Raw genomic sequence first — 72,089 nt, forward strand, 5'->3', positions numbered from 1 at the left:
GAAGGAAGGCTTGCAGCGCTGCCCTATGGAAAATATTGTAAATGAGGCCTGAATGTCTCACCAGTTCTGAAGGACATCTTTACAAACGATTACCTTGAAACTTCAGAATGGCTGAAACAATATCAGTCATATCACATGTAGTGCTCACTTATCTGCACATTGGCAACACAGAAATGTACACTGAGACCCTGAGGAAGGTCAGAGCACCAAAATAGATTTGCTCAGGCCTGAGAACGTGTAATGCACCGCAGTAAATTGAGTCAGACTGATGTCTTTTTCCCTGGTGGGAGTTTCAGTCAATGGTTTCTACTTGACTCTGCCACAATCTGCAGTTCACTCAAGCTGCACAGTGAAGCAGGACAGCAGCTTTTATTATTAAGAAATGATGATCTTCACTGCCAAAGCCCTCAGAAACAGATACCTCTTCTCCCTAAGTACATCTCTCCCTCTCTGGTTGTTCACGGAGCCAATACCCTTACCAGGAATGTGAAGGAGTCCATTCCCTGGTCAGTAAAATGTCCCTCCCTCTGAGCAGACTGTGTCTTAAGGCTTCAGTGTGTGGAATAGGGAACTCATTCTTAGCTTTTTGAGTCAGTGGACCCCCACTTAATCATTATTGGAACCCAAGGACCCCCAATGAGTCATAATTGGAATCCGGGGACCCCGCACTGACTCATTATTTGAATTAGGAGACCCAGCCTAAGCAGTTTTTTTAAACTCTTTTTATTAGGTACAACACTTGTAATGGTACCACAGACAGAAATAAATATATGCATATATAATTTGTACTTCAAACCACAACTGTTTTTTTCTGGTGTCCATACATATTTGTTCCATAGAGTCCTTTAGTAAGTTATTCTATATTTGGCACATTTTATTAGGTGTTTCCCAGTGAGGGTTCTTCAGTAGGCAATGTGCAAATATTTCCCCTGAAGTTGTTCCATTTTCCCCACACCCATTCCCACTTCTTGGGACATCCTCTGTGTATATATACTGCCTTCTCCGCTACCATAGCCCCAACCATTCCCGGTATATATCGGAGTATTCTGCGCCCCCCCAATTTTTGGCAATGTTACATTTAGCTATTTTCATGCCTAGAGTCACCCAGTCTTGGTCCGTACTAGTTAGGTCTGTCGCTTCCCTTATATTCAGAAGGCATTGCTTGGGTTCTGGTGGTACGGGAGCCTCGATAACTTGTGTTATTGTGTGCATAATTGTTTCCCAGTATGTCATGATCTCTGGGCATTCCCACATCATGTGGTAAAACGTGCCAACTGCACCACAATTTTGCAAGCAGAGTTGGCTTTCGGTCTTCCCCATCTTATGCAAGATTACCCTACTGAAATAGGTTCTGTGGACCACTTTAAGTTGTATTAAGTGTAATTTTGAGGGTATCGCCACTTCTTGCGGAGATTCTAGTGCCTCCTGTCAGTCAGTCTCATCTAATTCCCCAATATTGGCCTGCCATTTTTCACGGAGATTCTGTGTAGGGTCTAGTTGATTATTGATGATTTTGCGGTAAGTTAGAGATATGGCTTATTTATCCATATTTTCCATTAGGAGTCTGTCCCCTAAAAAGTGAGGCCTCTGGGAGGATAGTATCTGGTGGGATGGTGGCCTTGAGTGCGTGAGTTCACTGTCCATGAAACTGCTCACCCACTCTCGCAGCTCCACCATTAAGTGAGGCCCTCTTGAGTCCCTGCACTCCCGTAGTGTGTGGTGTTCGAGTCCCTCCTCCACACGCAAGTTATACCTGCATCTCATCCCTGGTGGTCCAATGGACACCTGACTCCTTCTCACGCCCCCTTTCTGCCCCCTTCATCCTCTCCTTTCTGCTCCATTTCACCCTTTAACTTTCTTCACTCTTTGTAGCACTTTTCTTCTCCTTTCTGCTCCGTTTCACCCTTTAACTTGTTACACTCTTTTTAGCACTTTTCTTCTGCTTTCTCCTCCGTTTCACCCTTTATTCTTTTCACCCTTTTTACTCTCATTTTCCCTTTTCTTTTTTGCTTGCTTTCCCCCGTTTTCCCGCCGCTGCTGCCCCTGCAGCCCCACCCGCCAGCATGACCAGCCTGAGCCAGTTCCCTTCCCCACTCCCGCCTCCCAGCTGTCCAGCCCTCCCCGACCACTACTTAATGGCAGCCGCTGCACAGGCCCGAATGCGACCACCGCCAGGAACCCTGGACCTCCGCACCGCCAACGCTACAACTCAGCGGCACTCCACGAACTCAACACAGGTCACAACAACAACTGCAAGGTAGTCTCACCAGCCGACACCCACGGACCCTTCAGGTGTCAACGCTGCCGGCACACCTAAGGCACCGACAAGATCACAAATTCAGCACAACCCGCCCACAAGAACACAACCGCACTGAAGACCCTGCAATGCATTCTCCTCAACGTACGATCCCTCCGCAAACTCACCACCGAAATCTGGGACCGCCTAGACAGCACTACCTCGGACGTTACCTTTTTCACTGAAACCTGGACCAACACCACCTCGGGACTGGACATCGCCATTCCCCAAGGATACAAGATCTCCCAGAAGGACCTCCCCAGCTGCCGTGGAGAAGGAATCGCCATCGTCCACAAGTCCACCCTCCGAATACGCACACTCCCCGACGAGCCCAAAGAACTGATGGAACACTTACACTTCAAGATACAGGCCAGCACCACCACCACCCTCCGAGGAACCCTCATCTACAGACCCCCCGGACACCGCGGACCATTCACCAACTCCATCACGGACATCATCTCACCGCAAGCCATCGCATCCACCAACTACACCTTGCTGGGAGACCTCAACTTCCACCTTGACAACCAACTAGACCCCAACATCACATCCTTCGTGGACAACCTCCACAACATTGGACTCAGCCAGATCATGACCAAACCAACGCACTCAGCAAGACACACCCTCGACCCCGTCTTCACAACAGGAAACTCCATCACTTTCAGACACACCACCGAACTCCCGTGGACAGACCATCGATGCGTCCACTTCTCCTTCAGAACACCCACCATCCACAGACCCCACCACCTGCTCCCACGAAGAAACTTGACCAAAATCACTGACGACCAGCTCACCGCCTCACTCGGCAAACACACTGCCAACCATCGCGGAAGACAATGACCCAAACACCGCAGCCCGAACTCTGCACAGGTGGGTCTCCGGCAGCGCCAGCACTATAGCACCCCTCAAGAAGAACACACCCGCCAAGAAAGCCAGATGGTTTATCACTGAACTTTGAGAGTCCAAACGCACATGCCGCCGCATCAAAAAGACCTTGAGGAACTCCAAATACACAGAAGCCTACAACAACTTCAGAGCCTGCACCCACGCCCACCACCAACTCATCAGAAATACGAGAAAAACAGCGATCAAAGACAAAATCTCCACACACGCCCACAACAGCAAAAAGCTCTTCAGCATCATCAAGGAGTTCACCCAACCCACCAGCATGTCTACAGACATCCCTCCCTCTCAAGACCTCTGCGACAAACTCAGCATCTTCTTCCACCACAAGATCAAGAACGTTTACGACATCTACGACAAAGACAGCCAACACACTGAACCCTCACCATCCACCCTGACACCCTGAAGTCAACGATTGACAGCTGGACAGCCCTCACCACTGAAGACACGCTGAAGACTATGAAGTCAATCCACTCTGGGGCCCACACGGACCCCTGCCCCCGCCACATATTCAATAGAGCCACCAACACCATCGCACCCATGCTTCGCCACACCATCAACTGCTCCCTCGCGAATGCCTCCTTCTCCAATGACTGGATGCACGCCAAGATCAACCCCCATCAGAAGAAGCCCTCAGCAGACCCCACCAACATCAAAAACTACAGCCACATCTCTCTGCTCCCGTCCCCAGTGAATGTCATTGAGAAAGCCATCAACAGCCAACTTTCCACCTTCGTCGAAGAGCACAACATTCTCGAGCCCTCCTAATTAGGCTTAAAAAAAAGCACAGCACAGAAACCGCCCTCCTCGCTTCTACAGATGACATCTGCTCCCTCCTGAACAGAGGAGAGACAGTAGCCCTCATCCTCCTCGACCTCTCAGTGGCCTCCGACACAATCTCTCACCGCACCCTAACACGTAGACTTCATAACGCAGGGATCCGGGGGAAGGCCATCCACTGGATCCACTCTTTCCTATCTGGCAGAACGCAGCATGTCAGACTCCCTCCTTTCGTCTTGGACCCTACACCAACCACCTGCGGAGTCCCCCAGAGATCCTCACTCAGCCCCATGCTGTTCAACTTCTACATGGCTCCGCTTGGCCCCATCGTCAGAACACACAGACTCAAGATTGTCACACAGACGACACCCAACTCATCCTCTCCCTGTCCAACCAACCCAACGCAGCCGAGCACAACTTTCAAGAAGGCATGGAAGCAGTCGCCAAATGGATGAAAAGCAGCTGCATAGAACTCAACACTGGCAAAACAGAAGTACTCATCATGGGCCCACACCCTGATGCCTGAAACGACACCCAGTGGCCCCCCGCCCTCAGAAACCTGCCCACCCCCACGGACCACGCACGCAACCTCGGAATCATCCTGGACTCCGAAGTCAAAATGGACTGCCAGATCAACTCCGTTGAGTCCTCCTGCTTCCACACCATCCGCCTCCTACGCAAGACTTTCAAATGGATCCCCCTCGAGCACAGAAAGACCGTCACTCACCCCCTCGTCACCAGCAGACTTGACTACGGCAACACACTCTACGCTGGAATAAACAAAAAACTCAACCGCAAGCTACAAAACATCCAGAACGCCGCAGCAAGACTGGTCCTCAACTTGCCAAGACACTGCCACATTTCCCAGCACCTGCGCACACTCCATTGGCTCTCCATCGAGGCTAGAATCACCTTCAAGATTCTCACCTACGCTTACAAAGCCCTCCACAACACCGGACCTGCATACCTGAACAGCCGACTATAATTCCCCACACCCCAAAGGACGCTATGATCAGCCCAGCTCTCCTATGCCGTGGTCTCCCGCACCAGTAAGTCCAGATCGGGTGGCTGCTCCTTCTCCTTCCTCGCGGCCAGAGCCTGGAACACCCTACCGCTCCACCTCAGACAGGCGACATCACTCCCCATCTTCGCGAAAAACCTCAAAACATGGCTCTTCGACAGACCTCCCCCTTGATGGACTGGAACCTGCACCTCCCCTCCTCCCCAGCGCCTTGAAACCCTCACGGGTGAGCAGTCACGCTTAACAAACCCATGATTGATTGATTGATTGTCTGATCTGCAGGTATCGGAACATTTCTGCGGGCGCCATATCATACTGGTCTTGGAGCTGAGCAAACGTGATGGATTCTCCCTTGATCCAGAGGTCACCCAATCTTGAGATTTCTATTGTGTCCCATTGCTTAAAGCCTTTGCTGCTGCTAAGTCTATCCAGTTTTCTGGTTTCCTACAGTGGAGTTCATTGTGTTATTTTGTTGTCCGAACCCAATTTTCTACGTACTATGTACCATGTTTGGACTGTATGTGTGGTGGGTCCCATAAGGTCTGTCCTTCGCGTTTTGTTGTAGAGTGCCCTCATGATTCCTCCCTCTCCCAGGACATGTCTATCCATTCGAAATGCAGGTTCAGTTTGAGGGGAGAGAAGCCACTGGTTGATCACGATCAATTGGGAAACCCAGTAGTATGTTTGTATGTTGGGGAGTGCAATGCCGCCATCGTAACAACTTTTTACCAGTTTATTCATGGCTATACAGGGCAGTTCTCCGTCCCAGAGGAGGCTGTTTACTTCCGCTTCTATTGCACTAAAATATGATGGAGGAGCCGGAAATGGGGTGTTCTGCAAGGCGTAAAGAAATCTGGGGCGTGCCATCATCTTAAAGAGTGCAGCTCTTTCCAGTAGAGTCAATGGCAAGGATTGCCAGCGTTTAGTATCTTGAGGCAATCTTTTCAGGGGTTCTAGGAGGTTTTTTATCCATGAAGTCATCTGGGTTTGGTGTAATGTGAATCCCTAGGTATTTGAAGCCGTCTTCTACCACTCTTACCTCACATCCCCTGAGCAACGCTGGCGGGGTCCACTCAATAGATAGAGGATTGATTTATTCCAATTAATGGTGTATACAGAGTATTTTCCATATTTCTCACAGATCCCTAAAAGTGTATTTAACAAACGCCTTGGGGATGCCATATATGACAGGATATTGTCGGCATATAGGGATCCGAGGTCTTCCAAGCACTCCGCTCACTGGAGCCCACGGATGATCGGGTCCCTTCTTATTTAGGCTGCCAATGGCTCCAACACAATGGGGAAGAGTAGTGGCGATAGGGGACAACCCTGCCTTGTTCCACGCCCCAGGGGGAATTCATCGGAGATTCGTCCATTTGCTACTACTTGTGAAAGCGTTTTGTGCATAGTAGCTGTATCCAAGAACAGAATTTGGGCCCGAACCCCATATGTATCAGGACGGCGAAGAGGAAAAGCGACTCAATCGTATCAAAGGCCATACATGTGTCAAGGAATAGGATAATGGCCTCTTCTTGGATGGTGTGTTTGCGAGCTATCACGCCATGTAGGCGTTTCAAGTTGAGTGCCGTATTTCTGCCTGGCATAAACCCAGAGTGATCTGGATGCACTAGTTTCGCGAGGTATGGTTTCACCCTGGTGGCCAGCGCTTTGGCCAAGATTTTGGCCTCTGCATTAAGCAGTGAGATGGGCCGGTAGGATGTGCAATATTGGGTCGGTTTTCCTGGTTTGTAGATGGCTACTATTGTTGCCATGTGCTGGTCTTTGGGGAGCTCTTCTTCATCCAAGCTGGCTTTGTACATGCTTAATAATTTCGGCGTGAGTTTGTTTGCTGCTTTTTTATATAGCTCGATGGAGATGCCATTTGCTCCTAGGGCTTTCCCTGGATGGATGCTGCCTATGGCCAATGTTAATTCTTCTGACGTGAGGTCTGTCTCTAGTGATTGGGTTTCAGCAGTTGTGAGTGTGGGGACCTGAATATCTTTTTGGAAAGTTGTCGCTTCCTCTGATGTTGTCGTGGTTGTCAGGGCATAGATCTTTCCATAGTGATGTGCAAGTGCATTCACTATCTTTCGCGGGTCTGTTATTGTTTCCCCCATTGTCAAGGCGGAGCTGCGCCACCCATCGATCAGCCTTCTCCCGTCTATCGAGCCAGGCCTGGAGTTTGCGGGCTTTATCCCCAACTTCATATACCTTATGTCGAGTGGCTGCTAGCCTAGTTTTCGCATCCTCCCACATGTTGCTGGCTTCTCAGCTGTGGAACTCTTTACCACTGGCCCTGCGGGGAGCCACCAGCCTACTAGTTTTTAGGAAAGGCCTTAAAACTTGGCTGTTCACTCAGTAGCCGGTCCTCCGTGAATCTCTGGCCCATTCTTCTGTTAGTTTTATCTGGTGTTATGTTTTTTATGTTGCAGTATTGTCTCTTTCTCCGTTAAAGCGCCGGGACACTCTTTTTGAGTAGCCGTGCGCTATAGAAATAAATAAATAACATAACATAACATAACATGTGTTCTTTATATTCCTGTTTCTTTATACTTAATCGATGTGCATTAATGTCGGAGGGGTTTTGGGAGTGTATTACCTCTAATTGGCTCACTTCTGTGAGGATTCAAGGTCCTAGGCGCCTACCTAGCGTCTAAGAACTAAAAGTACCAGCAGCCCTGGAACCAGGAAGTGGGCGTCTATATGAGGACGTCGCGCACGACAGAAGGCGTGCGTTATTTTGAATCAGAGGAACCCAATTCCCCGTCTCTCGGAGCTTGGCGTCCAGGCGGGAATTGTGGTCGGAGGAGAAGTGGAGCGACGGAGGGAGCGACTCGAAGGAATCCAATTCCCCGTCTCTCGGAGCTTAGCGTCCAGGCGGGAATTGGAGGAAGAGTAGGAGCGGAGTGACGGAGGGAGCAGGTGAGCGATTCAGGTGGAGCTCGGCTGAGCTTACTTTCCTTCGCCTTCCCTGCCGCCGCGGCTAGCCCCCACCCGTCTTTCTCACGAGAAGCAGGCAGCGGCTCGGACGAGTCGTTCTGAACAGCGCTGGAAGAGCGCGACAACTAATCCTAGCTCGGAGGAGCTATCTCGATTGTGGCAGCGCTGGAAGAGCGCGACATTGGTTCTCAGCTCGAAGGAGCTAATTTCATTTGACAGCGCTGGAAGAGCGCCATAGGGTTCGTAGGAGCAAGACTTTGCCCGTGGCACTTAGAGGAGCGAGACATTGGGACTTACTAAGTGGAGCGAGGCTAGGGGGACCGAAAAAAGGAACCTAGTGTGTTGATATTCACTGGGTGAAGGAGCGCTACATCGTAGGGATCTAAGGCGGCGGTGTACTCACCGTGGAAGCCTTCTTTTGTCATTTCACACCCGAACTATGAGGATGGGGCTAGCCCCTCAAAGAGCAAAGGTCTGACGTAAGACTCAAGCTTGTCAATCAAGGGAGGGAATAACACCAAAGGGAATAGTGAGTTAGAGCAAGTGGGGGCTCGAGGAGCCTAGATGGCTAAATATGGTTTAGATTGAATACGACTGTGTAAGGATTGGTAACCACTTGCATTAGTGAGACCTAATGAGAGTAGACTGTGTATTCCGGTTGTATGTTGTACGTCTGTTTTTTTTGTCTTTTCAGAATCTTGTCCCTGCTGACCCTTTCCCCCATCCTTTCCCTTGCCTGATCGCCTCTGGGCTCTGTAACCTTTGGTTGGAGTCCGGGGATATCAGGAGGTGGACCTATTTAGCATCGCCCGGATCCTGAGGAGTTCTGCAAACCTGACAGAATAACGCACCCACGTTTGGTGCTCCTCCCGGTCCGGGGGGTGTAGGGTATGGCCTCCTTAGAGGACGTAGTACAGGCACTGGCCTTAGTCCAGCAGGAACTAGTGGCATCACGCTTAGAGACGGCTGCTCTGAGAGACAGAGTGGATAGGATGTCCCGTAATCCTTTTGATGTTGCGGCACCTAGCGGACAACAGATTCATGTGACGGTGCCACCGCCTATCCCTTTGGCTAGTCCAGAGAGATATGCGGGAGACCGCAGAAAATTCAGATATTCCTTACTCAGGTAATGTTGCATTTTTCTTGCAAGCCTTCGTCTTTTCCCTCAAATCACTCTAGAGTAGCTTTCGCTATCTCTTATCTAGTGGGAGACGCAGCATCTTGGGCAGTCCCTTTGGTTAGGAATAATGATGTGATCCTGTCGGACTGGGACGCCTTCCGAGCCGCTTTTGAAGGAGTGTTCGATAGACGAACGACCACCTTTAGTACAGACAAGGAGTTGCTCTCTTTGAGGCAAGGAAAAAGTGATTTGGTGACCTACCTCACTTCTTTCAATCGGTTAGTAGCGGAAGCATCCTGGCCGGAAGAAAAGAGAATGTCCTTGTTCTATCAGGGACTATGTGAAGAATTAAAAGATGTGGTGGCGCAGATAGATCCCCAACCTACAACATGCGCTGCGCTGATGAATTTGGTCTTGCGACTGGACGGTCGCATGGCTGAAAGAGGGGGAGACAGGTACAAAGGAAGCGGGGTTAATGCTGGGTACACAAGGAAAGAACAGAACCCTGTTTCATTAGCTAACGAACCCATGGAGGTAGGGGCCTTGAGAGCCCCTTTATCTCGGGCTGAAAGGGAGAGTCGACGCACCTTGGGGCTCTGTATGTACTGTGGGAAAAAAGGGCATTTCGTACGTGAATGCCCAGCTAAGCCTAGAAGCCCTTCGGTACCCTATAGAGGCAACAAGGCAGCGGTATCCACCCTGGTAAAGGAAACTAGTAACCCTGAGTTTCTCTCGCCTTTGCTACCGGAGGATACAGTGTGGAAAATACCTTCACTCGCCAATACCAGGTCTACAGACACCGAAGCCCATATAGTGCTACAAGCCGGCTTGGAAGTGGGGGCGCAAGTGCACCAGGTGCTAGCGATGTTGGACTCGGGAGCGACAGAAAACTTCATTGATAGCGGGCTGGTAAGTTTGCTATCCATAGAAGTAGTGCCGCGGGAATCCCCAGAGGAGGTTCTGGCGGTGGATGGTGAACCGTTGAAATCTGGCAGGATCACTCTCCACACTGAGAACCTAAAAATGACCATCAGAGACGGACTCCGACAACACCAGGAGGAGATCGAGTTCAACATTATAGCCGCACCACAATACGAAGTAATCCTGGGGATGCCATGGATCGTACGCCACAATCCAACTGTGAATTGGCACGAACGAACAGTGAGATTCTTGTCGGGTGGGTGTGCAGAACAGTGTCTGCAAGTACAGCACTCCCAGGCCCTTGCTCTCGCCTTTCCCTTCTGCCTTGCTACAGCAGCTGAAAAAGACGTGGAGTTACCTGAGGTATATGCAGGATATGCAGACGTTTTCAACAAAACACAGGCGGAAAAGCTTCCCCCACATAGGCCTTTTGATTGTCGGATAGACTTGGTGGATGGGGCGGTCATCCCCTCCTGTAGGGTGTATGCATTGTCTGACCCTGAAACACGCCACCTACGAGATTATCTAGATCATTACCTTGCACTGGGATTCATTAGGCCTTCCCGCTCCCCAGCGGCCTCGCCACTCTTTTTTATAGCAAAAGCTAACGGGGAATTGAGGGCATGTTGTGATTATAGGATGTTGAATAAGAATACGGTGAGGAACAGGTATCCTTTGCCACTAATCAGTGTCCTGCTGGATCAAGTACGAGAGGCCGTGATTTATACCCGGCTGGACCTCCGTGGGGCTTACCATTTAGTGCGGGTCAGACAGGGGGACGAGTGGAAAACGGCGTTTAAGACCCAGTTTGGCCTATATGAGTACTTGGTGATGCCGTTCGGGCTATGTAATGCCCCGGCGGCTTTCCAGTTCTTTTTAAACGAGGTGCTACGTGAGTACATGGACATCTTTGTAGTGGTCTACATCGATGATATTTTAATTTACTCAGCAGCAGTGGAAGACCACATCAGGCATGTCAGGTTGGTTTTGGAAAAGTTGAGGGCCACCCGGTTGTTTTGTAAACTCAGCAAATGCGAGTTTGGGGTAACCACGGTGGAGTTTCTGGGAGTGATTCTGAAGCCAGAGGGGTTGAGTATGTCTGAAAGGAAGGTACAGGCTATTCGTGATTGGCCCACTCCTAGATCAGTGCGAGAAGTACAGTGCTTTTTAGGGTTTTCTAATTACTACCGCAGATTCATACAGGATTTCTCCCACATGGCGGTACCGATAACCAAATTGCTACGTAAAGGGGTGTCCTTTCAGTGGACGACGGAGGCAACAGCAGCCTTCGAACTACTGAAAACCAAGTTCACCACGGCTCCTATACTGAGGCATCCACAGACAGACGTCCCGTTTATAGTGGAGGCGGATGCGTCCGAAAACGCGATAGGGGCCGTGCTGTCCCAAAGAGATAAAGACACTGGTAGGCTGCACCCCGTAGCCTATCTGTCGAAAAAATTAGACAAAGCAGAACTGAATTATACCATTGCCGAAAAAGAACTCCTGTCGATAAAGAAGGCATTCCAGGAATGGCGCCACTACCTGTGGGGGGCACAACATCCGGTAACGGTATACTCGGACCATCGGAATCTGCTGTACATGAAAACAGCGCGGCACTTAATGCCGCCACAAATGAGATGGACTCTTTTTTTTGAGGAATTCGACTTCAGCATTACGTTCAGGCCAGGCACCGACAATCGGAAGGCCAACACTTTATCTCGACAGTTCATGAGGGAAGGGAGCGTAACACCGGCTCCACTAGCTATCATCAATCCAGCCAAGGTGATCTGTATCGTGAGAGCCGACGAGTTCTTAGATGAGATACGAGTCAGTCGCTCCTCGGAGGATTGGAAAAGATGGAGCGCCAAGGAGTCGGAACGGTATATCAAAGGCGGGCTTCCTTTTTACAGACATAGGCTTTTCCTTCCCACCAAGGTACTCAGAACGAAGGCGTTTCAATGGTGCCATGTCTCTCCTTTGGCAGGTCATCCCGGGATCCGAAAGACGATGGAGGCAGTGACACGGCATTTCTGGTGGGAGACGCTGTATAAAGACGTCCGTTTATGGATCACCGCCTGTGAGGTGTGCGCCCAAAGCAAGAGTGAGCGAGGTAAAAGAAAAGGGAAGTTGCTCCCATTACCCACTCCGCATCAACCTTGGCAGACCATAAGCGTGGATTTTATCACCGGATTACCAGTCGACGGTGGATATTCAGCGATTCTAGTCGTGGTGGACAGCTTGACCAAGATGGGTCATTTTATTCCATGTCACAACCTCCCAATGGCTGGACAGACTGCTCAGCTATTGTTGACACATGTGGTACGAATTCACGGTTTGCCGACCGTGATTGTGTCGGATAGGGGCCCCCAATTCGTAGCCAGCTTCTGGAAAACATGGTGCAAGGCGTTACAGATAGAGTCTGCGACGTCCACCAGCTTTCACCCCCAAACTGACGGACAAACGGAACGCCTCAACCAGACCTTAAAATAATATCTGAGGTGGTACGTGTCGCAGTCACAGGAGTCGTGGGTTTCCATGCTATGGATGGCCGAACTGTCATACAACGGCGCGTGGCATAGCTCGATTGGGGTGTCCCCTTTTATGGCCAATTTTGGGTATGAAGTAAAAACGCTACCCGTGTCTTTTCCAGAGGCAGTGGGCAATCAACCGGCAGTCCAGTCCCGGTTGAGGGACTTACAAGTTCTTCACAGAAAAACGCAACGTGCCCTAAGGGCTGCTAAACAAAAGTACAAGAGATGGGAAGATCGGAAGAGAACAGCCGGCCCAACGTACAACGTGGGAGATCGAGTGTGGTTATCCACCAGATACATACGTTTTAAGTTGCGTAGCGTCTTCCACCCCAGGTTCATTGGGCCGTACCCGATAGTGCGGCAGATAAATCCGGTGGCGTACAAACTCCGGCTACCTGGGTCGCTGCGGATTTACCCTGTTTTTCACTGCAGTTTGTTGAAGCCTGCGGTGGCCGCCACGAGAAGAGCCCCGCCACCGGTCTGGGTGGAGGGGGGATTGGAGTATGAGGTGAGGAGCATCCGCGACGCCCGATATTGTAGGGGCAAGTTATGGTTCCTGGTATCCTGGAAGGGCTACTCGGCGGAGGAGGATTCCTGGGAGCCTTCGGACGCGGTGCATGCCCCGGCGGCGGTGAGACGATTCTACGCGAGGAATCCGGCGAAGCCTGGAGCTAGGAGGCGCTTGGGGAGGGGACCTACTGTGAGGATTCAAGGTCCTAGGCGCCTACCTAGCGTCTAAGAACTACAAGTACCAGCAGCCCTGGAACCAGGAAGTGGGCGTCTATATGAGGACGTCGCGCACGACACAAGGCGTGCGTTATTTTGAATCAGAGGAACCCAATTCCCCGTCTCTCGGAGCTTGGCGTCCAGGCGGAAATTGTGGTCGGAGGAGAAGCGGAGCGACGGAGGGAGGGACTCGAAGGAATCCAATTCCCCGTCTCTCGGAGCTTGGCGTCCAGGCGGGAATCGGAGGAAGAGTAGGAGCGTAGTGACGGAGGGAGCAGGTGAGCGATTCAGGTGGAGCTCGGCTGAGCTTACTTTCCTTTGCCTTCCCTGCCGCCGCGGCTAGCCCCCACCCGTCTTTCTCACGAGACGCAGGCAGCGGCTCGGACGAGTCGTTCTGAACAGCGCTGGAAGAGCGCGACAACTAATCCTAGCTCGGAGGAGCTATCTCGATTGTGGCAGCGCTGGAAGAGCGCGACATTGGTTCTCAGCTCGAAGGAGCTAATTTCATTTGGCAGCGCTGGAAGAGCGACATAGGGTTCGTAGGAGCAAGACTTTGCTCGTGGCACTTAGAGGAGCGAGACATTGGGACTTACTAAGTGGAGCGAGGCTAGGGGGGACCGAAAAAAGGAACCTAGCGTGTTGATATTCACTGGGTGAAGGAGCGCTACATCATAGGGATCTAAGGCGGCGGTGTACTCACCGTGGAAGCCTTCTTTTGTCATTTCACACCCGAACTATGAGGATGGGGCTAGCCCCTCAAAGAGCAAAGGTCTGACGTAAGACTCAAGCTTGTCAATCAAGGGAGGGAATAACACCAAAGGGAATAGTGAGTTAGAGCAAGTGGGGGCTCGAGGAGCCTAGATGGCTAAATATGGTTTAGATTGAATCCTGTGTAAGGATTGGTAACCACTTGCATTAGTGAGACCTAATGAGAGTAGACTGTGTATTCCGGGTTGTATGTTGTACGTCTGTTTTTTTTGTCTTTTCAGAATCTTGTCCCTGATGACCCTTTCCCCCATCCTTTCCCTCGCCTAATCGCCTCTGGGCTCTGTAACCTTTGGTTGGAGTCCGGGGATATCAGGAGGTGGACCTATTTAGCATCGCCCGGATCCCGAGGAGTTCTGCAAACCTCACAACTTCTTGCTCTAGGGCTTACACTATTTTTATTTTATCTTTCTTGTGACCCGAGATGAGAGAGATGGCTTGCCCCCTGAGGACTGGCTTATATGCCTCATATAAAATTAGAGGGTAAGATACCAAGAGTTCATTTTCTCTGAAGCAATGTTGCGTGGCTGTCCTCAGTCCCTTACAAATCTAAGGATTTTTCAGGTTTCCTGGGTATATCGGGAATATGCAATGCTGAACTGGGGAACGCAAAGTGTACTTGACAAGAACAGGTGGAGTGATCTGAAATACCTTTGGGGAGAGGATTCGCCTCCTCGAACCTCCCTACACTATCCGCCAATGTGAGCATGCAGTCTATTCTAGAAAGACTGTTGTGCACGCCTGAATGATATGTATATTGCCTCACCTGCTGGAATCGGGAGCGCCAAACGTCTACTAGGCCAAGGGCCTTTAGGAAGTCCTGAATACAGGAGTTTGCGCGGGGTTGCTGATTAGGGGGCTTTCGGTCAAGTGTGTCATCTAGTGTAATGTTGAAATCGACCCCTACTATTAGTTCCCCTTCTGGGAGTCTGAGCAGGAATGCGCTGAGCGCTGGGAATGGTAATGAGTGGAGTGCCGGGGGGAGGTATACTGTGACTATGTTAATTATACGTCATTCCCATTGGCATGAGATAGCTGCGAACCGTCCCTGATCATCCGTCCATGTTTGTTTGACCATGGGTGGGAATTGTTTTCTGACCATGATTCCTACCCCTTGTGAACCTGTTGTGAACCTGGAATCTACCGCTAGCTGAAAGCCCCATCTATCAAGGGCCTTACATGTCGACCCCACCAGGTGTGTCTCCTGAACTAAGGCCACGGGCAGTGCCTGGCATTTAAGGTACTGTAGGACAAGTCCCCTCTTTAGTTTGTCGTGGAGGCCATTTACATTCCATGAGATAAGTGGTAGCTGTTGACCATTCGAAGGGGTGCATCATGTGTGCGGAAGTGGTGTAGCTAGTCAGTTAGGAGTGGGTAGGTGGTAGTACTCACCGCTGCCTGCCTGTGTGGTGCAAGATCACACGCGGCCTTTCGGGTTTCCTACTTCTGGTTGGTGACACGGTTGCCTGAGTGCAGATGAGGAGATCGGTCAAGGGCTCCGCATCTGGTCTCACCAGACGGTTTGTTCACAGTCTTGGACGGGTGTGTTTTTCACTCTCTTTGCACGAAAGCAACGCGGTCGGGGCAGTGCCTAATTCTGCTACTGTATGTAGATGTTGGTGGGAAGTCTTTTTTGGCTCGTACACCCCCACAGGAGTATCACCACACCACCAGCTCCTCTTCGCCCGGGTGTTATCTCCAGGTAGGACCGTTTTGTGCAGTGACTTATGGTGCTGGCCTGGTATGACGAGCGGGGGCCGCTTCCAGATCTTGGTTGTCAGCCCACTGGCTATGAGGGCTTTCTGGGACTGCGCCTTTTCAATCAATCAGGCCCTCCCCGGCTGATAAAGACTTTAAGTTCTCGCTTACAGATTGAGCCCCTCAGTCTTGGTGTCTAGCGCAGTCAATTATGCAGCAGAAGAGATGGGGGGGCTTTCTTCTCGGTCGCAGGACATCCCAGGCCGATCATGCTACAGGGCGCAGGTCCGTTTTCTGATGTTCTTTGCATCTAACTTCTCAGGTCATGGGAGTCTTTTCGGCCGATGATGTCCCCGATTCTAATGATGCCAGACCAGTGTGCCGCAGATCGGCCTCACCGCAGCTTGGGCCTTTGCTCCGGTACGCAGCCCGGGTCATGTCTGGTAAGGTCAGGGAGGGGGTTCCACAAGGTGCAGAATTTGATCACCAGCTGTTACGGCACCCAGCTGATCGCTCGATCTCACCTCCAGGAAAGGGGACAGTCGCACACGTGACGCGCGGTCTCCACAGCACTCGAGGCCCTAGATGCAACTCTCCTAACAAGCCGCAGTCGTTCTCTCCGACGCAGCTTCACAGTCTATTGTCTTTTTCGGACTGTGGCTGGCCCATTCGAGTACCGGCCGCTTCCGACATCTTTTCCACCTCTTTTTGGCAAATTTTGCCTGCGGATTAGTTCACGGATTTTCAGGGATGTCTGTGGAGACACGGAGCTGCTCTAGGCGGCGGCCATTTCCTTAGGCTGCCGGCTACGCCCCCCCAGCCAAAGCAGTTTTGATGATTTGAACTGCAAAACAGTACACAAAAATACAGAAACATACAAATACACAAATTATTTTATATTTGAATTTACAAACTTTAAAGAAACAAATGTGGAGTGTTGGTCCTTTTCCAATTTAACTTGAGGCCATCCTTTGTCTGTACTGCAGTCTGCGCATGTGCACCACTCCCACCCACAATCCGAGGGCACCAAGTTAAATTTTAGTCTACAATTGCAGGTCTTTTCACATTTGCAGAACGTTTTTAGATTTTACATTTTTCATGTTGCTCCTTAATTTATATACACTTTAATCTGTTAATGTTATTTAATTGTTTAAGCAGTTGTGGACCCCCGACTAGGCGTCAGAGACCCGAAGGGGTCCCTAGACCACAGATTTAGAACCACGGGTGTAGAGAAAGATATGTTGAACTTCAATATTTTGAGCCATTTGAATCACAATCCTGGGTGATAAAGAAGATTAACAAAGACTGACAGATATACAGGACTCATGCACACCGACCTTTAGATTCTGCTGTGACATCTTGAAAACCAAGTTCACAAGTAAAAGTCCTTTCATCAATAGCCTCAAACAGTCACATTAAACAGTGCTTAATTTGAGCCGGTGGTTTCCTTTGTTAAGCACGGGCACTTAATCATCAACACCGGCGCTTTTCATGAGCACCAGTTAAAGACACATTTATGGTAGGCAGGGGAGATTAAGAAATGTATCCAGAATCACAGGATGTTGAGCCAACCCGAGACTCGAATTAAGCCAGATCTCCCCACACTTTCATGCTTAGTAGTTGGTTCTGTTTTAGGCGGCGCTAACAGGCAAAATTGGCAGGTGAAATCTGCCACCTGATGAGAGCCCCGGCACTTATGTTGTTTTTACAAATTAACCCCTGGCATTAAAGTATGTGCCTAGGTTGGGAATTGACCGTAAATGTTGCAATCGCCTGATTTAGGATTAAGAACAGAGAACAAACTGGGCTTGGGCATTGCAATCATTTTGCATGCAAATATGTAATGTCACCTCTACCAGCTAGACCAATAAAGACAGCACATCCATCATAATAATGGTACAAACGCTAAACTTCATTCCAGAAACATTAGAGTGGTTCTCTTACTCCCCCCCAAAAAATCACATAGCTGTTTTTTCGGCTATCACCACGAAAAGCCACTTCTAATTATTTTATCTCTAAAAGTGGTGTTTCTCGGGTCTAATGTGTTCATAAGCAGCCATGACAAATAGGAGAGTGGTGAAGGAAGGGGGTTGTTTCAAAATTATATTGGGACTAACTAGTGGCACCCAGGAGAACATCTATTCCGCTACGTCTACAGTGTCCATCTTGTTCTCCTTTCTAGTAACACTCGGCAGCTGGACTGTTACGTCCCCATCTATGTCTTTTGCGAATTCCTGACAACATCCTCGTTTTACATTGCACAGACTTTATTTTCTTGCACCACAGAGCTGCAGAAAATTAAAGATAGCAGCTCTGTTGCCCATCTTTAAAAAGAGAATGAGAAAAGAGAATGAAAAAAGACTATCACCTAAAAATCAACCCCCAAGTGAGGCAAGTATAACACTTCTGAGGTAAGGCTCAGTGGCGACTCCTTTGCTAAGGCGGGGGAGCGTCGCCCCACTGCTTTGCAGCAGTGAAATAAATAAAAAATAAAATGACAACTCAAGGTTATCATTTTATTTTTTCCTGCTGAAGCAGCTTTGCGGGCGGGGAGGGGCTGATCAGGTGACAGAGGAGCAGGGTGAGGAGTGGTGGCACACTGTAAGAGCCCATGACTGTTTGGCCGGCTGTCTGGGGCCGGCCAAACAGTCATGCGCACTTTGAATGTTCTCCACCCAGGCTGTATTACAGCACAGGCTCCCATTCCATGGCTGAGCGCCGAACAGCGGCGCTCAGACCAATCACAATGCTGCATTGCAGCATTGTGTTTGGCTCGGGGGAGCCTGGGTGCTTCCTGTTCCGTTCCAGCCGGGGGAGACAACGGAGGGAAGACGGAGGAGTGATGTGGTGAGGAGGTATGTTTTTTTTCTTTTTTACATCCCCCCTGCCCTGTCTCCCCGATCCGTGCTGGCCGCCACTGGTAAGGCTCAGAACTGTACAACATTGTGTCAAAACAAGCACAGGCAAAGTCAACAGGTCTGGGTTTAATGTGTTAATTCATGCAGCATATACTCTTTAAAGCCATAGGACAACGGAAAAGTGGTCTGCATTGAAGGCTCCCTTTTAATAACAGATAAAGAGCAGGAACATCATTAAGCTTTCCTTGCCACCCAACCTTCTTTTGACATAGAAACAAAAAGGACTAAATTGAAGACAAGTGAGCTTTTAATATAATCTGCCTTTCTGGCAGCACAACTGAGAAGCTTCAAAGAGGAAATAGCAAGCAAAGGGAAAGAGTGGGTGGCATAAGGGGGAATGAGGAGCACTCACTGAAAGAGGGAGGGGTTGGAGGGACAAAAGAGGGGGGGCATGGTTGGCCATGAGAATGAAGAACACACAGACGAAAGCAGCAGAGAGGACAAGAAGGGGTGGGGTGTGGTGAATGAAGAGTACAGGGGAAAGAGGGAGGAGTGGGAAGGAAGAACAAAAGTTGGTGGTGAGCAGGCAAAGTAAAGGGTGAGATAAAGGGTATGGAACCAGCAAGAAAGAATAGAGCCTCTATAGTTGTAAAGGACTCCCTTATGAGGTCAATGCAAGCACCACGTTGGAGGCAGAAAGATAGACCCTAACAAAAAATAGCATCTGCGGAGATAGAAATGCTCCTTTGGGCTGAGACAAGATGAGATTCACAAAGATGCGAATGAATGAAAAGGGCGGGTCATAAAAAGTCACTGATTGAGCGGGGCTGACCCAAAGCCTATTCTATGTATATAAAACAAGCATTGGCATAGCCAATAGGTCTCGCTTTTGGGACCTTATAAGTATTTAGTTATGCAGCACAATATCCTTGGTGAAACAACATCAACTGTTGCATGGCTAAACACTAATAAGGTCCCAAAGTTGAAACCTATTGTCTGGGTCATACATAGACATTAGAAACAGTGGTCCCTTTAGGTGTCCAACATTTTCACTGATCAAGGTAGGTCGGTAAATGTAGGCGAACTATGAAGAGCACGCGATACAGCAAACCAACAACCTCATAAAATCCAGTTTTCATTATAAAAATATCAAAGAGTGATGATCGAAGATGCTCCAGTGAATTGTGAAGGTAAAGGACAGTTACTTTCCAATAGCGTCAATATCCTAAGTGACATACTCCAAAATCGATAGACTACTCTACGAATTTTGGACTGTGTCACTTGGGTATTGACTCTATCCGGAAGGAACTCTTGTTTGAAACCATGCTGTACTTTATCTAAAATCTTTGCTGCCAAATCATTGAGTTTGTACTCACTTTGGTCATGAGCACTGCGCTGTCACCTTTACTGTTCACTTAGAACCTTTGGTCGTCACTCTTTTGATAGGGAAGTCCACTCAACAGAAGAGATCTGCGGACTTTGGGCCACAGTCTTTTTTGCCTGCACTGTACTGCCTAAATTAAACAGCGCTGATGTTGGGGGTGGAGAAATGCCTGTTGACAGTGCGAGAAGGGGAGCCAGAGCACTGGGGGCACCCCTTGGGAAAAACCCATAAAAAAACAAATGGGGTGAACACCAGCTGCGAGCGTGTGTTGGTGTTTGCTCCATCCACCTTGAAATGTCCACAGATTGACAGAAGGAAGTCGCGGTGATGCTATCGAGGGTGGGCTTAAATAGTCCTAGAGGGTCATGTTGAAACAATTCAGATGTTTGCGGTTTATGACATATTTTAGTTCTGTAAGGGATTTGAGGAGGCCAAACGTGGCTTTTTTCTCTACTCTGCCTAGCACAACCAGACCCCGATGATACATGTGGGGTGCTGTTTAACTCCATGCCGTAACATGGCTTATAAAGTAGCAGTATCACTGTATGAAACCTGATTTCACTCAAATATATACGCATTCATATACCAATGTAGTGATTAGACAAAACAGGAGTACGAATTAATGCCCTCCAATGTTCAGGTGTAAATTAACCAGCCAGTTGGTAACTTTTAGAAAAAAAAATATATGTTCCAACTGCAGGTAATTACGCTGTGACATGGGGGGGGACTTTATTCAGATCACTAAAAACAAAGCACAACTCAAATCAAGGGCCTTTTATTAACGTGTGCTTCCAGCCCTAGACAATACACCACTTCCTTTAACAAGGGATACTAGCAAAATCAGATAAGCCATTACATGCATCGCTGCATTTAGTCAGAGCATTTCATGGATTGTTAAACACGAGACGGAAGTATAAACATCGTGTTGTCACACTGAGGGCCTGATTCACAGAACTAACTTAAGACAAAATCCTAAACTTACTACTTTTGGTATTCACAGAAGTTAGGATTTTGTCTTAAGTTTGTTTTAAGACAAACTTAAGACAGACTTAAGACAGACTTAAGACAGACTTAAGTTAGGATTTTGTCTTAAGTTTGTCTTAAGTCTGTCTTAAGTCTGTCTTAAGTTTGTCTTAAGACAAACTTAAGACAAAATCCTAACTTCTGTGAATACCAAAAGTAGTAAGTTTTGGATTTTGTCTTAAGTTAGTTCTGTGAATCGGCCCCTGAGTGAGGTGAACCTCTTGCGATTCTCTCACGCACAGGTGTACCTCATGTTGTCTCACGGTGTGAAATAATCCACTTATTGGTGAATTGGCTTGGGAGCCAACATTTATTTCCAGATTCAGCACGAGAGAAGCCTCCCATAGTTGTCAATCACTCGTGCAAATTAACCTCGTGCAGTTACATATTGGGTGAGATGAACCTTGTTTTGTCAAACACTGGCAGAGGTAAATCTTATATTGTCACGCACAGTGTGTAATAAAGCCCTTATTGGGAAAACCGGGGAAAGAGAAACAATTTATTATTGCTGAATTGAGCGTGTGATAAATCCCATGTCCCATACACAGTGTGAAATAAACTAGTAATTACGGCCCCTCTTCATGCCGAGCTTAAGATAAACCTCACGTTGTTACACACTCGGTAAAAATAAATCTGGTGCAGTTACATACTGGGCCGTATGAATCTCGTTTTTGTCACTACACACGGGACGGTAAACCTAATGCTGTCACAGTGTGAAATACACCCTTTAATGCGACACCGAATGTGAAATATATCCTTTATTAGGTCTCGCCTGGCGTAGGCTGCGCGCATGCGCAGTCTCGCTAGCGAGATTTAGTGTTAACAGTGTATTTTCTGTAAGGGGCTTTAAACCCCGCCCCTCTGTTCCATTGGCTGGCATCACCGTTTATGCTAAACGAAACGGTGGCCAGCCATTGGAACAGAGGTGTCAATGACGTTTTTGCTTGGCTTTTCGAGCCGTCCCATTTGGACGGACTCGCTTGCTTTGTGTTGGTCGCAAAAGGTTTCTTATCTTTATGGGGCCAAACACATGGCCCCATAAAGACAAGAAACCTTTTGGCAGAAGCCGAGCAAGTACGTCATGGCGAGCCCGATGCTCATGTAAAGCGCTCAAACCTTTGGGTTGTGTTCACGCTAAAACTGCAAAATAAATAAACAATACATAAATAATCAATCTGAGGTCAGAGCATTCTAAACAAGCATTTGCAATGCAATAGGTCTCGCATTTGCGAGAGTTTAAGCTATTGGCATTGTAAATGGCAATTCCTTTCATTTATGTTTTTTAAAAAAACACGTAAATAAAAGGCATTGTCATTTACAATGCCAACAGCTCAAACTCTCGCAAATGCGAGACCTATTGCATTGCAAATGCTTGTTTTAGTTCTGAGCGTGAGATACGCTTTGTGTGTCTCGCGCACAATGTGAAATGAACCCATAATTATGAGAGCCCGTGTAAAAAAAAACCCTGTATTTTCGTACTGATTAAGTTAAACTTCATGTTGTCGCACACAGCGTGAGATAAACCTCTTTTTGGGACACGCGGAGTGAGCTATATCCTTTATTTTAACTCAGTGTGTTGTCACATACAGTGAGGGGTGAACCCCTATTGCAAAGTAGACCCCAATACAAATGAATCCTGGCCTCATTGCCACACCATAAGGTGTAATCAATGATGTTAAAGGAGACAAACTGTCTAAGTTTCGGTCTCGGATGGCAAACCAGATCCGTGAGAACATCACTAGGACTCAGAGCTGAGAAGGAATAAAACATGCAAGTACTGACAGAAACCACAAAACACACTAATGAGACATAAAATTAAAACAATACGCCAAACAAATATGTGCATCGCTTGCCCACAAACAGGGGAGTGTCACTTGTAGGGAGCTGCATAGAAAACATAGCTAAGTGCACAACCCACTACCAATGACATGTGAGAGACACATTAAAAAGTATGTCAACTAACATAATCTGTGGGGTGCCAAAACCACGCAGCGTCTGAACGCAAATGTAGTGCACATGCTTGTCAAACCTCTAAAGATCAGTTGCCTTGCCACCAAATCATGTAAATTCTGAAAAAAGGCTTAGCGAATGCCTGATGCATCGCCAATCTCACTAAGAACGACATAAGAACACAGGATACTTAGAAACAACCCTGCAACCATGGTGAACACAATATCACCTGGTTACTTATAAACGCTCAATCACTTACCCGAAAAATCACTTGTTAATGGGTAATACAATCTGCGAGAAAAACCATGCCAATGAATTTACAAGTACACAAGGACAATGCCCACGGCTCCCAGCGTCAGGGCTTCACTAAAGCTGGCCACGCTTAGAACAGACCTTACTTTAACTCTAAAATCTGACCGGATAGACAACACTTTTTGTCCATGCAACAGCAGCACCGAGGCACAATTTAGTTGACCGTGCAAACCCGCCCCCAGCTGGTCACTTGTACAACGAAAAAAAAACAAGCACAAGCGCGGAAACTGAAAGTGTGCATGGCGCGTGTCCATGCAACAGCAACACCGAGGCACAAGTTTGCAAACAAGCACAAGCGCGGAAACTGACAACGTTTCAAAGTGAAAGTGATCGTGCTGGAAGGGAGGCAGATGGCAGCTGCGCGTGTGCACGCTCATGTGCACACAAGCTTTAGGCCACCAAAAGCCTGTGGCAGCACTTTGAAAACGCACCCACTAAATGTCTCGCAGAGCAGCGCATGCGCTGGCTCAGCGAGACCTAATGCGCGCGTGATCGCGCTGGAAGGGAGGCAGATGGCGGCTGTGCGTGTGGTTTCAAAGTGGAAGGGATCACGCTGGAAGGGAGGCAGATGGCAGCTGCGCGCGTGCATGCTCACGTGCACGCAAGCTTTAGGCCACCAAAGCCTGTGGCAACACTTTGAAAACCCACACACTAAATGTCTTGCAGAGCAGCGCATGCGCTGGCTCAGCGAGACCTGAAAAACAAAAGGTCAAACAGTTGCACTTTCAATCCAGACCTAAAAATGATGGAATATGTTTTTTCTTTATACATCATGAAATACTGCACTTCTGTAATTTCAAAGCCATCTAAATAAAAGATATGACCCTATTCATGAGACTCAACATATCCACCTGAAAAGGATGGAATGATGAGTCTGTCTTGCTGGGATTCTAACTCATTATCACCATAACACTGTATTTGTCAGTGGGAAACGTTAAGATCAGTAATCATCCTGTCACACTCACTCATTGTGTTTCGCTCCTACATTCGGAGTGTCTTTATCGTAACGCGCGTCGGCGCACTTCTGTCTCTGTATATTACACTGAATAATTTTGATTGTACATTAAATTGAACAATTATGAAATTAGTTGAAATATTTTATTTTAATACATAAAAAGAAATAATTTTCTTTTCTAATTGTGTGTTTTAATTATGGCTTTTTTTATATGTATTTTTGGTGTCAAGTATGTCTGAGTGTGAGTGTGTTGTCTTGCTATTGTTAATGTATAATTAATGTATAGTTGTTTTACGTAGGTTTGTTTCTTATGTTGTTCATATTTTTCTCTTCATTGTGGAGCTCACAAAAAATTGCTGTATATATTATACATATAAATATCATTAGCTTTATATGTCTAGGACTAAAATAGTTGTTACTGATGGTGAGTAAAAGACAAAATGAATTGAAATGTATTGTCCCTTCTGAAGTTATTGGAAAAGTTCTGTGCTTTCTGTTAGTTGTTACTAAGCATTCCCTGGTTTCTTCTCCATAAAAATTACTATTAGGGACCCGCTATTTTGATTACGAAGAGCACATTCACTCGTTGACCAGTCATTCACCATGATTGTCCAAGTTACGCTGAAAAATTATCAGTCCGGACATTGGCTCCATTTGGTAATTAGAGCATTTTTTGGCCAACTGAAGATGGCCATTCATAACAAAAAAATTATTCTTTGTTTCAATCAATATTATGGTGAAACGGATAATAAGGTTACCATGAGATTAAGTTGTGCGTCACCACCATTTTACTGCTCTTGCACCAGCTATGACTAACTCACTGAGAATCAAGAGCGGCCCTAAGGCAGCTCCGCCTTTATTTAACCTCATTTGTAACATACAGGGTGTGAAGATGCAATGATCAGAAATCTTGGGGTTTTTGCAATGGATGGCTATGCTGAAACAAAGAACAACAGGAAATGATAACGGATATGCAAACTCCTACTGATGAACCATTTAGACAACACTAGCAAAATGCAGCTACCCTTGTTCACATCGAAGTAAAAAGCATCAGTTGTTCGCCGTCAGTCAGCCCCGTAATTTAGAAAGTGCAAAGGTGCAAAAGGCAGTAAAACACAAGCATAGTTTTTAGAACAATCAAAGTTACACCCACTAAACAAAATATGATATATTGGGAGTATCAAGAATAATGCATGGAGTCAGGAAGCAATCAACTTTCTAAGAACAGCATTATGATGACAGGCACCAAAACACACTGCTGAGCTTAACCATTGTCAGGGCCACTATGATTATGCGGAATTGGATAATAAAACAAAGTAGCAGATTATTGTAAATTAGGTGGCAATAAAGCCAAAATATGCAGCATTATTGTGCACATCCTCAGGCACTGTTAATTTGATCAGTTGTTTGCTAAAATCTGAAAATTATTTGGCAAAGTATATAAAAGTAATTCCATAATTATGTGGTAAACGATGCAGCCATAGAGTCACAATTCCACTGGCTTGACCACTGTCTATTCTTTTACTAACAAGCTATTCATACAAGTTAAACAAAACCTAAACAATCTAATTCCAATCAGTGGCCATTGTTTGTGGAACCATAAAGAATATAGCATCATATCCTGCTCTAGCGGGCTAAATTGGCCATTAAAGGCCCACTCCAGTGTTATCGGCCCGAGCCAAAGGCGTGGCCTTTTAATGAGAGAGCGAGCCTTTAATGACAGGTATAGCCCGCTAAGGTGGGCTATAAGGCTTTTAGAACATTCCCCTAGAGGGCAGAATGTTCTAATTAGTAAAACAAAGGCCCACAGAGCCATTGTCTTCAATGGAGCGCTCAACATTCCAATGTTCTAAAACAGCTTTTGATAGACACAAAAGATGTTTTTCTTCAATTATACATTCTTATTTAAGTGCTGTTTTCTTTTTTGCACTGCACAAAACCAAACAGTAACATCCACTGTTACTTGCTATTTGCAATAAACATTTCCATTTAAAAACACATTTTTCAATATCAAAGACATAAATAACAGCTAACTTTTAATATGGTCCTATATAACCATCTCTGGTTATGATGGTATATATGTGTGATCAAGACCACAGGCTTGTGGTCGAAATGCGTCAACCTGACATGCTAAAGCAATAAACTGATTTATTGTATCTTCAACTGGAGTCTGTGCCCTTGTTTGGCCCGCTGCGGCCGTTCACTGGGATTCTGTATATATATATATTATCTACTGGCAGTCGCCAGTAGATAGTTATAGTTAGGACCGTGTTTCCATAGGAAATCTGAAAATTCTATTTTGAATAACTTTGGCGCCGGTTGACGAATCCTCGCGAAATTTTCAAAATAGGTGGGGCGCTCCGCTCCGCTCCTACCCTAAAAGTCTCGGGGGGGATTCGTCAAGCGGGGGCCGAGAAAAAAGGGGGGTCCCAAAACACGTTTTCCCCATGCATTTTCCCATAGGACCTTTAGTCGAAGGTACAGCCCGAATGGAATTACTTGAAATTTGGCAGAGAGGTAGTCCTCAGGTCAGGGAAGTGCCTTTTGCTGGTCTGGTGTCAATCTGTTCAGTAGTTCCTGAGAAAATAGCATTTAAAAGCATATAAATATCTATAAGCGCGCACCGTGCGCGCACCGTGCGAGCACCCTAACGTGCACGCACCGTGCGAGCACCCTAACGTGCTCGAGCGTAATTCTGATTGGTGGTTACATGTTAGTCAACATTCGAATCGGTCGAAATCAGGAAGTGTCGACCGCCATTTTGTTTGTTTTCAGTGCGAGAGTGAAAAAGGAAGGTAGCGAACGTGAAAAGGGGGCAGGGTAGAGAGTTCCTGACCCCCTAGCCTTTGTCAGGGGGTCCCTGAAGGACCCCGAAGGCAGAAAAAAAAAATTACATTTTTTTTTTTTAAATCGCGGGGGTGCGCGCACGGTGAAAAACCAAAAAAAAAAAAAATTATACGTAGTTTATTGTAAAATAAATATATAAAAAAAAATACATGCATAACTTAGCATTTAAAAAACCGTACAAATTCACTGAAAAAACCATAGGTTTCATAAACGTTATAGTTAGGAATTAGCATTTAAAAAACCTTGCAAATTCACTTAAAAAACCATAGGTTTCACACATGTTATAGTTAGCTGTACATTTCACTCGTAAAAAAACAATGAAATTCCACGTTATAGTTAGATCAGGTAACTATAACTTGCACGACCGCAATCCACAATGTGTCATTTCAGATGTCATCATTGATGTCATAAGTGATGTCACTGACCATGTCATGAGTGATGTAATATGTGACGTCATCAGCAGTGCATTGCGGGGGCGCAAGTTATAGTTAGTTCAGCTAACTATAACTCGCACGCCCGCAATGCACTGCTGATGACGTGACATATTACATCACTCATGACATGGTCAGTGACATCACTCATGACATCACTGATGACATCTCAAATGACATCACTGATGACATCATCCAGTGAATGTGTGTTTTTCTGAAAATTACATATGTTTTATATATGTATATCTCAAGGTCGATGGAAGAATAAATGGGTATATAAGTGTCTAAATGGATGATTTGTTTTTGAAAAATTGATTGTATAACTAACTGATTAAATGTATCTTAGTGAATACACGGCTTAGTGAGTAATGTTTAAATATGTAAATATCTGTCTCTCACTTTGTGTAGAAGTGGCTGCATGGGTTATTGGGTAGCTACATGAGTGTCTATATAGGTTATTAGTTGGTTTTTTGAGTATCAGTATGAGTGTCTGAGTGTCTGTATGGTTCCGTGGGGGGTATTACGTAGTGCATAGGTGCATGAATGAGTGACTCACTGTTTGTATGTGTTGAAGACAGCATGTGTGCAGGACTGTATGGGTGGATGAGTGTGTGCATGGGTGTGTTAGTGAGTTAATGACTGTCTCAATAGTGTCTTTATGAGTAACTACATATGTTTTAAACTAGTATATGTGACTATTGTGTGGAGATCTCCAGTCAGGAGATGTCATGGAACGGTTACCTAGTTACTTGAAGAATGACATGGGGAAGATTCTAAGTGGGGACAGTTGAAGAGAGCCATTTGATGTGAGAAGTTGCTCTCTGCTGGGATGCTGTTCTATTAATAAATCTACCAGAAAACTTCAAAGAAACCTCTGAAGGCTCTTCTTTTCATGGCGACGAGAACCAGCTGCGCAAGGAGCAGAATTCAGCATCTCATCCTTGGATTTACAACAAAAGATTAAGGCAAGATCAAACCAAATTGAAGCTACTTACTCTCTGGAACTGAAGATCACTTTAAATACATAATATAAATAAGACTATCTCTTAATGAAGTAATTTTTCAGGAGCAAGTTATCACTATCCACGCGTATATCCTCATACTTAAGGAAACCAGATAAACATCACTGTTGACTAGTATGTACTTTATTTATAATACATCTGAAGATTGAGTGTTTCCAAGTAAATTATTTTCATATGCTTGATGTGAAATGCATATTTAAAAGGATGTTTCGCGCATTCGTATATGCCACATCGTGAAATGCATACTTAAATTATTCTCATATGCTTGATGTGAAGTGCATATTTAAAAAGATCTTTCGCGCTGCTTAAAGCAACATTCCTGTATGCCACATCGTGAAATACATACTTAAAAGGATCACCATTTAAAGATACATATCAGAGCGTAGAAATCCTTTGCTTAGAGTGTTTACTTTCAAGCACTCAACAAACACGAGCGCGTTAACAAACGGCACAAAGTCTTCATTTCTAAGCCTTTATAATTTCATCGTGCTCCAAGACAAGCAATTTCTAAACTAAACACAAGCGCAAAGATAGAAGAAATTCCAACGACATAAGCTGTTGATTTATGAACATTTCAGCTTTCATCGCGCTCCACGCTGCCTTCACGCTCGAATGCTCGAGCTAATTAAACAATGCCACCTGTCTGCTCTTCGCGCTCGAGTGCTCGAGCCAAGTAAATAAGCAGCTCTATCGACTTTTCACGCTGGAACAAGGGAACAATGCCACTTTTTGCTCACATGCTAAACAAATAATAAATTACATCTTCTTAACAAAATACATGCAAGGATAACGCGCGTGTGAAATAAATTATAGCACTATACCTGAATTTCTCCTCAGCAAGTACCTCTCTATGATCCAAATGAAACAGACTATCAATGTGAGCAACACTAAAAAAGGACTTTCAATACTACAAACACTGTAAAAAGACTATCATCTACAGGTGTCATGTCTGATCCAGGGCCGGACTGGTCACTCCGGGCACCGGGCAATCCCCCGGTAGGCTGGATGGGGTGGGGGCCGGTTTCGTGACAGGGGGCCGGTTCTGTTGTTGGGGCCGATTTGGACCAGTCGGTCCAAATCAGCCCCAACAACAGAACACACAGTGCTTAGAGCAGTACATTAATCACAATAAGGCCACCCCTGACTGTCTGAGAGGCCTGGTGTGAGCTGCGGTGCCGCGCCGATTTCAAATAAAATAATTACAATTTGATCAGGCGGCAGCCAGGCCACCGCAGCGCCGCCGGCCCTACTCATCCTGTGTATTATACACTACGTCACCACCACCACCTGACCTCACCTCCTATCACCGGACCATCCATGTCTGTATTGTTGTTGAAGAAGCGCGCATATGTCCTTGCCTCCGTGGCGCCGCTATTTTTTTTTTTTTTAAGGTAGGGTCTGAAGTGTTGCTCATGCGCATTGGGAAGTGCACTTGACTGAGGCGAGGTCGAGGCAGGCATTCAGAGGCCAGAGAGGGAGACAGCAGGACAGGCCAGCCACTAGCCAGGAAAGAGATCCGGATTCCGCACCCCGTAATTTGATCTCCCATGTCTGCCGCCCGCAGCACAGGTGAGTGCTATTTGTTTGTTTGCAGACCAGTGGTGGTTAGATCTGATTTATGGGTGGTGGGCGGCACAGCACTACTGTGCTAAAAATACATTTTTCATTGGCTGCACCTGCCTGGCAGGCTGAACAGGAAAGAATGTGAGGGGAAATGACGGGGCAAGACCTGCAAGGATCGGGGCCCACTGCAAGGAAGTGGTGGGGGTAGAAGGCTAGCTATCTGTCGACTGCGGAACCAATAGATCCGATTTCTAATGGCTACCTACCCTGTAGCCGCACTGTGTCACCCTGAGCATATCTCACAGAGCTCTCAAAGTGTAGGCTGGTAATGTTTTCCTTTTGCAAAAAACAATATGTGTCTAAAAAATTACAAAACGATCAAGATGCCAGTTCTCCTGCTGCTGCATCACAGAAGCAGAGAAGTGATTAAATACAAGCTGCCCAAATACCTCAATGGTCAAATGCACCTGCTGCTGAGCTTGGAATGCATCCCGTTTCCAGCTTCGCCAGTGCCAGCTCACCCTTCCATGCTCTTTGGTTAAAATGAGTGCTATTAAATTGCTTTAAAACAATACCTACTCAGAATCATCAGCATCGCGAGATAATTGAGGTTGCGTTGAAATATTCGGCATGCGGATGATGCAGCTATTTGTAAATACTGTGACGCACAATTTTTTTCATTTCATGATACAACTTGAACTCAGTGTAAAACCTTTACACTGAGTTCAAGGTGTATCATGAAATTAAAAAAATTGTGCGTCACAGTACTTAAAACTGCATTCAGCGGCTGCCTGGTTACCAGTCTTTTATACCAAGAACACGTCACAATAGAGACTTTTCAACGTGTCACCATACATCATCACTGGTTCATGGGCGATTGTGTCTTGCAGTGTTAGGGAGCAGGCGAGACACTGTTTTAATTGAATTTCCAGAAAAAAAAGCAAAAACCTATTCAGTCACAAAAATGATCCTGCGATGAACCTCAAAGACCATCGCATCCTACTCGACATTCTTCACCATCATTGGCCTCTGCTTGTCTATGCTGCGGCGGAGGCCTCCCCTCTGCACTTAGCGGGGACCACGTGACATCACATTGGAGGACCTGGCATGTCACAGGTGTTTCACTCACAGGATTCTGCAGCTGGTGCCAGCGCGGACCTCGTGACATCACATTGGTGGGCCTTGCACGTCATAGGTGTTCCATTCACAGGATTCTGCTGCTGGTGCTAGCGTGGACCTTGTGACATCACATCGGAGAGCCTTGCACGTTACAGGTGTTCCATTCACAGGATTCTGCTGCTGGTGCTAGCGCGGACCTCGTGACATCACATTGGAGGGCCTTACACCTCACAGGTGTTCCATTCACAGGATTCTGCTGCTGGTGCTAGCGCGGACCTCGTGACATCACATCGGGGGGCCTGGCCTGTCACAGGTGTTCCATTCACAGGATTCTGCTGCTGGTGCTAGCACGGACCTTGTGACATCACATCGGAGGGCCTGGCCTGTCACAGGTGTTCCATTCACAGGATTCTGCTGCTGGTGCTGCTGGGAAGGCGGTGACCCAAGGCTGATTCTCACAACTTGCCTGCACATACTTTCAATACTGCGCAGCGCATCCTGATTTTTTGTTAATCTGGCCGCCGCCTGGGCCTCTGTTTCACACCTTAATCTTTAATTCTTCCCTCCAGTTTGCTTTTGGTTGTTGCTATGCTATCTGTTGTGCATGTTTAGCCTTTCCTGTTTTCAGTTTCTATTTTTGGTAAATTCTGGTGGGGTTTTTTCAGTGTTTTCAAGTGATCTCAATACCTTAAAAAACAGTTGTTATCAGTGGCTACACATTTTCGCCACTAAAAACAACAGAAAAAGTGTTTTTCCGGTGTTTATGGAACGTTTTGCTTTTATTATTCCTGCTGATAGAACATGGTATATAGACAGTCTATGTATAGTGTATAAGTGCAAATAGATTTTTGCAAATTAAACTTATTGTAGTACACCATACAATACTTCTTCAGTGAGTCTTTGGTCATGTGCGCTCGCTCTTTCCTTCCCTTGTAAACTTCTGTGAAAGGCCCTCTCAACATTGCCACTTGAATGGCATTTAGTTTGTGGTTGTGCAGGTGTTTTTTCCGTGTTTATATGTTTTCACTGGTGAGGGCTATTTCTCTGTCAGTGGGGTGTTATCAGTTATTATAGGTTTAAACCTAAAACCCCACAACCTATGCATGTTGTTTCATTCTGATAGTTGTTTATTTAGTGAAGCCGTTTTCTACAGTGATAACGTATGCAGCAGCCACTTCAGAGCACTTGGTTGAGATGAGCAATACAAAGGCCGATCAGAGAAAATAAATCGTTCAAAGTGTTTTTGGGAAACAGAGGTTTCAGTTTCTGATCCAGGCATGGTTTCTATCCACACAACTGTGGGTCGAATGCATCTCTGGAGGGGAAGGGTTTCCAATCTTTCCAGAAGAGACAGCAGTGTCCTTATTGCCTATCAATAGGTCAGGACCATTCTAGAGGTCTGGGCCAGGGCACTTTGTGGTTCTTACTTTGGGTCTTTTTCTTTCTGATGTGGTTGGGACAAGGAGAGCTGATTTGAACGATCTTCGGTTCATTGTGAGAAGGTTACCACAGCACTGCAATGTCTGGGCCTGGGGCCGGGGGGCAGCGTCAGTCTCGGGTATGGGAGGCCTAGACCAGCTAACCGGAAGCAGCCTGAAGGCACATGAACCGGGCAGGTATGATCAGGTACTTTACCTAGTACCCGCTCTACTTTAATTTAAAGTGAGACCAAGGGCTCTCCTCGGCAGGGGTGTAAGAAAACGCATTTAATGAGAGAGTACAGCACAGACACTTCTCAGGGGCATGCAGATACACTGGGTCAGGGTGGGACCCGGAATAACCGGCAGTACAGTATCCCATTTCATGCGTTGCTATTATGTGTGACGTGACACCAAGACTAGGGGAGGGAGCAACAAGGATTAGGAAAGACTCTGACAATTCATCTAGAAGGCCTTGTTCCGATTACCCCCCATTTTCAGGAGGAGGTGCCTGTGCGCAGCGCACAGAATGAGGCACTGTCTCCTCCTCCGCCGCGTCTGCGCGCCTTAGGGTGCGGCTGATGTCATCATGCCGCATGCGCATTGGGCCTTGCGCAATTAGAAGTGTGCGTGACTGGCTGCCTGCAGCATCACGAGTGGAGTGAGACAACACACAATACATGAATGTGCTTGTAAATTAGCAGGAGACAGAAAAGTTAATGCCGCCACCAAGGCTCCACAATCCCTCAAAACAAACAAGAAATAAAGCTTTCTATCTTCTAAATGTCCCTTCCGCAGGTTGCTTTTTACATTTATGAATTGTTTTTAAAAGTGTTGGATCTCGGGTTGCATTTTACATTTATGAATTGCCTCTCTGGTGCTAGAATCATTTTAGTGTAAAATATGTAAGACCATTGGAATATATAACGACAGAGCAACAGAACACTGGATGGATTCATTTCTTTTACACCTAATTCAAGCGTTTTCCAATCTGTACCTTTTCAAACCCATAGAAAATTACCTAGGTTCTATGATGGAAGCGGAGAGGGAAAGATAAATACCCCCACAGTCAAATCGGGAGCAGGGAATACCAATTATGTGACTGTAATTGCCCACTTGGTTTAAATTAGATTTTCTTCAGTTACTCCATCAGATCATGGCTGGCTCATTGCTCCGGCGGCTTACAGAGCCCGGGCCCGGCAGTACTCTATCTGCATTGCAGTTCTCCAAAACATGCATTGTAAAATGCATCTGCTAGACTGCTAAGCATTAACATCTCTGCCTTCAAAAACCATTACTCTGTGTTTTATGCATGTTCTTTCCTTACATTCTGTCTTTTTGTCTTAGTGCCTACCAATTTAAAAGAGGTTACATTCACCTTTTTGATTTTGTGCACGTCATATAGTCTATTTAAATCACTGTATTGTTCTCATAGCAAGAGTTACTGAATCACTCTACAGATTAGAGTCAGAGTTCAGAATCCTCAAAGACCTTGAGTTTGATGCGTTCTTTTAAGGTCTGCAGTGGAGGAGAGTCCCCAGGTTACAACAGGCTTTATTCAAAAAATATATATACACACGAGGGGGGCAGGTTGCCACAGGGCAATAGAGACTTTTTAAAAAAAAATATTGTTTTGCTGGAGGGAGTTTAAGGCACCTATCAGAGACATAGTGGAATGCTAATATGTTTGTATCAAGACTCCTCCCAAAAGTATGACATTCTTGCAAGTATTATCTCAAAGAGCTAGACATCTTCAATGTGTCTCAGCCTCTATTATAGGCATATAGATTGACTCATTCCTTTGGCTGTACAGTGGTGGGTGGCACAGTAACTTGGCACTGGGCGGGCGTCGTGCGCCTCGCGCAGTGGTGGTGGACAGGGCCGGACTGATCACTCCCCCTAGTAGTGGTTGCCCACTGCGCTTGCTCGTTACACACCATGTGGGGGCTGGTCTCACTTTTACCTTGTTCTCTCTGATTCACTACTTGTGTCTATTTTTGGTGCTCTCTGAAAGAATGTCTATGGGTACATATGACTTGGTTGGTAACCTGGTGCTCTTTAAGGTCATCATCTACTATTTACTGTGCTTTGAAAATTGATACAATTTGAATATGTAATGAGAAATGTGCTGTAAAATTCACCATTTTGGTCTGTCGTTTTCCAAAATGTTCCCCCAAACCCCTCTAGTAGCCGTCAGGCTCGCATGCTGCGCTTGCTCGCTACGCGCCGGGCGGGGGCTGGTCTGGCAAAATTTGCCAGGGCTGTTTTCAGCTCCCAGTCCGGCCCTGGTCTGATCAAAGTATGTCATCCCCTCCACCCTTCTTATCATCACCAGGAGAACCATCTATACCTTGGTTACAATGGAAGAAATTGTTTGTAACTTACCTTCGCACAATAAATCACCAACCACCACTTACTTGTTAGCAAAAAAGGCCACTTTATTAAGACAGGTGCCAAATCATAATTTTCTGCAATGAAATAACTTTCCAAAGTTTGTCTTCAAATCTCCCCAAAACCTACCCCCAATGTAAAAACCCCACCCCTAAACAGAATACTGACCCCTGTGTGCATTTTCCCCTACTTCTCATTTCCTATTCACGTGACTGCTCCCCCCCTCCCCCGTTGGAGGATAGGCTAACCCGCTCAAGGCTGCCCACCCCCCCAGCAAAACCCCGCCTACCCAGGACACTATCAGGCCTGAAAAAACAAAACACAAGAAAAAACCTGTCTTATCGTGGCAAAAGGAAAAAGAACATCGGCTTATCGCCAACACCAAGAAAAAAGGGGGGGAGAAAAAACAATGGCTATGAAAAGAGGGTGGGTGGGTGGGACAAAAAGTGCAAACCAGCCCCTCCTCCCCGCTCCCGAGGGCCCAGTGATTTTCCCGCCCTCGCCTCCCTCTACTTATCACCTTCCCCGCGCCGCGCGCCCACCTAATTAAAACCCCTAACCTACACCTGGGTGGCCGCTCCATTGTGCGAAGCCACCCAGGGGGAGACCTGGCTCGCGCCCTGCACCACCTGGGTCCCCCCCTCGCACAATAAATCACCAACCACCACTTACTTGTTAGCAAAAAAGGCCACTTTATTAAGACAGGTGCCAAATCATAATTTTCTGCAATGAAATAACTTTCCAAAGTTTGTCTTCAAATCTCCCCAAAACCTACCCCCAATGTAAAAACCCCACCCCTAAACAGAATGTGTGCATTTTCCCCTACTTCTCATTTCCTGTTCACGTGACTGCTCCCCCCCTCCCCCGTTGGAGGATAGGCTAACCCGCTCAAGGCTGCCCACCCCCCCCAGCAAAACCCCGCCACCCAGGAAAACCAACAGAGTTTTCCTGCCCCACCCAGCAACTTGATGGTAATGCAACAAACCCCTTTTCAAGAGCACCATATCTGTTCCTTCCAAATTTGCGCAATCAAATCCCGTAACTCCAGCAGGTAATATGCTTGCCCCATTGTAGATAAATGTACCCCATCTTCACGAAACAGATACCCTTCGGTGCATTTTATGTTGGGATGAGCGAGGACCCGCACCCCATGACCCTCACAAAAATGTCTCATAGTACAGTTAACCTTCCGTCTCGCTTTTTCCATAGCTGCATGATGACGTGCTCCTCTCCAGTGCAACCTCGTAATGAACTCTGTCCAGATCAACTGGGTGCTCTCCCAGGTAGCCTGGAGGACCTCCAGATCATGTTTCATCAACTTTATTAGCGACTGCCCTGACAAATCAACCAGGTCATTTTCACCCAAATGAATAATTAGCAAATGCGGCGGTCCCCTTCCAGAGCACATCGTGGCCAGCACCGGAAACAAACCCTCCCAACGCATTCCCCCTTTGCCTTTCCATACCACCTCGTGGCTGGCACTGCGCAGTCCAAGGGAACGCCCACACATCTGTTGTTCGGCATAGACTGCAGCCCATTTAACGAAGGAGTGTCCTACTATCCATGTTGATTTTTTCGAACTTACGGGCCCCGGTGCCATACCTAGATAGAAAAACAATGATTAACCAAAGAAAACGAGGAGCTATGCAGAGACTTTCCGAACATATTTCTCACAACATTTGGACTTCCATCTCCCAATACGGTGTATGTCTGCCCAGGACCACCCCAACCTGGCCGCCTCTGTGGCTGCCCCGATCCGAAAAGAGTGTGTTTTCCCCCAAAAGAAGAAGTACCTTTCTCATCACCGCCAGCAACTGGGCCACGGAAATAGGTTGCCCCGAGGCGTGGCAAAATACAAGTCCCAGAGCAAAACCACTAGAAGCCTTGAAACTTTCCCATTCCCCGACAGGACAGCAGAAACCATCCTCACTTCTGTTTAAGAAAACCCATTTACCCCTGCCCAGCTGATCCGTCTTTGAAATTCTCAACCAAAGGCTCAACCTGTGCCCCTCGAGAAATACTTCATCACTGCGGATACCTGGCCTATGTCGCAGCCCAAGCAGTTCCGAAGCTCTGAAAGCCCCAAAAAACAACCATAAGAAACATAATCTAAACAGCCTGCACTCAGACTCATCATAACATACCAAAGGTAACTGCCGCAGCATTCTTCGCAGCAAATCATAAGTCACCGCCCTGCGTAACTGTTTCGTCCCTGCCTGCACCCTGCTTAAACCCTTGAGGACCCTTTTCACCAAAACCCCCTGAACCAGATCCCTCCCCCACCACAACTGCCCGTAAAAGGAAATCCCCGCCAACTTGCCAGAAATAGTAGTATGTGTGAGACCTTTGTCAATCAAGTGTAACACAAAACCTAGTACCATATGAGCATCGGTCAAACTCCCCCTATTCTCGGCACACAGTTTACCATAGCTCAAGAACTCTCTCCACGCTTGCTGATAGCTCCGTCTTGTAGAAGCCGCTATGGAGTTCTCCACGAAAGCGACAAGTATCAATCCCCCCACTCCCAGACACACTGCGGGATTGGAGTCTTGGTGTGTTCCGCCCCAGGGGCCAGCCTGCGAAATCTCGCCCACTGTAAACGAGACAGAGAGTCAGCTATACTGTTATGCACTCCCGGGATATGCCGCGCCTTAAACACAACATTGAGCTGTAAACATTTTAGCATAAAAGCGCGCAGTAAGCGTAATACTCTCAAATCCCTGGCTTTCTGTTTGTTAATCAACTGTACCACCGTTAAATTGTCAACGTGGAAAAGCACTGAACGATTCTGAAACTCATCGCCCCAAACATACAGGGCAACCAAAAGTGGAAAAAACTCTAGAAAAGCGATACTGCGACCTTGCAACAGCCAATGACGTGGCCAACTTTCCGCGCACCAACGGCCTTCCCAAAAGACGCCAAAGCCGTGCGCACCAGATGCATCCGAGTAGATCTGCACTTGCCAAATCATGTCTTCATCCGCAAAAAACAAAGACACACCATTAAAATCTGCTAGAAAAGTCAACCATATCGCCAAATCAGCCCGTGTAGCCGCTGAAATACGCACTCTGTGGTGAGGAAGAAAAGCCCCAGACATGGCCATTCCCAATCTCCTGCAAAACGTTCTCCCAGCACGGACCACCCTGCATGCAAAGTTAAGATAGCCCAAAAGCTTCTGCACCTTCCTGAGCTCCAACTTGCGCTCTTCAATCACAGAGGACAAAAAGGCAGTGATTTCCTGAACTTTCACAGCTGGTTACCTCGCTACCGTAGCAACGGTGTCTATTTCAATACCCAAAAACACCATCGTCGTACTCGGACCCTCTGTCTTATCCGGGGCCAATGGCACACCCAGCTCTTGCGCCAATTTCTGAAAAGACAGCAACGCCTCCTGGCACTGACCTGTGCCCTGAACGCCAATGAAAAGAAAATCATCCAAATAATGACAAATGAGGGCATGACCAGTAACCTGAGTGAAACGCCACTGCAAAAACGTGCTGAACAGTTCAAAGAGGGCACAAGAGATAGAGCAGCCCATAGGAAGCATCCGATCTACATAAAAAGCCCCCTGCATCTGCATTCCCAAAAGTTCAAAGTCAGAAGGATGAATGGGTAACAGCCTAAAAGCAGATTGGATGTCACTCTTGGCCAATTGAGCCTCCCTCCCTGCCGATCTAACCAAACGCAGGGCATCATCCACGGAAGCGTAGGACACACATGCATCGTCAGGCGATATGAAATCATTAATGGAGGAGCCCTCAGGCCATGACAGGTGGTGTATCATACGAAACTCCCCTGCTTTCTTTTTGGGGACCACCCCCAGTGGAGAGACAATCAAATTGGGCATAGGACAGCTGAAAACAGGACCCACAACTCTTCCTGCCTCCACTTCATCCTGCAACTTCAGCTGAACCACCTGTGGCAACTCCTTAGCGGACTTCAAATTATCAGACCACCTACCCAGTCTCGGCCCCTGGTAACCTATTTTGAAGCCGTCCTTGAAACCCCAAAAAAGTCTGCTGGCGGCCTCAACATCCGGATACTCCTGCAACCATAGCCCCAAAATCTCCAACTTAACCGGAGTAGGACCCCTTTCCTGCAAACTGGAAAGCATTGCCTCTTCCCCTCTGCCCCCTGCCCATGTCACCGAACCGCTGGCCAGCGAAGCATTGTGTGAGGGGATGTGTTCCACCACACTGGGAACACTCATGCTTATATCTGCAAAACTGCCTATTGCAGAAACCCCTGTTGAAATTCCAACAGGCTCCAAAAATAGGGGACTGACCTCTGCCCCCAAACCCCGCCCCAGGCTGGGCGGGACGAGCGGGAAAGGGCCGATAAGATATAGGTAAACCACTAGCCGTGTGCGTAGTAGCAGGCGGCTGAGAAGACGCCATCCATTGAAGCCACAGCTCGGAATCCACATCGCCCCAAGGTCTGTCCTGAGACACACTCAGACGAGCTCTAAACTCCTCGTCATATGACAGCCACGCAAAACCCCCAAAGTAACTCTGAGCCTTCCGAATAATATCCATGTATTTGAAAATCGCTACCGCCCTATCTGGGTATTTTTCACAATATACACTGGCATATATCAGGAAAGCAGAAGACCAGTTCTCAATAGTCTTAGGTACCCTAGGACGCCTCGCCAGCTCCCACTCTTCCTCCTTGGAGCCCTCCTTTGCCTGAATGTCACGGTGCAACAATTTGAAAACATCCACAAACTCATGACGCCAAATCCTGCTTTTTGTCTTGTCTGATAAATGTGAGCCCAACGGCATAGCAATCCCCATATAAGGCAATTTTTTGTGTATATTTTTATCTTCCTCCACTACCTCCGGGGCCCCTTTACCCTGATCCAGTAGAGGCTGAGACCCAGGGACGGGGGCAACCCCCCCCCTCCCCACACCCAAGGAGGAACCTTGCTGCTCAGCCAATGCCTTGTCCCCCAAAGTATCTCCCCCAATGCCAATAGACCTGGTCGCTTTTGGTGGTTGACCCCCTTGTTGCCAAACCGACCACCACCCCGTAGTACCTGTAGGCAAAGGAGCTGGTCGAAGAGTGCTGACGGGCCGTGCTGCTTGCTTGCGACTGGTAGCTTCCAGAGCCTGGTCCGTTGCATTGTCCGCACTAGACGTCTGCAAAAAACTAAGCACATTTGGTTGCCCCAAAAAACCCCTCTTCCCCCTCACAGATTTCCCCCGTTGTTCCCCACAAGCCCCATCCCCGTCCCTCAATTCCCCCTCTTCCAATTCATCACTGTCCAAATCCAATCGCCCCAAAACACCAAGATCACCAACAGGTGCCCCATTGTCCCCCATCCCATCCAATAAACCCCCCCTCCCAAACCCCAAACGCCGCTGATCAGTCCCCCTAGTGGAGGGGTGACCCAGCTGGGAAAGGCAATCCGCTCCAGATCGCCCCCCCTCAGCAGGCCCCCCAGACAGAGCCGCAGCGTGCTCCATCCGCCGTGTGCACTTGCCGGCTGCAAACCGTGTGGCTAAAACCGGCATATCTTCCTGGAAGCCGCTCAAACCAATACGTTCCTTCTCAAGCGTCGCAAACCCCTGACCCTCCAAACTGCCACCCCTCCCAACGCCCGAGGCATCTTCACCGTGCACCCAGATCCACTGTCCATCCCGTGGCGCCTGGAACCCCTTAGTGGAAAACCCCTCCAAGCTGGAAACCTGTGCCGCGTGTCCCAACGTGGAGCTCGTGCCCTGAAAAGCTGCCTGGCCAGTAGATTCGCCATGAGGAACAAGGGGGGAAGCGCCAATTAGTTCAGGGGGACTGGCAGTCAATGACGGAAAAACCGCCCCCTCCTTCGCACTCTGCGACCCCAAAGCGCCTCCTCCCACGTGAACTGGACCCGTCCCCACTGTGCCCAGGGCCCCCGACACCCTCCTGGGTGGCACAACCACTGAATTCCTCATTAAGGGGCATTCCTTAGGCACCTCCGGGGGAAAAACACCAGGCAATGGCGTCGCGGGGCTCAAAAGAAACGTCTGCCCGTTCAACTGCACCAGCTGAGGGCTGCTCTGCCAAGACAACTCAACAGACCCTGGAACTGGGGTAGTGGCTGGCCCCTGAACCGGCCCGGGGACCTGCAACACCTCCATACTCCTCCCACGTCCCTCACTCCTGGCACGCCCAGCCTGACAACCAGCCCTGCAACCGGCTCTCCTCCCACGAAGACCGGCCTTCGAGAGGGACCGCCCCCTCCTTCCCCCCACCTTAGCACGCCTAGCGCCCACAACCAGACGGGCAGGAGCACATACCTGCGCCTCTTCGGCCGCCTCCTCCGACGGGCCTGCCTGTGCCTCATGGTCCACGAACCGGGCCGGTTCCGGCTCCACTACCGGACACATCGCAACCTCCTCCACCGCTTCGGGCCCCGGAGATAAGCAGGCCGCCACCGCTCGAGCGACGCCCCTCCTGGCCTTACGAGGTGCGAGGTCAAGGCCCACCCATGCCTGGCCGGCAACGCCGGGCTTCAACAGGTCACTTCTGCCAGCTTCGTACAGCACCCGTACCGCCTCCCGTACCGCCTCCTGTGACGCCATGACGCCTGCGCACAAACTACGGAAAGCTAGATGGGACAAAAAGTGCAAACCAGCCCCTCCTCCCCGCTCCCGAGGGCCCAGTGATTTTCCCGCCCTTGCCTCCCTCTACTTATCACCTTCCCCGCGCCGCGCGCCCACCTAATTAAAACCCCTAACCTACACCTGGGTGGCCGCTCCATTGTGCGAAGCCACCCAGGGGGAGGCCTGGCTCGCGCCCTGCACCCCCTGGGTCCCCCCTTTAGCTATTGGTGGAGACAAATATGGTCCAGTTAGACGCCAAGCTATTCTTTTACATCATTTAGGTGTCGAAGGCAGGATAGTATATGAAGAGATACCTGAAATCTCTTTAGGAATGGGAGATGGTCAACCTTGCAATATTTATGACATGTCGCTGCAAATGTTAGAATTGCATTTTACGTCTAAGACTAATGTTGTGCTAGAACGTCATACATTTTTCACAAGAAGTCAAAAGGAAGGTGAAGACATCAAATCATATGTATCAACGCTCAGAGGATTGGCCATAACATGCAAATTTGAACAACTAAATTACTCCTTAATAAGAGATCAAATTGTAAGATGCACCAATAATAAAAAGATAAGAGAAAAATTGCTAATGAAGGAGTATACCTTAGATGAAGCAATACGGATTGCAAAAGGAATGGAGCATACCGACATATGGATAAAAGAAATGGAAGGACCTATTAGCAATTTTAAACAAGAGAAAGTTGAACTTGTTGAGAAGAAAGAAAGAAAAATGGAAGTAAAAGTCAATAGTGCTATCAAAAAATCCCCACCTCAATTTGAAAACACTAATTTCCAACCAAGGGAAATTAAATGTTTTAGATGTGGTGCTCCTGGACACATAGCTACGAGTCTTAATTGTATGGCAAGAGGAACACTATGTAGAAATTGCGGAAAAAGAGGACATTTTGCAAAAATGTGTCGCACAAAAGGGTTTGGGAGAAACAAGATTCAAGAGGTGGAGGATATTTGTGAATATGTTGATGATATTTTACTAATGGTGGATGGAGAACAAAATGTAGTAGAAATTAAGGAGAATCTTGAGGGACATACGCCCGATATAAAGATGGAAAGTACTGATAAGCTAGAAAAGCCACATTGTGATATTTTGATCAACGGAAAAGAAATAAGAGTGTTGGCTGATTCGGGGAGTTTAAATACTCTAATATCGAATAAGTCCTTTGAAAGTAATTGGCCTAAGGGCAGTGGTCCTGTCATGCAAAACCCTGATATACGTGCAGTAGGTTATGCGGGTAAGAGGATTAAAATTCTAAGTATGGTTTGGATGACTCTAAAATTTAAGGGTGAGGCAGTTAGGGGCAGAGTATATATCACAGATTATGGATCAGATCTTCTAGGATGGCGCCATCAGAAGGATCTAAATATCATCATCAATCCTAATGCCAAAGAACCGGTTATGGTACTAAAAAAATGTAATGTCCAAAATGTAAATGATGATGCTAAAATTTTTGAAAAATATCCTAATGTTTTTAGTTCTAGGTTAGGACAATTGAAGGGATTTGCACATAAAATTATTTTGAAAGAGAATGCCATATCTATTGTCCATAAGGTAAGAAATGTCCCTAACCTCATGCTAGAACCTTTACGTCAAGAGATAGATAATTTGTTGAAGCAAGGGATCATAGAACCAATTGAGGCTTCCGATTGGTTGGCCCCGATTGTGATTGCCCCTAAGGATGGAAAAAAAATTCGTCTTTGCATAGACTTAAGAGATCTTAACAAAAACATTTGGGTAGACAGAGAACCCTTGCCTAATATATCGGAGATGTTGTCAACAATGGGTGAGGGCAGGATTTTTAGTGTCCTAGATATGTCTGCCGCTTACCATCAGATTAAGCTACATGAATCATCCAGGCATTTGACTTCCTTTGCTACACCTCTTGGTTCATACAGGTACAAGAGGATGCCTTTTGGTTTGGCGTCGGCTTCAGCCGTCTTTCAAAGGGCGATAAAGAACATTTTTGGAGATATGCAGAAGATTTGGTGTTTTCAAGACGATATCTTGATTGCAGGGAATGATTTATTAGATCATGATAAGTTATTTGAAGAGGTGATGAAAAGATTAGAAAAACATAATCTGACGATCAAGCGAGAAAAGTGTCAATTGAGAAAGGAAAAGGTTGAATATCTGGGGCATGAAGTGAGTTCAGAGGGAATACGACCTAAGAAAAGTATTGTTGACGCTATTACAATGGCTCCTGAACCAACTAATAAAGATGAACTTAGATCCTTTTTAGGATTAGCGGAGTATTGCTCAAAATACGTAAATAGCTTTACTGAGGTTGTTGAACCATTAAGAGAAATTATGAAGAAGAACGTTCTCTTTGAATGGTCAAAAAGTTGTAAAGAAAGTTTTGATCTTATAAAAAGGAAAATATCTGAAGCACCTACTTTAGGACGTTTTGATGTGAGTGCTAAAACCTTTTTAACTACAGATGCGAGTGGAGTTGGTGTTGGAGCAGTGCTATCTCAAATCATCGGTGGGGAGGAGCGGATCATTGGTTTTGCTTCAAGGAGATTGCAAGGCGCTGAAAAGTCATATTCAGTAATTGAAAGAGAAGCCTTGGCGTGTTGTTGGGCGATGTGCCATTTTAAGATTTACCTATGGGGTCTCCCTTTCAAAATACGAACTGATCATAAACCATTGTTGTACATCTTCAAGGGTGGAAGAGGGTTAGAAGGGAGTATAACCCCAATAATTTCTAGATGGCTATTGTCTGTCTTAGAATTTAATTATGAGATCGAATATGTTAAAGGGGCAAAGAATGTAGTCGCTGATTACTTATCAAGAATGCCTCTTGTTGTAGAGTCTAATGAGATTTGTATGAACACAAGTACTGACTTTATTAGTAAGATTGATGTTGTTGCTTTATTGCCTGAAGAATGGAGCAAAGCCATGGAAAATGACCCTGTATTAAAGAAGGTAGAAGGTAAAATCATTGGTGGTTGGAATTTTGAAGATTGCAAAGATTTGGAACTTGTAGAATTTTTCAAGATTAGAGAAGAGTTAAGCCTAAGTAATGGAAATGTTATGAGAAGGTGGCAAGTTGTACCCCCTAAAGATGTGAGGAAACACATTCTGAACATAATTCATGAAGGTCATCCTGGGCAAGGAATGTCAAAACGAAGAGTGAGGGAATCTTTTTGGTGGCCTGGAGTAGATTCAGAATTTGAAGCTTTAGTAAAAAACTGTCAAATTTGTGTAAACAGTGATAAGTCTAAAGTGGTACGTCAACCCCCATTGGAGTGCACAACATTTCCATCAAGACCATGGGAGAAGTTAGCCATGGACTTTATAGGACCAGTGAGTAGGTTGGGGTTAAGGGATAAGTTCATTTTAGTCTTAGTAGATTATCACTCTCAATGGTTCACGTTAGGGACAATGGGTGAGATCAATACTGGTAATGTAATAAAATTCCTTGAGGGAATATTTCTGGAGGAAGGTATACCAGGCAGTATAGTGACCGATAATGGTGTACAATTTGTTTCAAGGGAGATGCAAGAATATCTTGAAAGAATGAGCATTGTTCATGAAAAGGTAGCTCTCTTTAGACCTCAAGCTAACGGTTTGGTGGAAAGGGTTAACCGAATAATAATGGAGAACATTCAGTTATCCCTTGCGAATGGTTTGTCATGGAGGGAGGAGTTGCGAAAAATGATGTGGGCGCATAGGATTACCCCTCATTCTAGTACTGGGATAGCTCCTTTTGTATCTCTTAAAGGTAGAGAACCAGGGAAAAAAGAATGTCCTGTTTGGTTATGTAAGAAGGATAAGATATGGGTTGATCGTGAGGAAGTGTTGAAGAAAGTTGAAGTAGGTCAAAAGAGGATGAAAGATACGTATAATTTTAGAAAGGGAGTTAAGCATATGACGTTGCATGTTGGTGATTGGGTTGTGGTGCGGAAGAATGAATGGGTCCGTAAAGGTGAAAGTAAATATTTGGGACCTTTAAAAATCAAAAGTGTGAAGTCCAATATCGTGATATTGGAAGATGATACAATGTGGAGTTTAGGAAACGTTTGCAAAGTACAAAGACCATAGGATGTTTCTTGGAAACATAAGTTGGTAAATAGGAATATTAATTTAAGTTTCCTAATAACGTAAATTGGAAATAAGCATATTTATGTTTGCAATGTACAAAGGTTATAAAATGTTTTCTGGAAACATAGTCAGGGAGTAAGAATGTTAATTTTCATTTTGCATTTGTATAATGTATTATTAGAGAAACAAATGTGTTAATTTATTATCTTTCTGTGTTTCCATAATAGTGTTTTACATTATATTTGTTGTTTGTGTGAAAGGGAGATAAGTGGAGATCTCCAGTCAGGAGATATCATGGAGCGGTTACCTAGTTACTTGAAGAATGACATGGGGAAGATTCTAAGTGGGGACAGTTGAAGAGAGCCATTTGATGTGAGAAGTTGCTCTCTGCTGGGATGCTGTTCTATTAATAAATCTACAAGAAAACTTCAAAGAAACCTCTGAAGGCTCTTCTTTTCATATTGGTGTATATAAGTGAGTATATGTGAGAGTGAGAGATTGAAAGAGTTCCTGTATGAATAAGTATGTGTTTCTATAAGTGATTGTTTAAAAGACTAAGTATGTGTAAGTTTCTGTAGAAGTAAGTGTGGTGGTGTGTGTATAACTGTATATGCAAGTAAATGGATGTTTGATTCTTTATTAGCATGATTGACTATGTGTGTGAGTAACTCTATGGATGAGTGGCGTTGTGTAACAGGATGTATAGGTGTATGAGTACATATGATGAGTGAGTACATGTATGAGTGATTGTATAGGACTGTTGGTGAATGAGTGGATGTGTATGTGGATCTTAGAATTACTGAATAGGTTGTTGTAACTTGTATTGGTATGTCCATTGTTTTGAAAATTTTAGTTTCTATTTTTGAATGTGTGTATCAAAGGTTATATTAGGGGGAGAGGAGGTCTGCCACTCTATCACAAGGATGATGTCATCAGTGATGTCATTTGGGATGTCACTGACCATGTTATGAGTGATGTAATATGTGACGTCATCAGCAGTGCATTGCGGGCGCGCGAGTTATAGTTAGCTGAACTAACTTATTTATTTATTATCAGCTTTATTTCGGTCACTAGGACCATAAAAGAGTGCAACAAGTATACAAGAAGAAATATATCACAAACAAAAGTGAATTAAAATCCATCATATAACAAATAAGCCAAAATTGTCAAAAAAATATTCAGTCACCAGTGTTTAGTTTTATACAACGATTGCGACTAAACCACATTGCTGTTAAAAATTTTGCAACCGCAAATACAGTAGGGGCCGATAAATCTGTTTTTAGAATTCTAAATGCTGGGAGGTGCTGCCTAAAGCCCAGATTTTTTAGCAGTGGGACAAGCCAGTATTTCCTAGCTCTTTGGTAAGCTGGACAAAAGAATACAATGTGCAAATCAGTCTCTCGCAGATAAGCGCAGGCTGGGCATTGCGCTGTAGACTGGGAGTGTGTCCAACGGTCCGTGTATGCCCTGAGGGGGAGAGTGCTATAACGCCATTGCATGTAGAGTTTCCTTGTGAGTGTTGGGCCAATGTCGTCAAAAGCAAGCTCCAAATGGTATGAATCTTTGAACACCAGGAAGTAATCAGATAAGGACCCAGCCCGAACGTTGTTGATTGAGACGCGTAGGTTGTGCTCATGGTAGGCCTTGGAGATAGATTTGCGTGAGATCCTACAACATGCGTTTCCTGGATCTGACCACAGATCTGATCTTCCTAATGACTCACATGTTTGTTTGACATATCTTAACCATGGAACTTGGACGACTTTTACAAGGCGCAGAATCTCTTGGAGCTCCAATCTTTAAATAAAAAGCTCCGGTGTGCTATATATATTGCACCAGAAAGTTATGGGTTTAAGTCCAAGCTCCTTTGTGATGGGTCTTAAGCGCAAATCTAATCTTAGTGGTAGTAGTGGGGTGCTAGATGGTAAAGCTGCCAATTGCCTTAGGAAGTTATTCTCCGTGACCTGCAATTTCTGGGTGACTGTATGTCCCCATATTTCGCCCCCATATAGCACAGCCCCCCTTGTCTGGGTTTTATAGATATGTAAGCGGGGACCAAATGGTTTATAAGTCAGTCCTTTTGTCATCCTACAAATGGCACCCGTCATCTGGATCAATTTCAAATTTGCCTTGGTTCGGTGTGAGTCCCAAGTCATAGACTGGTTGATTGTTACCCCCAGATATTCGAATGTGTAAACCCTCTCTAATCTGGAGGACCCTAACAAGGGACTCGGGCGTGTTGGAGAGGGCGGGTTGAAGATCATATACTTGGTTTTAGAAGCATTGATTTCCAATCCGGACCTCAAGCAAAAATCCGCAAATCCGTCCAGCACCTTTTGCCCATGGGGGATTTGGAAAGCAGCAGGGTATCGTCTGCAAACATGATAGCCGGGACCCTGCTGCCAGCCAACCTCGGGGCGTCAATGTTACTCAGCCCACTGAGATGGCTAATAACCCCATTGACAAAGAGGCAGAAAAGGGTCGGTGCAAGCACACAGCCCTGTCTGACCCCCTTGTCAACGGGGAAGCCATCCGAAAGATTTCCTCCTCTGCCACACCTTACCCTGGCAAAATTTCCCTGATGTAATCTCTTCAGAATTGTCATAATATCAACAGGAACCCCTAAATCCGCCAGAACGACCCATAATTTGTCCCTGGGCACTAGATCGAAGGCCGCTCGCAAGTCCACGAACACCGTGTACAAGCTGCCACCCTCGATTGAGACAGTCTTCCAAAATAGGAGGTTCAGACGAAAAATCTGATCAGTAGTTGAGACGCCTTTCCTAAACCCTGCTTGATAGGGACTCATGATTTCACATTCATCAATCCAATCCTGAAGATGATTGAGCATCAGTCTACCGAAAATCTTTTGTGAAACATCTATGAGACTGATGGGTCTGTAGTTGGCTGGGAGCAGAGGCGAACCCTTTTTGTATATGGGGACGACCTCTGCGCCCAGCCAAGTGTCAGGCACCTCCATACCCCCCAAAACGGAATTGAATAAGAATGTTAAATAAGGTGCCCAGACATCCGGTTCTTGCTTGAAAAGATCGCCCGGGAGGCCATCCAGGCCTGGAGCCTTGCCTGATGCCAGCCCGGCAATAACTGCTCGAACCTCCTTAGATGTAAATTGCACCGCTTCCAAAGTGTTATTAGCCGTCTGGGTGAGAATAGATGTTTCCCCTTCTGGTGATTTGTATAGAGACTGGAAATGGCCTAGCCATACCCTGGCTGAAATATTAGGCTCTATTGCTGGAGCCAGCTCCTCGGAGCCTGTGTTCACACAACGCCAGAATTTGCGTGAATCCCCACATGCGAGGGAAATAGTAAGTTTTTCCCATTTTTGATGTTCCCATTCGCTTTTGGCATTGGTAATTAGGGACTTATAAGCGGTTCTCATAGCCCTGATTTCCACACTTCCCTTGCCCGCCTTAATAGATGTCAGCAAATCGGTTTTTGCCTTACGACATGCCGTGTTATACCAGGTGGGACCGGCGGCACGTCCGTTAACCCTTTTTGGTATAATAGTGAGGATTTCGGACGCCGATTTAGTGAGATCTTTGTGGAGCTGCCGCAATTGTTTATGTGCACCCTGAGTTGTACCGTGCACCATTAGTGCCTGGACCTTTTCGAGTATGGGAATTACCCGAGCATACAGCTTAGGTATCTTCCCTGGGTAAGAAACTAGTTTCTCCCATTTCACTCTACGTCTGTTGTTCGTGAGACCTAACCCCGCCTCGGATGCCACCCTCTGTTTCTCCTTGGCCTCAAGACCAGGATGGTCATATTCCAGTTCCAATGCGTTATGGTCGCTATCTTTCCTAGATGTCACCCGGAAGTCTTTAATAAGTGACCACAAGGCTAGTGGGACCAGAATATAGTCAAGTCTTGACTCCCTTCCCATTCTGTTATAGGTACATTTTGGGGGGATGTCAGATTTTATCCTTCCATTACAGGCCCGGAGACCATATTTCAGGGTTAGGGATGTAATTTGTAGAGCCAAAGGGGTCCAAGCTCTTGGGGCCGGGGCTTGCGATGGAGGTACAGACCACAACAGGTCCTCCTCCTGGGCCAAGCCCTCCAGTATGCCCGAAAGGGGCTCATAGTGACAGTTTAAGTCACCCCCAATTAAGAGAGGGATGCCCTGCGGAATTTCGTCTAGGGCAAGTGCCAACTCTTCAATGGTGCGAGACTCCTGTGAGATGTTGGCTGGCCTGGAATAAACGTTTATCAGCAAAAGGCTATTTGCATTTGGCCACTCCAGCAATACAGCTAGAATGTCCTCCGTATTTAGTGGGAGGACGGCGGCCCTACATCCCAAGTCGTTGGCCACCCAGATTGCCAAACCTCCCGAGGGGCGCCCTCTGCCCCCCCATTTCGCTTGTGTGGAGAATGTGGCAAAACCTGTATGGGAGACTACTTCCCTCGCCCAAGTTTCTTGGAACAGGCAAATATCTTTGTCCTGGATGAAGGTACTCCAGTCCGAGCAATTCACTGTATTGCCCAAACCCGCCACGTTCCAGGATAAAATCTTGAGAGAGGAACAGTTAGTTCTCTCTATTGCTAAATTTGGGGACACAGCCATTCCGGGGTCCTTCCCTAGTAATAGGTTATTAGCTGAGCTGTCAGCTTGGGCAGCCATTGCCTCATTTATAGTGTGTGCGGGGGAAAAAAACCTAACACCTGTCTCTCCATTTAGATGTTCCTGGTCGAATTTATCCTTCTCTACGGCAATTGCTTGTCGTGCTTTGGTTGTGGAATTCCTGTTTTGGGCCATATCTTCCCCACCCGCCGTCTTATTTGGTCAATCCACCATATCTAGGCTGCTAAACCTATTATAGGTGGGAAGATAGTCATATCGTGAAAATCTGGGAAAAGGGTGGACGCTTCTTTCACTTGGGGCCCATTTGCCTCCCCTTCTGGGTACTAATTCCCACCCCTCCTCTTCCTGCTCGCATCTAGGAGATGGATAGAAAAAAGATAGAGGAAGCGATTGTATAGACGTCCCCTGTGCATGGTGTGGCCAACTGCATATGTGAGAGACAGTATGGGGGTCTCTGAAATCAATCAGGACAGAGTCTCCATGAATTGATTTCCTGGTGTTACCTAGCCATGGGACTCTCCTCACCATGAGCACCTCGCTATGGATTCCTTCCGGGAGGGGCCTATGAACAGAGAGCCAGTGGATTACCTTATTCTTCAGGGCCTCCACTGGTTCTCGAATAGAGGGATTTAATTCTGGGATACCTGTTAAAATGACTGTGTATGGAATGGCCTCCGGTGGCAAGTTGATTAATCTGTGTTTTGTAACATTGCCATGAGCCCCCAGTACGGGTGCAACTAACTTCTCTTGCGGGCTTGTACTTGGTGCGCAAGTTGTGGCTTGGGAATTTGTGGCTTCTGGAATTGATGGCGTAAGCTGTTGTGTATGTGTAGGCTTGAGTGGAGGACGCCCTTCTTCCATTGGAGGCACAGATGGAAGGGTCTTACCGCTACAGGTCAGCCTTCCACTTGGGAGTTGGCTAACTTTTTTTGAGGTGTCAGCTAGTTGTGCGATTCCCTTTTGAATGTGCACTAAACATGTTTCCATCTTTGCTAGTCGGTTTTCAAGGGGGTTGAGCATTTCCCTCAGAAGAGTATCAATATCCAGGCGGGTAAGACCCTCCTCCCTCGCTAGAACATTTAAGCTGGGAGATGTGTGGGGCAGGGTGTTAGGAGGTGATGCCCTTTTTTTTGCTAATTGACTTGACCCCTTACTGGCCGAACCATATTGATTGCCCTCACACATAGGATTATATTTTGGAATCTTGGGCTTTCGCCCTCCTGCGATTGGGGTCCTTTTTTTCCTTTTCGGGATGGCTCCTTCCCTCTCACTCTGTGATGATTGGACAATCTGGTGGGCCCTTGTGGTAGTTGCGTCCCTATTAGACGCACTTGCTTTAGCAATAGTTGCAGGTAAAGGTGGCTTAAGTGGTGGGAGGGGTAAAATACTAAGGTCTTCAGGGGCGGAGATGTCACAATCGATAGTGGAAGTATTAAAATTACATTGAACAAAATGGTCAGGCAGAACATTTATCCCCCCAATATCTGTTGTTGTGAAATCAGGCGATTGGTCTGGGGTAGTGGCATGTCTGAGGGGTCCCAAAGAGGACCTCCTAACCCACTCGATTTCTTGCGAAATACGCCTTTCTAGAGTAGTAATTTCATCAATAAGGAGTGACCCCGCCTTAGCAAAATACGTGTCCAAAGTACCTTTTGCAGTCCCAGTGGCCATTGATGTTTTACTCCTCGTTTCTCTTGAGGTCATCTTCCCAAGATCGAAATCACAGTTCATTCAGGGATCTGGAGCCGAGAGAGGTGGCCCAAGCCCTAGCTCTCCCGGTCTCGAACGGCCTCAAACGGCCCGCTCTTTGTCCGGTCTTCGCCCCGTGCTGTGTCCCACGTGCGTTCCGCTAGCGCGTGTGGGCGGGGCATTATTAATAGAAGAGAGGACAGGAGGAGGCGTGTGCGGGAAGAGGCCCCAGCTGCAGCGGTGATGGAAGCGCTGTGCAGGCTGGTCCTCGCAGTCCCACCGCCAGATGGATTCAACAGCTAAGGCTCCTCGGGTCCGTCAGAGTTTGAATTGGCCGGGTTTGGCTTCCAGTGTCACAGCAGTCAAAGATGCAGCGAGCGGCTCCCGCAAAGCGGGGGCCGCGAGTCTTTAAATATGCTGATGGGAGGAGTGCAAAAGTAGTGTGCCAACAAGGGATTTTGTTTAGAAGGGTTAGGTTTCTTTGTACATCGTGAAAAATTAATTTTTAGATGAGTTCAAAACTGATACTCAACCACATATTATTTGATTGAATTTAATCAAAGATATGCAACACACACGGGGTATCTTTTTAGTGAAAAAATCACTGACTTTTTATATATAAACAATCAATAAAAAGGAGTACAAATAAACAATTGAATGTGCAGTGTAACATGAAAAGAGAAAAAAATTAAATATTATCCACAGTTCATGACACAAAATATCCAATCCAATAAAGAACACAGAGATCTATCTCATGTTTGGAGAGCAATCAACTGTACATAGATGATGTGGAAATGGATAATGTAGTCGACGTTTCGGTCTGTAAGGGCGTCAATCCGTCAGACCATCTTCAGGACAGTAGAGATTTCAAAAGGGGACTCTTATGAATCATTGAATTCAATTAGAGGTGATTTCATCTCCTCGTCGAATTTGGTTGTGCTCGTTCCGGTCTTAGTTGGATAAGAGTATTCCTTTCTGATGTCTATGAAGGAATAATGCAGCACTGAAAGTCAGTATTCTGAATATTCTTTCGATATTCTGAAAGAACTCGAGTTCCCACAGGCGGACGGGATCCGAATTCGTTCCCTCTCGGACAAAAATATTGTGCAGAATTAAGAACCTTAATCCAGGAAGAACTATTTGCTCCCTTTGACGCACGAGAACAGTATATTCAGAATACTGACTTTCAGTGCTGCATTATTCCTTCATAGACATCAGAAAGGAATACTCTTATCCAACTAAGACCGGAACGAGCACAACCAAATTCGACGAGGAGATGAAATCACCTCTAATTGAATTCAATGATTCAAAGATGCAGCGAGCTAAATATAACGGGGGAATTTCTAAGGTTTTTTAAATGCTAATTCCTAACTATAACGTGCCTGAAACCTATGGTTTTTTCAGTGAATTTCAAAGGTTTTTTAAATGCTAATTTCTAACTATTCCTACAGAGATAGGACATGTGAAGAAAGAAGAAAAAACGCCAGAAAGAAAAAAAAGAAATGCAGAAAGAAGCAAAGACGAAGAAAAGTACAGGAAGAAGGATAACATGCAGAAAGAACAAACAGAAGAGCAGAAAGAAGCCTTGTTGCAAAATCATCCTGTACCCTCAACTTTTTCAGACGGATACTGGTGGTAACTGAGTCTGACTAACCAGTCCTAGAGCCAGTGCTATGTTAAAAGACACTTAGAATACAGTGAAAACACCTACATACACTAGGGAACATTATGGGTTGGGGTCCCCCTGTGATTAGCATGACCTCCTCTGTAAGCCCCTAGTATATAATAGGGCATGGGGATTAAAACTACCTCTTAAAACAGGCCACAGGGCGTTTTTGCACACGTTAACTCAGGCCCCGTCCCCTCCCTTCCCCACTGTGTAAACACGCCCTGTGGCCGTTTTAAGTTGGGAGATTAAGTTCCCTTGAATCCTGAGGGTCCCTACGGTCCAACTAGACCACTAGGTACCTCCAGTAAGTGCCACAGAGCTGCGTTGCAGAGAGATGTAAAAAGGGGCATGGCCTAGACCACCTCTCTGTAATGCAGCGGCGCTTACTGGAAGCACCTGGTGGGCTAGTTGGCCCCCAGGGTCCCTTAGGATTGAAGGGGAATTATTTCCCCAACTTAAAACGCGCCATAGGGCGTGTTTGCACACGTCACCTCAGGCCCCGTCCCCTCCATTCCCCACTGTGTAAACACGCCCAGTGGCCATTTTTTAAGTTGGGAGATTAAGTCCCCTTGAATCCTGAGGGTCCCTAGGGGCAAAATAGCCCACTAGGTATGTCCAGTAAGCGCCATTGCAGAGAGGTGTAAAAAGGGGCATGGCCTGCACCACCTCTCTGCAACGCAGAGCAGTGGCGCTTACTGGAAGCACCTGGTGGGCTAGTTGGCCCCCAGGGTCCCTCAGGATTGAAAGGGAATTATTTCCCCAACTTAAAACGCGCCACAGGGCGTGTTTGCACATGTCACCTCAGGCCCCGTCCCCTCCCTTCACCACTGTGTAAACGCGCCCAGTGGCCGTTCTAAGTTGAGAGATTAAGTCCCCTTGAATCCTAAGGGTCCCTCGGGTCAAACTAGCCCACTAGGTACCTCCAGTAAGCACCACAGAGCTGCGCTGCATAGAGGTGTAAAAAGGGGCGTGGCCTCAGAACACCTGTCTGCAACGCAGCTCCCTGGCGCATACTGCAGATACCTGTTGGGCTAGTTGGCCCTCAGGGACCCTCAGTATTGAAGGGGAATTAATTCCCCTACTTACAACTGGCCAGGGGGCGCGTTTGCAGAGTGCTGCAAGGAGGGGGCGTGGCCTCCGGCGCGATGCCGGGCTTTATATTTATTTTAAGAAGGAGGGCTGTGTGGCCCCCCTTCTTTTTCTAATTTATTGGCCCTGGGGACCCCATCCCCCAGGGCCTGCACCCTAATTTTTTTTGTTGAAAAAAATAAATTTGGCCCTCCCAAGGCCTTAATCGGCCCCGGGGACCCCAACCTCCGGGTCATGGCCTTTTTTTTTTTAAGTCTTTAGGAGGGGGGCTGCGTTGCCCCCCTCCTCAGGCAACTTATGGCCCTGGGGACCCCATCCCCCGGGGCCGGCCTTTGTTTTTTTTTTTTTTTTAATATATTTATAGAAACACCTAGGACATGCTGGACAAACCGTATGTACCTATCACCATGACGATTTGCGTGATATTCATTAAAAGGTGACTATGCATACAATGAATCCACATGGAATGTATTTACACCGCTAGTGAAGCTCTGACGTGTCTGACGCCCTACCGTGCCTAATCCCGGCGCCCCCGCCGGTGGGTACTCTCCAAGTAGACACCCTTGTCGTTTATTTATACAAACATGGGTAGCTATTGACGGGCACATTTAATACACATGCACACCAAGGAGATTCGACAAAAATTCGACCAAACTATGCAAGAAACCCCCCTCTCGGTTAATAAAACACACATCCACCGCCGGATGTGTAATACTTTTTATTTTACTCTCTGGAAAGGAGACAAACCTCACTTGAGAGTCACAGCGTGCTCCTGGCTGAGCCCAATGCTGTGTTACACCCACCAGTGCCCGCCAAGTGCCACACACCTCTGTGTTGTATTCCACCAGCTAGTGTGTGTGCTATGACACTCTCTAGCCCATGTGCACTGTAACACCACCCCGTGAATATGTCATGCCACACTTGCCTTCACACGGGTTATATTGCCCCATCTAACGTTCCTTCCTCGATGCCTATGTTATAACGCACAGCGCTATGCCATACATATTACAATCTGGGATCCATATCTTTGTCACAGTGCATATGCAACATTACACTCCCCAGCACATATTTTATATTACAACTTTAGAGACTAGTTAGGTTACACAACACTAACCTGTGCATATTACACTCCAAGGCGCATATCGCATAGCACGCGCTAGTGCCTGTGCTATCTCGCGCTCTCCAATGAATCTGTCATTGCGCACAATGTATTGCATATTATATTTCACGACCCAGTTCATCTTATATCACACTTTCTTTTTGGTGCATAGTTTATACCATACACTATATCTAGTTTTCATTTTCAATCGTGCTCTCAGGACTATATTCTATATAACACTGCGCTCACCTACCCTTTTCACGGGCATTACATTTTGCGATGGGGAGTGGAGGGTCAGGGGGTGTTTCTGCCAAGTGAGCCCGGAGTCACAGTCACAAACGTCCTCTTCTTCCTGAATAAAAGTGAGATTATGCTGCATACTTGTTCATATTTTAAGTAGTTCGCACAGACACACATTTTAAAAACAATAAAGTTCCTAATACCCACCTTCTCTGAACAGTTAGCTTGCTGCCCCATCCACCTCCTCCCTATCCTCTGTTGTCTGAATCCATGGACTAGCTTCGTCCCTCCTGCCATGCATGGTCTGATGTGCTGCCACTGTCCTCCATTTAGCATGATGTACCAGTCCACTCCTCCTGCCCTCCATTGCCCAATTATATGGCCCATCATTGACTTCCTGCTTAGCCTCTGTGCTTAGCTTGCTGCCCCTATTCTCCTTCCCCCTGCCCTCCGATGTCTTTGTGCATGCCCCTGCTCCATCCTTTTTGCCCACCATGTTCCATGGACCTGCCACTCCTATCTACTCTGAGTGTTCTGTTGAGCTGCCACTCCCCTCCCACCTGCCTAGCATTGTCAGATGACTGTAACCTGTCCCTGCCACCTCCACCCTGCCTGTCCACATTCCATGCCCCTATCCCCTTCCTCCTGTCATCCATGGTCCATTTTACTGCCACACCCTTCTGCCCTCCCTGGTATGTTGTGCTGCAACTGCTCCTCCTGCCTGCCCCACGCGGTCTTTTGTGAGGCCCCTTCCCCTGATTTCTCTTGTCTGTGCCCAGGTCCTGACCCTCCCTTCTATCCTCCATGGTCCTTTGTGCATGCCCCTGCACCCTCCTTCTTGCCCATCATAGCCATTGTGCTGCCACTAACCCTCCCGCTTGCCATGCATGGTCTTCTGTGCTGCCATGGCCCCTCCCACCTTCCCTGTGTGGTCAGCTAGCTGCCCCTGACCCCCTTCCACCTTCCCTCCATGGTCTGTGTGAATGCCATCATAGTCTCATTGTTGCTCTTCATGGTGTGTCTTGTTTCTAGTGACCATCCTGCCTGACCTCCATGGTCATCTTGCTGCTCCTGCCATGCCCCCTTGCCCCCAGCCCTCTGTTTCCATGTGCAGACCCCTATTCCCTCCCTCCTGGCTTGTCTGTTCCATTGTAATGCCCCTGATCCGTCCCTCCTGCCTTTTATGGTCTGTTATGCTGCAGCTTTCTCTCCTGTCTGTCCATTATGGTCAGCTAGCTACCATTGCCTCTTTCCCCTCTGTTCTCTTTTGTCCATGTGCATGGTCCTGTCCCCTCCCTATTGCTTTCCATGGATTGTTGTGCTGCACTCCCGTCCCGCATGCCCTGTGTGGTGTATTGTGCTGCTGCAAACCCTGATGCCTGCCCTGTAGGGTCAGTTTGGTGCACCTCTCCATGTCCCTCCTGTCCACTGTTATCCGAGTCCATGTCTCTACCCCAATTCTTCCTGCCTACCATGATCCAATGTACCATACTTGCGAACATTTTGAACTTGGTAAGAGGGAGATTTTGAAAAAAAAACTGGGGTATTGTTTTTCCCCTTTGAGTTACATTGAAAAAGAGGAGATTGTAGACAGGAGACAGAACAAATAAAGCTCATATGAGCTTAAAAACATTGGACGTTTCCTAGCTGAAACGGGTCTGTTGTCATATATGGTTGTACTACCACTGCCTCTTCCTTCTGCCCACAATGGTCTATTATATTGCCACAGCCTCTCTTGCCAGTCCTGTATTGTTGGTTTGTTGCCCCTGCCCCCCTTTCCACTGCCCTCCATAGTCTGTTGTGCTGCCACTGCCCTTCCTGCCTGGCCAGTGGGGTCAAATTGTTGCCTCTGCACACTCCTACCTGCCTTCAATTTTCAGAGTCCGTGCCCCTGGCCTCTGCCTCTCAACAGTATCCCAATGAACAACTAGATTGCTAACATTTTATATTTATTACAAAAGTGTGGAACGCCTGACGTCATCTTGATGTAATCAAAACTGTAATACCTAGAGCATTTCCTTTAGAAATTACGTATATGCGAGGGTCTTATTTGCATCAAAATTATGGTTAGTGCTCTAAAAAACTAAAATGAGGACATATTTTCTGAGTTTTCAAATAGCGACAAAGAACTTTTAAATTATTTGTAATCTTTATGGTTTTTTTATCCAGTTGACCACTTGATTAAATGTTGCACCTAGGGGAGAGGATGTGGTGTTACTTCCAGAGCTGCAGACTTTGCAACTGGGGAACCAGGTTGGAGTTTCTGCTTCAGCTCAACATTCTGTGATTCTGGTCAAATCACTTAATCTCCCCATGTCTACAACCAAAATGAATTTGATCTTGTGTGATGTAACCAATGCTCATGTAAAGCACTCCAATACCTGATAAGTCTGCACTATATAAAACTGCAAATACACAAAAAATAAGTGTTTTGCACACTTTTGTCATTGGGCTACATGTGGGCTACCTCTGGGTGATATTTGTGCTGCATTTGGGCTCTTTTGTCTCTGGTGGCCATCTTGGGAGATTTATTTGTTATGAAGTTTCCTAATTTCCTCATTTACTGCAGTCTCCTCAGTAGGAAAAGCTTTCAGTTTTTTACTTTGATTCCATCAAGAAGGCATTCAGATGTGTCACACATTTGCCATAAATTCTGAATGTTAGCACTCTAGTTGCTCATTAGATCACTGTAGTAAAGCTACTGCTCACCAGGGAAGTCTGCTGCTGGTATTCAAAGTGCATGTTTCAGTCTGCATGTCAGTATTTTTTTATGAAATAGAAGAGGATTTGAGAAGTCAAAATGCTCCCTAATTTTTCTTTCTGCAGCACTAATCATACTTTCTATGGCAAAATGAACCCCCTCATTTTATTCCTTTTTAAATTAAATGTTTTAAGAGTTACCACTTTATTCCAATCAAGATGGCTTCAGGTGTGCAATACGTTTGTCATAAGTAGGACTGTTAGCGCTCTAGTTGTTCTTTAGAACACTCTGGGAAGCTGCAGTAGAACACAAAGAATCAACTGACAGTCTCTGCCCTTGTTGGATGTACATGTTTTACTGAGAATGTCAGACTTCATTCTCACATGACTGAGAAAAATAATGTGAATTTACAGAAAATATGCTGTCAGTTTAGCTTATAGATCACCTTCCAAACCTCTGTGGGAAAAGCATGAGAAAATAGTTTTCTCTCAAACATGATTCACAATATCACAGCAGAAGGCTTTTTCACATGGCAAAATCACCTTAGAACACACCACAATTCCTAAAATGAGTATGGTACCATCAACAAATGATTTATAATGTAACTAAAGTCTTAAAACCTTCTATTAACTGCAATGAGGTGCTATCATGTATATTGGTCCCAAGATGGCTGCCAGCACTTCTTGGATGAAGTGCTGACAGCCAATCAGATCTCACGATGAGATGTGTGGTTAGGCTCCGCCCAGATATATCTATCTTTTTAACTCTAATTTTCTCAGGAACTACTGAACGGATTTACACAATTTAAGCAAAAGGCACAAGTCTGAACTGAGGACTACCTCTTTGCCAAATTTGGTGTAATTCCGTTCAGCAGTTCGGGCTGTAGCTGCGTCAACAGATCCTATGGGAAAATGCATGGGGAAAACGTGTTTTGGGACACCCCTTTTTTCTCGGCCCCCACTTGACGAATCACTGTGAAATTTTCAGGATAGGAGCGGACCAGAGCTGGCCAAAAGTTTGGAAAATTTTGCGAAGATTTGTCAATCGGCGCCAACGTTATTCCAAATAGAATGTTGCGGATTTCCTATGGAAAATAGGTCCTAACTATAACTACCTACTGGCGACTGCCAGTAGGTTATATATCCTAGTAGGTAGTTATAGTTAGGAGCTAGTTACTATAGGAAAATGGCAACATTCTATGCGCAATAACTTTGGGGCTGATTAATTAATCTTCGTGAAATTTTCAAAACTAATTCTTTGTTGAGATCAGCTCCTATGTCGAAAGTTTGGGGGTGATTCGTCAAGGGGGGGCTGAGAAAAAAGAGGGGTCCAAAAACGTGTTTTTTCAATGTTAATTTCCATAGGAAACTTTAGACTAGGCTACAGGTCGAACAGGTGAGCGGAATTACCCCAAATTTGGCAGGGAGAAGGGTCTTGGTCTAGAAAGCACGCTTTTGTTTATTTGGTGTAAATCCGTTCAGTAGTTTTTGAGAAATATCGAAATTTACAGATATCGATATTTGGGAATTCTGCCATCTGATTGGCTGAGGCGTTATGAGCACGAGCATGCTGCTGATTGGCTGCAAGCGTTTGCAACTACGAAGTGTTGGCCGCCATTTTCTGATTCTGTTGAAGCGAGTAAGGGGGAAAAAGGGCAAAAATGTGGGAAAGAGGAGGGTAGGAGCACTGCAACCTTTGTGGGGTGTTTAGGCTGTGCTATAGAGGGGTGCGAAGTGAACTAATCATACCTACCGGGGTGAAAGTTCTAGGCTACGAAAACTAAGTGAGGTATTGGCTAGTGTGTGATGTTTCTAAGGTGAGCTTGTGCGCGACTCGAGGATTAAAGCGTGAGCCCACACTGTCTGTCTTATGGTGTGAAGTCATGTGCCCTGGCCGCTGCAGTACAGTTGTGGAAGTAGTGTCAGCATGTGTTTATACCTACTAGGATGAACTACTGACCCATAGTGGTGTGAAAGTCCTGGGTACGGAAAATATGTGAGGTATTGTCTAGAGTCTCATGGAAGGAGGAAGTGTTTGCCGCCATTTTGTTATTCCGTTGAAGCGAGTAAAGGGAAAAACTGGCAAAAAAATTGGGAAATAGGAGGGTAGGAGCACTGTAACCTCTGTGGGGTGTTTAGGGTGTGCTATAGAGGGGGTGCAAAGTGAACTAATCATACCTACCAGTGTTAAAGTGCTAGGCTATGAAAATTAAGTGAGGTATTGCCTAGAGTGTGATGCTGCTAAGGTGAGGTGGTGCGGGACTCGGGGATTAGAGCGCAATTCTACATTGTGTGTCTTATGCTTTTAAGTCATGTGCCGTGCCCGCTGCAGTACAGTTGTGGAAGTAGTGTCAGCATGTGTTTATAACTGCTAGGATGAACTACTGAACCGTACTGGTCTGAAAGTTCTGGGGTACAGGTAATATGTGAGGTAGTGTGTAGAGTCTCATGCTGCTAAGCTGAGCTGCTGCCAGACTCAGGGATGAAAGCGTGAGCCCAAACTGTGTGTCATATGCTGTGAAGTCATGTGCTCTGGCCGCTGTGCCACATCTGTGCAAGTAGAGTCTGCATGTAGTTATAGCTACTCAGAGGAACTTTTGTTTTGAACATTGTAACTTGTGTATGGTGCTTAGGGGGTGTTATATAGGGAGTGCGAAGGCAAATTTGTGTGTATGAAATGAATTTGGTATTTGGAAAGTGGAAAGCACTGACTCCTACGGGTCTGATGGCGCTGGGGGCGTAAGGTGAGGTGCTGATGGAGTTGGGAATAAAGCTGATGAACTACTGACCCCTATTGTGAACTTTTAACATGCACGTGCCGTTGAATGTTCCATAAAATGTTGCAAAAGGATATCGTCAGGTTAAAAAAAAATGATGAACTTTTAACCTGCAGGTGTCGTAGAAGGTTCTAGAAAGTGTGGTGATAAAATAGGTTTAACTTGTGACCTGTATGTGGCGCGGAATAATAAGTAGCTTTTCGGAAGGAAAATTCAAAATTAACCAATGGAGGTAAGTTTTTGAAAGTCGTTGAAGGAATGAAGTATTCAGATTTTTTCTTTACATGTATTTATGTGTGGAGCGACAGAGAAATTTTGCCATTCCTGGTTTCATTCTTGATGAAGTCGGAGCTTTACATGTACTATGTGAGAAAGAGAGAATTGTATGCGTGTGTCATTTGAAATCTGGATAACAACTACAAAGGTGAGTTAGAAATGAACAAGGTGTGTTATGTGTTTTATAGTATTGATTAAGTATTTGAGGTGATGTTTTTAATTTTGAAAGTATTTTTTGTTTCAAAGTAATATAGTGTTGGTAAAGTGTGGTGTTTGATATTGGTTATGAAATATGCATAAAATTTGAGCTGTTGTTATATAAGGATTTTATATATGTTTAGGAACTTTTCACAGAGAAGTGTAGTTTGTCATCTTTATAGGACTGTATTGTTTTGAAAATGAGGTACAGCGTTAATTTGAGTTTGTAATGTATTTGGGGAGATAAAGAAAATGTCGCACGTTTGCAACTGATACTTTTTGTGGAAATAGTGGGGTGGGGGTGGTGGTAGGAGACGTATGTGTTATTAAGTTAAAAGCGATAAAACGAAATGCAGAAATGTTATGTGGGCAGGTTGTGGTCTTATTTTTGACACTGAGAGGTAGGTTTGAATGTAAGTCAGGGTAGGTTGTTGTACAGTGGGGCCGTGTACAGTGTTTGGAGATTACATGCAGAGAAGATGGAGATAGGAAAAGTGATATGTTCCTTTTGTATGTACGCATAGTTTGAATCATGTGATCCTAAGTTGAGATAAATATGAATATGGTTTCTGGTTTGCATTTGGGTATAGTGAATAATTTTTGTAGTTTCTGAGTAGTGAATAATAAAAAGGTAGATATACTAAAATATATGGCAGTAAACGTATTAATTATTGCCTGGTCTTATGGAATAGAAGTAGTTGGGGAGTGCTTCTTTAGAAGAGGTGTTTTATAAATGTGCGAGAGATAAAAAAATGTAAATGTGTGGTATATTTTCTGTACGAGTTTGTTGACATTAGAGAACTACATGTGATTATAAGTGATATTATTTGTCAGGCGGTGTCGCTGTGTATGTAGGTGTTGAAGTGATTTGTGTTTTACTGATGGTGAGCTTCACTATCCCTTTTGAGACACTCGTCAATTTATTCATTCCATTTAATATCTTTAATATAGATACAGTAAAGGGACTGTATATCAAAAGTTTGGGAATTAGAACTTTGTTTACTCTCCCCATGCCCTGCTATACACTCTACAGAGTGTTTAAACGACTTTCGTAACATATAGATGTCTAGCTAGTAAAGGTGGTGTAGTTCGACTGGGCCCATTTATAAACCATGCTATGGGATGGTTTATGTTTTACCCGCCAATTTGCATGTTTGAATACTTTTTGCTGATAAATGTTCCGGCAGACAACTGTTAAAATTAACGTTGTATATGGGTATAGTGGCGCTACTGGGAATGGTGGGGGTTTCTGTTTGATTTTGTACGGTTAAGCAAGGGCGGGGTGGGTGTGGGGGAGGTGGTTATGTTGCTGATTGAAACACAGAATATAGTAACGTGCAGATGTCGAGCTACTAAAGGTGATCTAGTACCACTGGGAGCACTTATTAAGCACCCTATGGCATGGGATATGTTTTAGTGGCAAATCTGCATGTTTTAATACGTTTTGCTGATGAGCGTTTCAGGAGACATCTGTTGAAATTCTACATTTGCTGGGGCTCTTTCTTTTATTGCGTAAAGTTAAGCATGGGCGGGTGTTGAGGTGGTGTAGTGGTACTGTGACTATTTATAAACCGTCTTATGGTATGGTGTATGTTTGAGTTGCAAAATTACAGGTTTTAATAGGTTTTGCTGATGAGCGTTCCGGCAGACACCTGTTAACATTAAGTCTATGTATGGCTATAGTGGCGGTAACGGGAGTGCTGGGCTCGTTGTTTGATTTTGTAAGGTTAAGCAAGGGACGGGTGGGGGTGGGGGAGGTGCGTATGTTGCTGATTATAAGATGGATATTTGTAACGTGCGCATGTGTAGTTAGTAAAGGTAATGTAGTTTAAGTGGGCCCATTTATAAACAGTGCTATGGGATGGTTTATGTTTTACCCGCCAATTTGCATGTTTGAATAGTTTTTGCTGATAAGTGTTCCGGTAGACACATGTTAAAATGAAGCCTGTGTATGGGTATAGTGGCGCTACTAGGAATGGGGGGTTTCTGTTTGATTTCGTACTGTTAACCAAGGGCGGGTAGTTATGTTGCTGTTTGAAATACAGAATATAGTAACGTGGAGATGTGGAGCTACTAAAGGTGATGTAGTACCACAGGGAGCACTTATAAAGCGCCCTATTACATGGTATGTTTTACCCGCAAATTTGCATGTTTTAATACGTTTTGCTGATGAGCGTTTCGGGAGACATCTGTTGAAATTAAGCCTCTGTTTGGCTATAGTGGCGCTTTTACATTTGTTTGGGCTCTTTCTTTTATTGCGTAAAGTTAAGCAAGGGTGGGTGTTGAGGTGGTGTAGTGGTGCTGTGACTGTTTATAAACCGTCTTATGGTATGGTGTATGTTTGAGTTGCAAAATTGTAAGTTTTAATAGCTTTTGCTGATGAGCGTTCCGGCTGACACCTGTTGACATTAAGTCTATCTATGGCTATAGTGGTGGTAACGGGAGTGCAGGGGCTCGTTGTTTGATTTCGTAAGGTTAAGCATGGGTATGGGTGGGGGTGGGGCATGTGCGTATGTTGCTGATTATAAGACGGACATTTGTAACGTGGGCATGTGTAGTTAGTAAAGGTAATGTAGTTTAAGTGGGCCTATTTATTAACCGTGCTATGGTATTGTTTATGTTTTTCCTGTGAATTTGCATGTTTGAATACTTTTTGTTGATAAGTGTTCCGGCACACACCTGTTAAAATTAAGCCTGTGTATAGTTATAGTGGAGCTACTAGGAATGGTGGGGGTTTCTGTTTGATTTCATACGGTTAAGGAAGGGCAGGGGTGGGTGTAGGGGAGGTGGGTATGTTTCTGATTAAAAGACAGAATTTAGTAACATGCAGATGTCGAGGTACTGAAGGTGATGTAGCACCACTGGGAGCACTTATAAAGTGCACTATGACATGGTATATGTTTTACCCGTAAATTTGTATGTTTTAATACGCTTTGCTCATGAGCGTTCCGGTAGATGGTTGTTGAAATTAAGTTCTTGTATTGGTATAGTGTGTTTACTAGGTTTGGTGTGGCTCTTTCTTTAATTTTGTAAAGTTAAGGAAGGATGGGGAAGAGGGTGGTGCAGTGGCAGTGTGCCCATTTATGAATCGCTTTATGGTATCGTTTTTCTGGCAAATTCCCATGTTTAAATACGTACTACAGCAGACAGGTACAGAAATTACACACCATTTCTGTTGATAAGACATCTTCATGCTGATAGACACTCTTGTACTGTGGTAGAAGGTTGATAGCGTTGATGGAAAATTATGAAACTTGGTTCCATTGTAGATTTTAAAGGAAAGTTACACTGTTTGTTTGCTACTATGGTGTAGTTAGGGTTCTAAGTGGGAGAAAAAAAGTGGGGGTGCTCTAAGGGGGGGCAAAGCTCTTACAGGGGTGTGGGCTATGCAAGTTGGGGCGTGGTCTAAATCAAGATAAGTATCATTGTGTGCTTCAGAAAATCCTCTCCAATTATCGTAGGTTTGGAAAAAAACAGTGTTTAAAGGATTTCCCTTTCTTCTACAACGTGGGTAACCTAGCGTGATGTCTCCAGTTCTCAGTAGTGAGCAAAATAAGCATGTGTACATCGATGTGCATGCTGTCACTGCAGTGTAATAAAAAAAAAAATTGACTATCTTTGAGAGGGCCAAAAATAGAGCCTGGTAGAAAGTCGTTTGGAGGCTGCCTGAAAATAAGTGCTGGCACCCAGACCCGGCCCAATTAAAGTGCAGTATCTATGCATCCTAAGCACTGCGCTATTCAACCATCTTTTAATTGATGGATATATTCCTACTTATATATATACATAAATCTGTTCGTCCGCTTAGCTTAAGCATCTATGAGCGCACTCACCTATAGTAAGCACTGTGCCATTCATGCAGCGATACGCCTATATATGCATAGATATATCTGTCCCAGAATCAATCCTAAGCATTTATCAGCCCACCTATCTATCGTAAGTACTGGTCTTTGCATTCATTCATCCTTCCATCCATCCATACATTGATACATTGATCTATGTATCTATCCATTGATGCATCTGGCCATGCATCCACTCGCCCTTTATTCAACTATACGTTCTTATTTCCGTGCATCGTCTGACCCCGATCTTAAATACGACATATTATACTCATCCAGCTACCCTCTTAAGCGTTGAAAAGGCTAACAAAAATCATTGACAGGCAGGTTTTTTAATAAAGAATAACAAAGCTTTGAAGTTACTCTTGGTGGAGCATACTTCAACACCCTTCTCTGGTGGTGTTTTAAACAAAGGTACATCTAGCGAAAGAAATGTAAAGGAGCTTTTAAGTGTAACGTTTTGTCGAGTTGTTTATAGGTACACTGCTTTAAAGTGGCCGTGACTGACAGATACTGAATACCTGTACTTCTTCTATTTGAGAAAGTATACCAGAGAGCTAATTTGGGGTGGTGAGAACCTTGAGTTCTATAATTCCATGTGAAGTACAGTATAGGAATATAAAAGTAATTGGAAAGCTTTTATGTTCATATTAAAGAGGGGGTGTGAGAACTTAGTGAGGCAGGCAGAGTGTGTGTTTTTGTAGCACTAAAACAAGACCGTGTGTAAGGTGAGAGCAGGTTCATGCTGGAGTTGCCTTGTTGTGGTCATTTGCAGAGGCGCAACCAGAGGGAAATTTCGGGGGAGCCTAAATCTTTCAGCAATAAACAGAGTGGGCATGTAGGGGTTGTAAAAAGGGGTGAAAAAGAACAGAGTCTCCTTTACAAAAAAATGATGTTTTGAAGACCGGTGAAGTACTCGGGTGCGGCTCTGTGTGAGCGCCCAGGAAGCTATGTCAGAGAGTCCCGGGCAATGGGCGTTGAGCGCCTGGTGGTCTGTCTGCTAATCACCTCATGATGATGTTGCTGGTGCGTTGCAAAAAGAGAAGGGAAATACTGAGAGAAAATGGCTCTCTTTAAAGGATTTCCCTTCTCCTACAATGCGAGTCACTTGGCATGATGTCTGCACTTCTAAGTAGTGAGCAATGTGCATGCTCTCACAGTGTCACTGCAGTGCAATAAAGAAAAAAAAAACGGATTACGTTTGTGAGGTCAGAAAATAGAGCCCTATAAAGACCCGTTTCAAGGCTCCCAAAAATAAAGTGCTGGTGGTCACATCCCCACAGACAACCCCTCCAGTTAAAGCCCTGGTTGCAGTGTTATGTTTGCGAAGTTGTTGATAAAATTGTTAGGTAATAATGGAAATTTTCATGTGTGCTGTTTGGTTGATAATATCATTCTAAGTACATAGATTAACATTTTTAAAATACTATTTATAAAGTTGTGTGCGGTGGGTTGCAGACAAAGTGGTGTGGGGTGGTGGGGTGTGGCAGAGAGGTGAAAAGTATGAGGTAGTGCAGTTATATATAAATTGTAAAGGAGTATGTAAATAATTAAATAAATACCTGCTGTATGTTCTATGGCACTACTTGTCATCCTAGTGCTCATCTGTCGTGCTCCATCACGTTGCAGCACTGGGTCTGGAAGTTGTTAGTGGAAGTTTTGCAATTGTATGTTATTATTTTAACATAGTGAAGAAATGTGAAAAATAATTGAATCTATTTTTTGTTTTTCAGAAAATTATTTCGTTTGGATTGAAATTTGGAAATGCCTAGAAGAAGTGAAAACAAAAGAAAAGAGAAGAAAAAGAAAAATTTGACGAAAAGGAAAGATCTTGAAGTAGAAAAAAATGCGAGTAGGAGAGAAACTGTTCGAGTAAAAGCAAAAGACAATTTTTGAAAAAAATATTATGAACATTTAGATGCCGATTCCGATCCGTTAAAAATAATTTGCGTACGACCCGTATCCGTATTTTTTTACGTACAAGTCGTACAAGTACCGTACAAACGGCCAAGTACGATTCGTACGTGAAAAATAACTACGAACAGCGTCGGGGAAAAGTGCACGAGAGGGCGTCGGAAAGTTTTTACGTCTGAATATTGTCGGGAAAAGTGTACGAGAGTGAGCCGGACATTATTACATGCAAATCGTAAAATACAAGTCTGAGCGCGCAAGTATGATCCCGACCGTCCGTCCGAAAACACAATCGCACGTAAAATGGCCCGTACGGAGCCAACGCAGTAGCACACATGTACATGGGTAAACTTATGCCCGTGTATGAGCCGTACAGCCCCCCCACCCCCCAATATGTCAGCACCGTACACCACCCTGTCCGCACTGTACCCCAGCCCCGCACCTGTACGCGCCATACCCCCCCATGTACGGGCCGTACCCCCCCATGTACGTGCCTTACCCCCCCCTGTCCGCACTGTACCCCAGCCCCGCACCTGTACGCGCTGTACCCCCCATGTACGCGCCATACCCCCCCTGTAAGCGCCATACCCCCCCATGTACGCGCCGTACACCCGCATGTACGCGCCGTACCTCCGCATGTACGCGCCGTAACCCAGGCCCTCACCTGTACGCGCCGTACCCCCACATGTACGCGCCGTACCCCAGGCCCACACGTGTACACACCGTACCCCCCCTATGAACGCGTCTTACCCCGGCATGTACGCGCCGTACCCCAGGCCCGCACGTGTACGCACCGTACCCCCCCTATGTACGCGCCTTACCCCCGCATGTACGCGCCGTACCCCAGGCCCGCACGTGTATGCACCGTACCCCCACTGCATGTACGCACCGCACTCCAACACCGTACCCCAGCACCCTCACCCAGCATCGCGTATGTACGGACCGTACCTACGCGAAAAAGACTCTTACAGAACCAGGACACTGTAAAACAGCACAAGGAGGGTCAATTCGACTCGCACAACACCACAAAACACGTCTAAATGACAAAATACATCTCAATGACTGACCTGGCACATCCAAATAGGCAAACAGAGGCCCTCAATCACAACCACCTCTTATAACACACCCACCAAAATTCAAACACAGCCACACCCAAAAATGGACCAATAAAAAGGGCCCACACACACAACCTATGAGCCTTTGCAACAGACCCACTGCTGCCAGACCCCACAGAGAAACAACTCTACATTACTTATACCTTCACTACACCTTCACTCACACACCTTCACACAACCTCCTTCACAAACATCCCCCTCTTCACATTCACACACACACAGTCACATTCACACCCACACACCCACAACCATCCACACCCACACCCACACCCCACACCATGCCCACAGACAAGAATCCAAAGTTCACAACGGCGGAGCTGGACCTCCTTGTCAACGAAGTCATCAGAGTCGAGCCACAGCTGTTTGGAACATTGGTCAGACAGACCAGCATAGCTGAAAAATCTGCCATGTGGCAGAGGATTGTCGATAAGGTGAATGCTGTTGCGCCCATCCGAAGGACCAGGCATGACTGCCAAGCCAGGTGGTACGATCTGCGCAGGGCGGTCAAGAGGAAACTGAACGAAGAATATGCCCAGAGTAACATCACTGGAGGTGGGCCGCCCCACAGACCCGTACACTACCATCCCTGGGAGGAGAAGGTGATGGCCTTGCTACCGCCGGTGGGAGTACATGCAGTTGAAGGAGTCACAGAGCCTGGTGAGTACACAAACAACTTACGTAACATGGGGGAAATGGGGTCCACACCCCATATACACCAAATGCACGCAACTTCCCCCAAGCACTCACCGCACACAACCACACTCAAAAACCACGCTCATGCCACTAACGTCTCCATGCACCTTTCACAAATCAAGGCAAGGCCATGTCCAAGGCTACAACAACCACAAACACAAGACTGGATTTCCGGGAGGCTGGGAGGGTGGGGCCCACACAACACATTGTGAAAATGAGACGCAGACACCAATGCCCTCAGCCCATATGGCATAGGTACATACCCATGCACAATGCACAGGGACTGGCAAAGTACTGACAAGGTAGCTGACACTTGGCCCTGCTGTATGCAGCACAAGGCCCTCCTGGGACCACTGTACACTCAAACACCAACTCCACAAGCACAGGTATCTAGCACAGGAACTCACACTCACTGTCATGCCAGCATGCACCATGAGGGGACAGACACATCACCTGGGAGACCCAATGACAACTCACACTACACACAACAGCAGGCCCGGTCACACCCCCCCCTAACACAAGTACACACCCCCGGGGCAGGCAACGGATTTACACACTCCCACAATGGACATGTGACACAACAAGACCAATCCATAGCCAAATAAGCATCATAGCCAACAATCTACAGGTCAAACACTCAGGAGAACATCCCAATCTGTCCCCCGCAACATACCCATCCCCAAGTGGACATTGAGAGGAATGCTAGGCACATCCAACTACCTGGAGGAACTGTGTCAACTTGAATATGTATGAAACATAGATGTCGCATAAAACACCATTAACATTGTCTCTCTCTCACACACAGGGCAACGTCGTAGATCTCCCCCCAACACTGGGGGGAAGAATCACAGTCCCAGGCTCCGCGTGAAGATGATCCCACCGGCAACGACGACTCTCACCACTCCGTGGATGACCCCGACCAACCTGGACCCTCTGGTGCCCAAGCCCCTGCAGCACCTGCGTCAGGTACATCTGTGCCAACCACCACCCCCATTCCTGCCACATCCCAGGACACACCCAGGAGCCCTGCTCGCACTGAACAACAGAGCCAGTCTGACCAGGAGGGACAAGGTTCTCCGGGCACCCAGGAGGAGGCAGGCAACCCTGCAAATGCCATCCCTCAGGGGTCCCGTAGACCCGATGTGTCCACAAGGGCAGGCCAGGCTCAAGTGGGCAGGGGTGGTGGGAGTGGAGGCAGGCGGAGGCGCGAACCTGACCAGCCAGCTCAGGACACCGGTATGTCACACATACGCAACATCCTGGACACATACCGGCATGACACCAGAGGCATCAACCAGGTCGTGTCGAGACTGCAGGGGACCCTCGATGAGATAAAGAACCTGCAGGTCGAGCATCATGCCAGTCATCAACAACACCAAGGACGAATGGAGGCAAGACTGGCTGAGCTCCTGGCGGTGCACAGGGACATGAGCCAATCACTCCGTCAGATCACCCAAAGCATGGGCAACCCTCCCTGTGCCACCAGGCGTAGACCAGCACCAGACACAGGGAGGGAGGAGGAGGAGGAGGATTCATCTGACTGAGCGTCCCAAACATCGTCAAGGCCTGCATCTGAGGGTCCCCGGAGGAAGGTGGGTCGTCCATGGAAAAGACTGTGAGAGTCAGCGGACCATCCACATCTCCCAGGTCACCTGGCCTGGCACCTGGCCCTCAGGCGCAACAGCAGCACCTCATCCAATGACATTCTCTGCCACATGGACTTGCTGGTCACAGTCTGACCAATGATGACCAACACTGTGCCCTGGACTCTGATGACTTCCAATGCCAAGGATACCATCTCCCCCGTGAACTTTGGATTCTATTCCCCCGGTAGAGCACCTAATTTCATCTACCAAAACACGTACCCCACCGCAAATAAATATATTACTTTGGTCATGAGACGTTCCTGTCATTTTGCATTATTCAACAACATATGTGTGTGGAAATGTCAAACTATGCCTGAGTGTTGAACTAACTCCACCCATCCATACCCTGGGATCAGAGTCTGGTACAGGACACATATGGGTCACAAGGTATCATTCAATGTAGGCATGGAGCACAACACTCACCTGTGATGGCCACAAGCTGCTGAGGGGGGGCTTGCTAAACTGTGCGGACAGACCTATTTGGGAGATTATCATCAAGGCGTAGAGGTCATGCCTCATGTGGAGGTTCCCGGGGAGGGAGTCCCAGGTATGTGTGGCCAGGTGGGAGAACAATGTCTTGTATGCTTGAGTACGGTGGATGTGAAGAACGGTGGCCAGGGCAAGGTTGGATGCACGGAGATGGGCCAACGGGATCAAGGATGACAGACGTACAAGGTTGGTTTGGGGTCGGGGTTGTGGACTGCCTCCTGAGTGTGGGTGGGGAGTGTGGAGGTCATCCTGCAGCAGACAGTGATCCATTACAGCTATCTATGGTGGACGGTGAGGTGGCTGGGGCGCAGGGTGTTGAAGCTGAGGTGTGCAGATGCACCCTGGATGTGGACAAGTTTACTGGGAGTTTGGATGTACTTGCTCCGTAGAGGGCAGGGCAGTATTTGACACGGATGTTGTCATGGACATGGGGGATGG

This window comes from Triturus cristatus, chromosome 7 (assembly GCF_964204655.1).
Source record: "Triturus cristatus chromosome 7, aTriCri1.1, whole genome shotgun sequence".
NCBI lineage: Eukaryota > Metazoa > Chordata > Amphibia > Caudata > Salamandridae > Triturus > Triturus cristatus.